Source organism: Hemiscyllium ocellatum, chromosome 35, assembly GCF_020745735.1.
Source record: "Hemiscyllium ocellatum isolate sHemOce1 chromosome 35, sHemOce1.pat.X.cur, whole genome shotgun sequence".
Lineage (NCBI taxonomy): Eukaryota > Metazoa > Chordata > Chondrichthyes > Orectolobiformes > Hemiscylliidae > Hemiscyllium > Hemiscyllium ocellatum.
In genome coordinates, this window is record NC_083435.1 from 15,939,568 (window position 1) to 16,011,507 (window position 71,940).

General features: G+C 45.0%; 3 protein-coding genes across 8 annotated transcripts; all 3 read left to right on the forward strand.

Annotated features, from left to right (window-relative positions):
• Positions 1 to 9,772: 9,772 nt before the first annotated feature.
• On the forward strand, positions 9,773 to 28,714 carry LOC132832908 (nuclear factor 7, brain-like). Of its 6 annotated transcripts, none has more exons than XR_009647000.1 (7): positions 9,773 to 10,552; positions 10,649 to 10,738; positions 10,832 to 11,065; positions 11,578 to 11,600; positions 12,706 to 12,821; positions 22,156 to 22,516; positions 27,778 to 27,844. XR_009647000.1 is itself a non-coding variant. In XM_060851145.1 (6 exons), exons 1-6 carry the CDS (start codon positions 10,160 to 10,162, stop codon positions 27,933 to 27,935), a joined length of 1,014 nt encoding a protein of 337 aa, XP_060707128.1. In that variant the 5' UTR covers positions 9,773 to 10,159; the 3' UTR covers positions 27,936 to 28,714. The 6 variants fall into 6 exon arrangements, 4 of the variants coding, with proteins under 4 accessions (XP_060707128.1, XP_060707127.1, XP_060707129.1 ...); XR_009647001.1 differs by lacking the exon at positions 27,778 to 27,844 and adding an exon at positions 27,465 to 27,539; XM_060851145.1 differs by lacking the exon at positions 22,156 to 22,516 and having other exon boundaries at positions 27,778 to 28,714.
• Positions 28,715 to 34,227: 5,513 nt separating this feature from the next.
• Positions 34,228 to 35,390, forward strand: LOC132832543 (nuclear factor 7, brain-like). Its single transcript, XM_060850632.1, has 2 exons — positions 34,228 to 35,121; positions 35,202 to 35,390. The coding sequence occupies exons 1-2, from the start codon at positions 34,711 to 34,713 to the stop codon at positions 35,388 to 35,390; spliced, it is 600 nt and encodes a 199-aa protein (XP_060706615.1). The 5' UTR covers positions 34,228 to 34,710.
• On the forward strand, positions 35,384 to 59,252 carry LOC132832910 (E3 ubiquitin-protein ligase TRIM69-like). Its single transcript, XM_060851148.1, has 4 exons — positions 35,384 to 35,624; positions 36,328 to 36,350; positions 37,430 to 37,545; positions 58,198 to 59,252. Exons 1-4 carry the CDS (start codon positions 35,439 to 35,441, stop codon positions 58,746 to 58,748), a joined length of 876 nt encoding a protein of 291 aa, XP_060707131.1. The 5' UTR covers positions 35,384 to 35,438; the 3' UTR covers positions 58,749 to 59,252.
• The last annotated feature ends 12,688 nt before the right edge of the window (positions 59,253 to 71,940 follow it).

Consider the following 71,940-nt stretch of genomic DNA (forward strand, 5'->3'; position numbering starts at 1 on the left):
TGGGGAGGGAAATACATTGTTGCTGGTGGGATTTGACAGCAGGTGCAAAACTGGCGGAGTCTGACACACTGGATTGTGGAATGTGAGAACCAGGTATCAGTGTTGAGTTGGTCACCGGAGATGGACAGGTGCAGGAAGGGAAGGTAGGGGTCAGAGATGGTCCAGGAGAATTTGAGGTCAGGGTGGAAGGTGAATGAACTGTTCAAGACCCTAGTGAGAGAATAGAGACAGTCTTGTATCCTGGTTGGTGGAGCTGGTGCTGGAAAAAGCACAACATGTCAGGCAGCATCTGAGAAACAATAGAGTCAACATTGATGTTGTCATTGATGTTGAGGAGGAAAAGGTGTGGGATGGTACCAGTGTACCTATGGATGAGGAACTGTTCTATTACCCTACTTTTATATCCTCAAACTTCATTTACTGCAACCATTGCTCTCAAAGTAGTCTGCTCTACACCAGAGAGACCGAGTGCAAACTCATGGAACAGTTTGTCTCTGGTCCTTAGACACCAACCAACCCCACCTTCCTGTGGCCATCCACTTCAATTCCCCCTCCCACTCTCCTGATGACATGTCCATTTTGGGCCTCCTCCACCACTGACATAATGCCACCCAAACACTGGAGGACAATCACCTCACCTTTGGCCCCTGGACCCAAAAACCACATGGCCTCAACAATGAAATCACCAGTTTCCAAATCACCCATCCCCCTACCCCATCCCAGATCCAGACCACAGCTGGGTTACATGAATAGTCTTGGGCTCCTTATCTAAGGTAAGGTTTACTGGCATTGAAGACAGTACAGAGAAGCTTCATTTTGCTGTTACCATGTTTGGAAGGACTGTCTTGAAAGAGGGGTTGAGTGATTGAGCCTCTGATCATTGGAATATAGAAGAATGAATTCCCTGTAAGCTGCTCATGTGCAAGGCCACACTTAGGATTTCAGAACCTACCCACGCAGCAATGTCATCTGTTTGGACAGTCAATGAAAGGAGTGCCCTCGAGCTCTATGCCGATTATGTCCAACAGCCGTACGAACAACCCTGGAGTACCAGATGCCTCCACAAACCAGAACAAAGTCCACGCCTTTGGAGTTCACTCCTTAGCCATGCAATCACTTTGAGCTCCAGCCAAGTTGTAATCACCGGTGTTCATTGAAGCAGACTCTGGAAAAAGGAAGGAGTCAGGTCACATCATCCTCACTTGGGGAGTCAAGTCACAAGCTGTAGGAATAGGGATTGGGAATCCTGGGGAGTTTACAGTATTGAGCTGAAAATGTGTTGCTGGAAAAGCGCAGCAGGTCAGGCAGAATCCAAGGAACAGGAGATTCGACGTTTCGAGCATAAGCCCTTCTTCAGGAAGGGCTTATTCCTGAAGAAGGGCTTATGCCCGAAACGTCAAATCTCCTGTTCCTTGGATGCTGCCTGACCTGCTGCGCTTTTCCAGCAACACATTTTCAGCCCTGATCTCCAGCATCGGCAGTCCTCACTTTCCCCTCAAAGAGTTTGCAGTATTGTCTTCTTCCTCCTTAAAAATAGTGAGGCAACTTCAACCTGGATGTGATGCATGAACTTGCCCAGATGTCCCAAAATACTGAAGTGGTCAAATCACTATGAACACAAGCTGGTACTAATATAAACAATCCCAACTTTACTAGGCAACAAGTTAAAATAAACTTTAATAGTAACATTCTGTTTCCAATCCTATTTGACCCCTTAAGCTTACAATATTACCCAAGTCTCTTGTGGATTGACACAATTGCTTGCTCTCTGGCTCTGTCTTTGGGTCTGTAATGCTGTTCTCTCTCTCTCTCTCTCTGTCTCTCTCTCTCTCGATGGTCAGATGGTCTCGGCCTCTTATTTTCTACTTTTATTTTCCATGATCTTTGAAATAAATGCCAACATCTCATTTGGCTTCTCTAACACCCACTGAAATCGATGCCAGTTTTCTGTGTTGGATGAATGAGGACTCCTAAATCCCACTGTTCAGTAGCTCTAAGGGGACGGGGTACAGCAGAAGTTTACAAGCATGATTCTGGGATGAATGTCCTGCCATATGTGGACTCTGGTTCTTTAATCATTCGTGTAAAGAGTGATATGAGGGGGTCTGATTGAAACGTACATAATTCTGTGACGCCTCGATAGAGCTAACATCGAAATGATGTTTCCACCAGAGGGGAGAGACTCAGACATGAGGACATGAGTGAAGGGATGACCACTCAGAACTCAGATGAGGAGGTATGTATTTAGCCAAAGGGTGGTTAATCTGTGGAACTCATTGCCACAGAAAGTTGTGGAGACCAAGTCATTGAGTAAATTTAAGACAGTGATTGACAGGTTCCTGATGAGTAGGGACATCAAGTGTTATGGGAGAAGGCAGGAGAGTGGAGAAGCAAGGAGAATGAATTCAGGAGTTGAGAAATATATCATCCACAATTGAATGGCATAGCAGACTTGATGAGCTGATTGACCTGATTCTGCTCCTGGTCTGAAACTCCAGTCAACTCTGCCCTAATTTTTACTGAATGGCAGAACAGGGTCAAGGAGAAAATGGTCTGCTCCCATTGCTGATTTGTATGTTTCTATGTTCATAATCAATTAACTCTTGAGGCTGGGCAGACCCTTAATTGAGCTGTACTCGAGGTTTGCCCAGCTTTGTGACACATAGGCAGCCGAGCTGTTCCAACTGATTTGCATTTGATGTTTCTACACAACTGCATGACTGTGATTAAGGGTCGACACACAGAAATCGAATTGTTTAAGTAAAATAGATCAGTGCTGCAGCACATTGCATATTGTGTAAATAATTGACAAATTGTTCAACTTCAAGAGAATATTTGTCACACACACCTGTTATTTCTGTGGTTCCTCTTAAATCTTTTGTTGTCCCTCTCATTGAGTGGACCCAGTGCGGAGCGGTGGATAAAGATGTGGCAAGGCTGAGTAAATGACAATGGGGAGACACCATCTGGTGCAATGCTAGATTGAGACAAACACATCAGCCTAAGGTCATCCTGTGGGAGAAGAGGAAGTCCCAGGCTTAACCCTCAGGTCTGCACTCACAGGCTTAGCCAAGGCTCCAGGTCCATGGCTAGGCCTGGGCACCAGATGGCTGAGGCAGTGACGGTGATGTGTGTGGATCTAGGCCAGGAGCCTGCAGCACCAGCAGTCGCTTCACAGGTGAGGTTGACCCAGCATGAAATCATGGCGGCAGCATTGGTAGAGGTGAGATGGCGCTGGAGTGTGGTAATTCATTGTTTCAGCAGTGACGGCGTGGTGTAGCATGGTTGCAGTCATGTCATCAGTTTAGCAGCAGGGGCTCGAGGCATCGGGGTGGAGGAGCTTATATCCAGGCTCATGTCTGAGCTAGAAGACCACCTCACTTTATTGAGATAAGTTTATGAGATGAATTTATTGTTTTATTTTTCTGGTTTTATATTCTGCACTTTGGTTTACTTTCTGTGTTTAAAGATGGCGCCATCATTGACAACATTAAATAACATTTTTCACTGCATTTGTCATTCATAGACTTGACAAGAAATCAAATCAAATGGTTGGCCTGTGTCATGTTTCTGATCCATTGGTCCCATCACGGTGTTTGAGTGCAATTGGCATGAAGTAATCTTAAATCTGGCATAAATCTGGACAAATTATCCTGTATTTTTGTTTTACTTACTTAATTCTTGCAGTCAGAATTTCCACTACAAAATTAAATGATTAAATTTCTGGATACGGTTAGCCTGGATTTCTGATCCGATAATCACATTACAAGTTACTGCCACCATTTTGTTGAATGCAATAGCAATGTGCCTATGCAATGGTTGCATTGTAACTTGAATCTGAAGTGAAAATAGTAGTCTTATATGCATCCTGTTGCTCATTTTGGATTGTATGACATTATTGATGTGTGAATAATCTTTTATTCCTGTTGTGTCCCAATTCTTTACTTGGCTTTTTCTCCCTTCTTTATTTGGCAAAACACCTTGCCCTTTATTTGCAGCTATCCTCTTTTGTTGCTGCTGAATGTTGAAATTTACCAAAGTGGGAATCATCAACATGAGTTACAGCTGACCACTCTGAACAAACTCACTTCAGCGTTTGGGTTACATAGACATTTCTTGACTTTCTCTATGACTATTTAGCCAGTTAATTTCTGTTTTATTAACTAAAATAATGTACGTGTTTAACTATTGTTTTTATTCATAAGAAAGTATTTAAGTATTCAAACTATTGAATTTAGGCACTGGGATGGCAGGTTGCAATTGTACAAAACATTGATGAGGCCACTTTTGGAGGACTGTGTATGGTTTTAGTCACCCTGCTTTTGGAAGGATATGACCACAGTGGAGAAGGTTTAGAAAAGGTTCACAAGTAAGTTGCCGAGACTGCAGGTTTTGAATTATTAGCAGAGGATGGATAGACTGGGACTTCTTTCACTGGAGCATTGGAGGTTGAGTTTCATAATATCACAAGGAGCACAGTTAAGGTGAATACCAAAAACGTCATCCTGTGGATATGGGAGTTTAAAACTAGAAGCAAATCTTTTAAGGTGAGAGGAGAAAGGTTTAAAAGGAGATTTTTCACACAGGAGGTGGTGCATATGTGCCAGTGGACTGCCAGAGTAAGTGACAGATGCAAGTACAATTAGAACATTTAGAAGATATTTAACAAGTGCATGAAGAGAACATGTTTACAGGTATACAGGGACCAAACACAGGCAAATGGGACTAGGTTAGTTTGGGAAACTTAGTTGACATGGATGAGTTGAACCAAAGGGGCTGTGTTCTTCGACTCAATGATTTGATGCCTCAATGACTCTATTATTCTTTTGATTCTTGTCATCTTTTGTTCTTACACATTGATTCTTGTTCAGTTTTGCTGCAGCATTTTTGATTGACGACTCTGTGCCAAGCAGACCAAGTGATCAGGATACACTTCCCCAACCTCAAGTAAAATATAACACAGAAATTTGAAAAGGCTGCATGTACTTTATCATGCTATCAACAAAATGACATATCATATTTGTAAGTCAGGGGTTATTTTCACTGAAGTGGACAGTGATGAGAAAGAACATTAAACCAGAAATAAATTATTTTTGAACTCCACCAATATTCTGCAGAATAAATATTTTCATGGGGAGAAATATTATGTGTGGATGCCCTGATCAATACAATGAGTTGCACATCACATCCAATACAGATAGTCAAATCAGTCTCACACCACATAAATGTTGGAAAGGCTAAAGTCCTGTTTACTATTTTAAAAGCATCATATGAATTTCCTTCTTTTCAATTTTATGACATAATATTGACCTTAATGTGACAATATTTACATGTTAACAATAAATAACAATTTATACATTTATAATTATAAATAACAATATTCATGGTGTTCCTGATGAAGGGCTTTTGCTGGAAACGTCGATTTTACTGCTCCTCGGATGCTGTCTGAACTGCTGTGCTTTTCCAGCACTACTCCAATCTAGACTCTGGTTTCCAGCATCTGCAGCCATTGCTTTTCCCTAACAATATTCATAGACCTGTGCAAATCTAGTCAACTTTGTCAGCGTTATTTTACCATGTAAGGACATTGCTTCAGCATGATGAGATTTCCAGTGAAGTGAAATTGACAGGTTTATCACAATTGCAGACATTAACACGAAAATGATGGAAGCACTCACTGGGCCAGGTAGCACTTGCTCATTACCTGAGTCCAAACTGAAGAGAGCCAAATATGACAGCAGCAGCTGGTTTTCCTCTTCCCATTCCATCCTACCAAAGGAAATTCAGAGTCTCCCTGCTGAAAACCATAACAATCAAGAATCCCTATCACTATGACGAAGGTGAGAATTTGGGAAGTTTGAATGTTCACAGATGTTCATTCTTTTACTTGCTCAGAAGACATATGTATTGCCTGCTGGGCCATCCACGTTGCCCTTGAGAAGTTGATGAGCTCTCTTCTTGAAACGCAGCAGTGCATGTGCTGTAGGTAGATTCACAATACCCTGAGGGAGGGAATTCTTGGGTTACCACTCAGCAACAGTGACAAGTTTCCAAGTCAGTTTGGTGAGTGATTTGGAGCTAATTTTCAGGTGATGGTGTTCCCATGTATCTGCTGCTTTGCCATTCTAAATGGAAGTGGTTGTGGGTTTGTAAGGTGCTGCCCAAGGCTTTTTGGTTAATTTCTGCAGTTCAGCTTGTCAATGGTACACACTGCTGTTACTGAGCATTGGTTGTGGAGGCAGCAGGGTATTTTTAGATTAGATTACTTACAGTGTGGAAGCAGGCCCTTTGGCCCAACAAGTCCACACCGACCCACCGAAGCGCAACCCACCCATTCCCCTACATTTACCCCTTTACCTATCAATACGGGCAATTTAGCATGGCCCATTCACCTGACCTGCACATCTTTGGACTGTGGGAGGAAACCGGAGCACACCCACGCAGGCACACGGGGAGAATGTGCAAACTCCACACAGTCAGCTGCCTGAGTCAGGAATTGAACCCAGGTCTCTGGCAGTGTGAGGCAGCAGTGCTAACCACTGTGCCACCGTGTTGATGTAGGCCAGTCAGGTGGCCTGCTTTGTTCTGGATAGTGTCAAGCTACTGGGGTATTGTTGGAGCTGCACCCACTCAGGCAAGTGGGGTGGATTCCATCACACTCCTGGCTTGTGCCTTGCAAATGAGTGACAAGCTTTTGGGAGTCAGGAGGTGCATGACTTCACACAGTATTCTGAGCCTCTGACCTGATTTGAAAGCTACTGCATTTATATGGTGCATTTATACGTTGCACCTTTGGTTAATTGTAATCCCTGAGCTGTTGTCAGCAGGGAATTCAATGAAGGCATTGTATGTCAATGGGCAGTGGCTGGATTGACTCTCATTGGAGAAGGTCATGACTTGGTATTTGTGTGGCACAAATTTGAATTCACACCTGTCAGCCTTAGCTTCAATATTGGTCAAAGTCTTGCTGCATTTGTACATGTGATGTTTCAGAATATGCAGAGTCATGAATGTTGATGAAGATTGCACAGTTATCCAGCATACAGACATCTGACTTTATTACTGAAGGAAGGTCACATTCATGTTCGCGTTCATCATCCCCTGAGCCAGGTAACCAGTGGAACGTTTGTCTCCCTCCACCCCTGATTGCCACAGACTCCAGGGTTCCTTGATACCACACTTGATGAAATGTCATGATTTGGACACCCTGATGAAGAGCGGTGCTCCGAAAGCTAGTGTTTCCAATTAAACCTGTTGGACTGTAACCAATAGGTTATGTGTTGTGTGTTTTTTTAACCTTTATTGATGAAATGTGGCTGTGATGTCAAGAACCTTCACACTCACCTCACCATGCCAGAATCAGACAAACATCTGGTAACTTAGAGAACATGGCATCCGATGCAATTTCCCTTCCAATCCCTCATCACTCAGCCCCCATTAGTTCCTCGATGATTTGGTGTCCCCCCTGGAAAGACTCCCCTGAGCCCAGTCTGAGACCCACTGACTGATTCATCTCCAACACCGTCATGTAGCGCCACCTCCCGCCTGTGGAGCAACATTACAGGCAGGAAGGTCCCCGGGTTCCTGCAGCTCACAGCTCATTCTACCCAGTCAGTCCCTCTCTACAATTGAGCTTCTATTTGTTTCTTCTCTCCCCCTCCTTCTCTCCCCCAGCCCTACACAGCTCCTTGCTGATCTTTCAGTTCCCAGTTCCGATACAGGGTTTATTCCTGGAATCTTAACCTGGCTTCTCTCTCCACCTGTGACTGAGATCCGCCCCCATCAGTTTACAGCTGGCAGGAGGCAGGGGGACGGGGTGACATTATGGGATGGATCTATCAGTGCCCTTCAAACCCACAGTTTGTCAGCGGGACGGAATTTTTCCCGCCGTCATTCCCTCCCGGATTGAAGATGGGAAAGAGCCTCTCAGTGAAAGTGTGGGTGAAAGTGTGGAGATGGGACATGGTGTCCGCATTGTAAAATGACACCTGTCCACCCTCATAGTCCAGGAAAACCCCGATCTTCCGGGGATTCACACTCTGGGAGAGGGGGTCCGTGAGGGGGAGGTGGCGGCAAAATAATCTCTTCCACACAGTGTCTCTTTGTTGTGAATCCCTCTGATCCCAGGACACATTCGCAGGGATCAAATCTCTCCGGAGAGTCAGGGAGTGGCTGCTCTCACACTGGTCCGGTCCTCAGACAGGATGAGCCGGGGATGCGCTGTGTTCGGATCCAGAGTCAGAGAGGCTGGAGCTGGGGGAGAGATCAAATAACACCGTCAGAGAGAGGGGAGCAGGGGGTGAGGGCTGAGCGATGAAGAGAGTGGGATGAGTGTGGAGCCGAGATAAGGTGAGTCTGAAAAGGGGGAGTTTGGAGGAGGGGAGGGTCAGAGAAAGGGGAGTGAATGAGGGAGAGTGCAGTGAGTGATGAGAGTGGAGGAATGAGGAGGAAGGATGTGTAATCCGGATGGATGGGGAGGTAGCAATGGTTAGAGAGAGAGAGAGGAAGGAGATTGAAAGGTGGTATGAGAGAGAGGGGTGTGGAGAATGAAGGCGAGCCCAGAGTGGGTGGGGAATGGGAGGGTTGAGCCCAAATAAATCAATTCACTCACTCTCCCCGCTCCCACCCAGCTCCTCACTCTTCCCGCTCCCACCACCCAGCTCCTCACTCTCCCCGCTCCCCACCCAGCTCCTCACTCTCCCCGCTCCCACCACCCAGCTCCTCACTCTCCCCGCTCCCACCCAGCTCCTCACTCTCCCCGCTCCCCACCCAGCTCCTCACTCTCCCCGCTCCCACCACCCAGCTCCTCACACTCCCCGCTCCCCACCCAGCTCCTCACTCTCCCCGCTCCCACCCAGCTCCTCACTCTCCCCGCTCCCCACCCAGCTCCTCACTCTCCCCGCTCCCACCCAGCTCCTCACTCTCCCCGCTCCCACCCAGCTCCTCACTCTCCCCGCTCCCCACCCAGCTCCTCACTCTCCCCGCTCCCACCACCCAGCTCCTCACACTCCCCGCTCCCCACCCAGCTCCTCACTCTCCCCGCTCCCACCCAGCTCCTCACTCTCCCCGCTCCCACCCAGCTCCTCACTCTCCCCGCTCCCCACCCAGCTCCTCACTCTCCCCGCTCCCACCCAGCTCCTCACTCTCCCCGCTCCCCACCCAGCTCCTCACTCTCCCCGCTCCCCACCCAGCTCCTCACTCTCCCCGCTCCCACCCAGCTCCTCACTCTCCCCGCTCCCACCCAACTCCTCACTCTCCCCGCTCCCGCTGCTGCTGCAAAATCAGTCTGTCTCCCGGTTGGAATACAGACACACTCTCACCTCACACCTTTCAGGCATTGTCTGAACTGAAATGCTGCTTTTTAAAATAAAACTTAAAAGTTATCTCGCAACTGTGACTTGAATCAATTTTTCGGATTTGCATATTAATCGACCGAAACCTGCAACCCATTTGAAGTGATTAAAGAGTTAACAGAAATCTCGGTTTGTTCATTACATCGCAACATTTGTGTGAGATTTTCTTTTACAAAAAAATTGTGTCCTGTGATCCTGCCCCACTCGCTCCCTGCCGAAGGAGCAGCGAAAGCTTGTCCTTCCAGATAAACCTGTTGGGACTACACCCTGGTGTTGTGTGATTGTTACCTTGGTAATTCTTTGTGTCGTGAAAGACGATACTTAAACGCAAGAGTCTTACAGACCGGATCCCGGACAGACTGCCTCAGTAACTGTCATCTCACTATCTCGATATCTAATACTTTGTGTTTGAAGGTGAGCGGGTGCAGTCACTCACACAACCCAGCTCAGTGATCTGGATCTTACACCGGGTTGCTCCAGACCGGGTTTATGAGCTCAGTCTGCAGCAAAATTCAGGGAAAACTCGCTCCCCGTCCATCTCCATCCCCGCCCCCTCTCTGTCTCTCTCTGCCCCTCCCCAAGGGACAGCATTCTGTGGGTCTTCACCCTCCCGTCCAGGGTTCAAGTTCAAATCCCCTGCTCAAGTTGTGTTTCTTCTTCAATATATGCACGTTTGAATATATGGAGGATCAAGTGTAAAGTAACCATTGTTTGTACTGAAATTCATCGGGAAATCGATCAACTGAACGTGTTTACCTGCGCAGGAACCTGAGAGCGGTTTAAATCAGGAAGCGCTAAGGTTAATTATGGCTTCCAGTCGGAAACTTCTCAGACTGACCGAGAGACAGTTTGTTCCACTGTCACTGGTTTCACTGGATTGTGGACACAACTTCTGCCGCTCCTGTATCACCCAGAGTTGGGAAAAGAAGGAGATAAACTCCTGCCCGGAATGTAGAGAGGAGTTTCCGGAAAGAAACCTCAGGGTAAATCGGGCCTTAGCGAATCTGGCCGAGGAGGCTCGAAAATTAAAGCTGGATCCGACAGAGAAGGAAAGTAAACCTCACTGTGAGGAACCTCAGAGAGAACTGGAGCTGTTTTGTGAAACTGACAGGAAATTGATCTGTCTGATTTGTAGAGATTCCCGGGAACACAAAACTCACAACTTCCTGCCGAGAAATGAGGCTGTTGAAATCCACAAGGTAAAAGAGAAAATATAATCTGCGCGTTTCATCACATATCGAACACCTGGCCCAATACATCTAACTCTCCAATTTCTCTCCCCATTCTGGAATAAGCTGAAATCTTCTTTAGATTCTCTCACAAAGAAGAAATCGGCGGCTCTACAAACGGAACTGACCCAGAAACGGAAGATTTCCGAAGTGAGGGTGAGCTCTCCCTGTGCTGATTTTCTGGGATCTCGGTTAGTTTTGGTCCCTTTACCGCGGGACATTAATGAGGTTTCACATTTCATTTGGTAGGAACAGGCGAGCAGTCTGCAGACCCACATCACATCCGAGTTCACTAAAATGCACCAGATTCTCACTGAGAAAGAGCAGCGTTTACTCAGAGATCTCAGGGAAGAAGAGGAGAGGATTGTAGAACCAATGGAGAAAAACCCTCGAGAGATTCACGAGAATTTAAATTCTATTGAGCAAAAACTCTCAAAGTTGCCGAGTCAGATGGAGCAGAAAGATGAGCTGATATTTCTGAAGGTGAGGGATTATACTCCGGGTAAGGTAATGGAAATTTCACCCAGTTACAAAAAAGTATTAATTATTTTATTACTAAAGAAATTTACAAGAAAATATAGAATTCAATCAATCTGTGACTGGACTATTGCGATGCTGTCACTGAATTAAACTCATTTACACTGTTTGCTGCATTACTCCTGGGAATGGGTGGTGATCTGGACAGTTGCTTAGTTATTATCTCTGTGCTCCGTGTTCCCCAAGTTTAATTATCTCTTGGAATTTCCACTGTAATCCAGTTCCAGTTCCATGTGGACAGTGTACGGGTGTGTTTGGTACAGTGGGAGAGTGAGAGTCACTGTGTCTGTGAGCGGGACTGATGGTCAGTTCCAGTTTATTTTACCCTCTCCTCAATCTTCCTTCCAAAATGTATCACGTTACACTTCCGTGTTATGTCTGCTCATTTCAGCAGCCTGTCTGTCTCCTCCTGAAGTCTGTTACTGCCATCCTCACTGTTTGTGATTCATTTCTTTCAGGAGGCAGCTTGTCGGAAGAGAAGGTAGGACATGCTCTTTAATGAAACTCTGCCCAGTTTGCTCAGTAACTCAGGGATGGGTTATTATGGGGTTATTTCCTGGTTATTGTCACCGCTTTAAAAAGTTGTTTATTGGGCGACAATAACTCCAGTTATGGTTCACGCACAAGCGTTTTTCTAAAAAAAGTTTGTTACAGATTTTAAACCTTATTAGATTTTATAAAACTATTCTGCAGTATTGTAAACAATGACAAGATGCCTGTAAATGATGTGAACTGGTTCTCGGGCTGGAAGTGATCACTGTCCTGATTTGGGCTGTTTGTGTCACCCTGACCTTCCTTCTGACCGTGAGAGAGACCATTGGCTCACGTTTCTAGTGAATGGCCATTCCTGTCCCTGCACGACTCCTGACCAACCCCTGACAGTCAGAAGGGAGAGCTTAAAATACATTTTGTTATCGCCTTCATAGAGTACAAACTTGCTGTTTAACATTTTGACTGCAATACTTTTCTGTGTTTAAAGAGCACCTCGAACGTCTCAGAGCTGTTTCATAATGACACCGATATATGAATCCAGATGATTGGTGCAGGATTTAGTGCATCTTAAAGGAGGAAAGAGGAATAGAGAAATGGAGAGGCTCTGGGAGGCAATTCCAGAGCTGAGGGTCTTGGCAGTTGAAGATCCAACCTCCAATGGGGGGAGAGACAAATCAGAGATGGTCAAGAGGCCAGAAGTAGAGGAGCAGGATTCTCAGAGGGTTGTGAGACCCATATATTACACAGTTGGACAGGAGGCATTTAGTTGTTGAAGTTTTTTGTGTCTGTTCCACAAGCTCTGTTTATAATACGACAAGGGGATGGGGAAAATGTGTACCATCTCCTGAGGTGTGTGATGTCTCCGTAACTAATCTGTTATCGGGACACGGGCCTTTCTCTGGACCTGGTGTTTTCCTAACCTTTCCCTTGCATTATCAAATTCTTGTTCGATCAGTTACAAAAATAAGATGGATATTTCACTTTCTAGCCCATTCACTCAAACGTGAACAATGCTGAAAGCTTGAATATTTAAATTATTCCATAAATACTCTGACAAAGCAGCATTTCTAATGTCACCTGTTTAATGTTTACAGGATTAGTGATGAGGTGAAGACACTCTCAGCTGCTGATGGCTCTCTGTCTTTCACACAGTTCACTGGCCCTTTACAGTACACAGTCTGGAGAGAAATGATACACACCATTCATCAAGGTAAACATGTGTATTCATTTTCCTGTGATAAATCCAGTTGTGCAGGGGTTCCAAGGCATCTTCAAATTGATAGTTATAGAATCAAAGAGATGTAGAGCACGGAAACAAGACCCTTCGGTCCAGCTAGTCCACGTCGACCAGGTTATGCTAATATAATCCCATCCCATTTTCCAGCAATTGGCCCCTATCCCTCTAAACCCTTCCTATTCAAATATCCTTCCAGAAGCCTTTTAAATGATGTAATTGTACAATCATCCATCACTTCCTCGGTCAGCTCATTCCACACGCACTACCCTCTGCGTGAAAATGTTGCCTCTTGGGTCCCTTTTATGTCTATCCCCTCTCATCCTAAACCTATGTCGTCTAGTTCTGGACTCCTCATGCTCGCGGAAAGACCTTGTATATTTATCCTATCCATGCACTTCACGATTTTATAAACCTTTATAAATTCACTTCTCAGCCTTCAGTGCTTCAGGGAAAATAACCGCAGGCTATTTAGCATCTCCCTGCAGCTCAAAACCTCCATCCCTGGTAACATCCTTGTAAATCTTTTCTGAACCCTTTCATGTTTTACAACATCCTTCCAACAGGAAGGAGGCCAGAATTGCACGCAATATTCCAAAAGTGACCTAAACAATGTCCTGCACAGCTATAATATGACCTTTGAACTCCTAAACTCAGTACTCTGTCCAATAAAGGAAAGCGAACCAAATGCTTTCTTCAGTATCCTATCTAAATGCAAGTCTACTTTCAAGGAATTTTAAACTTGCATTCCAAGGTCTCTTTGTTCAGCAATATTCCCGAGGACCTTACCATTAAGAGTAAAAGTGCTGCACTAATTTGTTTTACGTAAATGCATCACCTCACATTTCTCTAACTTAAACTCCGTCTGCCACCCCTCAGCCATTGGCCCATCTGATCAAGATCCTGTTGTACTCTGAGGTAACCTTTTTCACTGTCCACTACACCTCCAATTTTGGTTTCATCTGCAAACTTACTAACTCTACCTCCAATGTTCACATCCAAATCATTTATATAAATGATGAAAAGTAGTGGATCAAGCACAGATATTTGTGGCAAACCACTTGACACAGGCCTCCAGTCTGAAAAACAAGCCCCTACTGCCACCCTCTGTCTTCCACCTTCGAGCCAGTTCTGTATCAAATGGGTTGTTCTCCCTGTATTCCATGAGATCTAACTTTGCTAATCAGTCTCCATGGTGAACCTTGTTGCATGCCTCAGTGAAGTCCATATAGATCATGTCCACCACTCTGCCTTCATTAATCCTCTTTGTTACTTCTTCAATAAACTCAATCAAGTTCGTGAGACATGATTTGCCATGCACAAAGCCTTGCTGACTATCCCTGTTCTTAATTCCAAGAGACTCTCCCTGAAACATTACACTTTCTGTGGTTCATTTAGATCAGTGTCTGGAGCCATCAGCTCTGTGTGTCAGAGCAGTGAAGGGTTCTGTCTAACCAGAGGAATACAGCATGGAACCAGGAATTCTAGAGGAGACTGGGCTGGCTCCATCTGGAGTGACATTGGAGGAACAGTTTTTATCACAATATCAGGAAGACATGTAGACATTAAACAGCCAGTGTTAACAGGCACATGTCTAATGGGGATTGCATGAGAAACAAAAATAGAAATTGCTTAAAAAGCAGAGATGTTGGCCAGAGAACAGGGCAGCATGTTAAAGTGGCAGAACCTAGATATTCTGGAAAGTGGTCACCCAGTGTATGCTTCGTGCCCAGTGTAGAGGAGACCACATTGCGAACAGTGAATGAACTAGACTAGACTATGTGAAGTGCAAGTAAAGTGCTGCTTCACCTGGGTGGTGTGTTGGGCCTTGAATATCGAGGAGAGAGCAGGTAAATTGGCAGGTTTTGTACCATCGGTAGGGAATGGGCTAAGGACTGTACGGTAAGTGGGAATAGAGCCCAAAGACAGAGAAGAGCAGTTGGACAGACAAAAGAATTGATAATAATCTGGCTCAGAGGGTGAGTAGCTCTAAATGGTGATGGTTTTTGTCTAACAATGAGTTGTGTGTAATAACAAAATGAAGCCTGATCTGTTGGGGGTTAAGGTAAGAACATGAGAGCACTCAGACCTTAAAATAATTGAACTTGATATTGAATCTGGAAGTGGAAAATGACATGTTGTTCTTTCAGTTTGCGCTGAGCTTTGCTGAAGCACTGCAGCAAGCCGAGACCGAGATGTTGGCCAGGCAACAGGGTGAAGTGTTAAAGTGGCAGGCAACTGGAAGCTCAGGGTCTTTTTTACAGGCAGAATGCAAGTGTTCAGCAATGTGGTCACCCACTCTATGCTTTATTTCCCTAATGTCGAGGAGGCCACATTGTGAGCAGTGATTGCAGTAGTGATTTTCCCGACTCAGGCGACTGACTGTGTGGAGTTTGCATGTTCTCCCCGTGTCTGCGTGGGTTTCCTCCGGGTGCTCTGGTTTCCTCCCACAGTCACAAAGATGTGCGGGTCAGGTGAATTGGCCATGCTAAATTGCCCGTAGTGTTAGGTAGGGGTAAATGTAGGGGTATGGGTGGGTTGCGCTTCGGCGGGTCGGTGTGGACTTGTTGGGCCGAAGAGCCTGTTTCCACGCTGTAAGTCTAATCTAATCTAATCTAGATTAGATCATTTGAAGTGCAGATAAAGCTCTTGAATATTGAGGAGGGAGGAAGGAAATGGACAGGTCTTCCACTTTCTGCAGTGGCAGCGGAAGGTGCGATGAGGCTATTGAGGGCTGTTAGGAGTGAGGGAAGAGTAGATCCGGATGTCCTGGAGGGAACAATCCCTGTGGAAGGCGGACAAGGGAGAGGAGAGGAATATGTGTCTGATGGTAGCATTGTGGCTAATGATCTTCCAGATGTGGATGCTGGTGGGTTTGTAAGTAAGGACAAGGGGAATCTTATCACTGTTGCAGGAGGAAAAGAGGGAGTGAGGGCTGAAATGCCAGAGGTGGGTTGGACTCACTTGAGCGCCCTGTCAGCAACAGTGCTGGGGAATCCATAGTTCAGGAAGGTGGATATTTCAGAGGCTCCCTTGTTGAAGTTAGCACCATCGGAACAAATGCAATGGAGATGGATTAACCAGGAGAATGAAATGAAATCTTTACAGAAAGCGGGGTGCAAGGATGTACAGTCTAGGTGACTGTGGGAGTTGGTGCATTTATTATGGATATTGGTGGCCAGTCTATCTCCAGAAATAGACAATAGACATTAAGTGCAGGAGTAGGCCATTCAGCCCTTCAAGCCTGCACCGCCATTCAATATGATCATGGCTGATCATTCCTAATTAGTATCCTCTTCCTGCCTTATCTCCATAACCCTTGATTCCACTATCCTTGAGAGCTCTATCTAACTCTTTCTTAAATGGATACAGAGACTGGGCCTCCACTGCCCTCTGGGGCAGAGCATTCCACACAGCCACCACTCTCTGGGTGAAGAAGTTTCTCCTCATCTCTGTCCTAAATGGTCTACCCCAAATTTTTAAGCTGTGTCCTCTGGTTCGGCACTCACCCATCAGCGGAAACATGTTTCCTGCTGCCAGAGTGTCCAATCCTTTCATTATCTTATATGTCTCAATCAGATCCCCTCTCAGTCTTCTAAACTCAAGGGTATACAAGCCCAGACGCTTCAGTCTTTCAGTGTAAGTTAATCCCTCCATTCCAGGAATTGACCTCGTGAACCTACGCTGCACTCTCTCAATAGCCAGAATGTCTTTCCTCAAATTTGGAGACCAGAACTGCACACAGTACTCCAGGTATGGTCTCACCAGGGTCCTGTACAGCTGCAGAAGCACCTGTTTACTTCTATACTCAATTCCTCTTGTTATGAAGGCCAGCATGCTATTAGCCTTCTTCACTACCTGCTGTACCTGCATGCTTGCCTTCATTGACTGGTGTACAAGAACACCCAGATCTCTCTGTACTGCCCCTTTACCTAAATTGATTCCATTGAGGTAGTAATCTGCCTTCCTGTTCTTGCCACCACAGTGGATAACCATCCATTTATCCACATTAAACTGCATCTGCCATGCATCTGCCCACTCACCTAACTTGTCCAGGTCACCCTGTAATCTCCTAACATCCTCATCACATTTCACCCTGCCACCCAGCTTTGTATCATCAGCAAATTTGCTAATGTTATTGCTGATACCATCTTCTATATCACTAACATATATTGTAAAAAGCTGCCGTCCCAGCACGGATCCCTACGGTACCCCACTGGTCACTGCCTGCCATTCCGAAATGGAGCCACTTATCACTACTCTTTGTTTCCTGTCAGCCAACCAATTTTCAATCCAATCTAGTACTTTGCCCCCAATACCATGCGCCCTAATTTTACTTACTAACCTCCTGTGTGGGACTTTATCAAAAGCTTTCTGAAAGTCCAGGTACACTACATCTACTGGATCTCCCTCATCCATCCTCAGAGTTACATCCTCAAAAAATTCAAGAAGATTATTCAAGCATGATTTCCCCTTCATAAATCCATGCTGACTCTGTCCTATCCTGTTACTGCTATCCAGATGTGCCATAATTTCATCCTTTATAATAGACTCCAGCATCTTTCCCACCACTGAGGTCAGACTAACTGGTCTATAATTTCCTGCTTTCTCTCTCCCACCTTTCTTAAAAAGTGGTATAACATTAGCCATCCTCCAATCCTCAGGAACCGACCCCGAATCTATTGAACTCTGGAAAATAATCACCAACACATCTACGATTTCCCGAGCCACCTCCTTCAGTACCCTGGGATGTAGACCATCAGGCCCCGGAGACTTATCAACCTTCAGACCTAACAGTCCCTCCAACACCAAATCCTGGCAAATATAGATTCCCTTAAGTTCAGGTCTTTCAGCCACTGTTACCTCAGGGAGATTGCTTGTGTCTTCCCCAGTGAACACAGATCTGAAGTACCCATTTAATTCTTCTGCCATTTCTTTGTTCTCCATAATATATTCCCCTGTTTCTGTCTTCAAGGGCCCAATTTTAGTCCTAATCATTTTTTTGCCTTGCACATACTTGAAAAAGCTTTTACTATCCTCCTTTATATTATTGGCCAGTTTACCTTCGTACATCATTTTTCCTCTGCGTATTTCCTTCTTAGTAATCCTCTGTTGTTCTTTAAAAGCTTCCCAGTCCTCTGTTTTCCCATTTATCTTTGCTGTGTTATACTTTTTCTCTTTAAACTTTATATGTTTCTTAACTTCTCTCGTCGGCCATGGCTGCCCATGCCTCCTCCTCAGATCTTTCTTCCTTTTAGGAATGAACTGATCCTGCAACTTCTGCATTATACGCAGAAATATCCACCATTGTTCCTCCACGGTCATCCCTACTAAGGTATTGCACCATTGAACTTTGGCCAGCTCCTCCCTCATAGCTCCATAGTTCCCTTTATTCAACAGAAGTACTGTCACTTCCGACTGTACCGTCTCCCTCTCAAATTGCAGATTGAAGCTTAATGTATTATGGTCACTACTTCCCAATAGCTCCTTCACTTCGAGGTCTCTAACCAATTCTGGTTCGTTACACAATACTAGATCCAGAATTGCCTTCTCCCTGGTCGGCTCCAGCACCAGATGCTCTAAGAATCCATCTCTGAGGCACTCCACAAAGTCTCTTTCTTGAGGTCCATTACCATCCTGATTCTCCCAGTCTACCTGCATGTTAAAATCCCCCATAACAACTGTAGTAACATCTTTGCGACAGGCCAATTTCAGCTCCTGATTCAACTTACATCCGACATCCAGACTACTGTTTGGGGGCCTGTAGATGACTCCCAAGAGGGTCTTTTTACCCTTAGTATTTCGCAGTTCTAACCACACTGACTCTACATCCCCTCACTCTAGGTCCCCCCGTGCAAGGGACTGAATATCCTCCCATACCAACAAGGCCACCCCACCCCCTCTGCCCGTCAGTCTGTCCTTACGATAGCTCGTGTAGTCTTGAATTTTCATTTCCCAGGCCCTGTCCACTTGAAGCCACGTCTCAGTTATCCCCACAATGTCATATCTGCCAATTTCCAAAATAGCCTCAAGCTCATCCATCTTATGTCTAATGCTTCATGCGTTCATATACAGTATATTTAATTTGTTACTGCTCTCACCCTTCCCATCAACCCTTATTTGACTCAACCTTACAGCATGATGCCTTTCCGAGTTTTCTGCCTCATTGATACAGTTGTCTTCCTTGACTTCTCTTGTTCTAACTTTCCCTTTAATTTCCTTTTTAAACATCCAAACATCCCCCCCCCCGCTACTTAGTTTAAATGTAGCGGTGTTGCAGTAGAAAACCTGCCTGCCAGAATGCTGGTCCCTAATCTATTAAGGTGCAAACCATCTCTCTTGTAGAATTTATGCTTACCACAAAATATACCCCAGTGATTCAAGAACTTAAATCCTTGCTTCCTGCACCAGTTCCCCAACCACATGTTCAAGTCCATTATCTCCCTGTTTCTGGCCACACCAGCCCGAGCAACTGGAGGCAAACTGGAGATAACCACCTTGGACATCCTGCTTTTCAGCATTCTTCCTAGTTCTTCGAAGTTCTGCTGTAGTATGTTCCTCCTCTTCTTCCCAACATCATTTGTGCCGACATGTACCACCACCTCTGGCTCTTCACCCTCGTTCTTGAGGATTTCCTGTATTCTGTCCGTGATGTTTTTCACCCTGGCACCAGGAAGGCATCAGACCATCCTTAAATCCCATCTGCTGCCACAAAAACCCCGGTCAGTTCCTCTCATGATGGAGTCCCCTATTACCACGGCTCTGTGCGATGTCCAACTCTTCCAGTCTGCCTCTGCGCCAACTTTTGATTGACAGACCTGGCTGCCTCGCAGACTGGCATCATCATCATCAGTCTCTATTGTTTCCAAAAGCTTCAACTTGTTCCTGACAGGTACTGCACCTGTCTCCTCTCTGCCTTCCTCATCGTCTGCTCTCTTCTGCTCTCTTCTGGCATGATTGGTGTGATAACCTCGCTGAAGGTCCTGTCCAGAAAGATCTCATTCTCTTGGATGAGCCTAAGGTCCTCGAGTTCTTTCATCAGTGCTGCAATATGCTCGGTCAATAGCTGAATGTGCACACACTTTCCACACAGATGTGAGCCAGACACACCAGAGTCATTGACCTCCCACATCAAGCACGTAGCGCACTGAACCAGCTGGGCAGTCATTCCTCCAAACTAAAGGAGTTGTCATGGGCACCCGCATGGGCCCCAGCTATGCCTGCCTCTTCGTAGGATATGTGGAACAGTCCATCTTCCGCAACTACACTGGCACCACCCCCCACCTTTTCCTCCGCTACATCGATGACTGTATCAGCGCTGCCTCGTGCTCCCACGAGGAGGTTGAACAGTTCTTCAACTTTACTAACACCTTCCATCCCGACCTGAAATTCACCTGGACTGTCTCAGACTCCTCCTTCCCCTTCCTAGACCTTTCCATTTCTATCTCGGGCGACCGACTCAACACAGACATCTATTATAAACCGACTGACTCCCACAGCTACCTGGACTACACCTCCTCCCACCCTGCCCCCTGTAAAAACGCCATCCCATATTCCCAATTCCTTCGTCTCCGCCGCATCTGCTCCCAGGAGGACCAATTCCAACACCGCACAGCCCAGATGGCCTCCTTCTTCAAGGACCGCAGATTCCCCCCAGACATGATCGAAGATGCCCTCCACCGCATCTCCTCCACTTCCCGCTCCTCCGCCCTTGAGCCCCGCTCCTCCAACCGCCACCAAGACAGAACCCCACTGGTTCTCACCTACCACCCCACCAACCTCCGCATACAACGTATCATCCGCCGCCATTTCCGCCACCTCCAAACGGACCCCACCACCAAGGATATATTTCCCTCCCCTCCCCTATCAGCGTTCCGCAAGGACCACTCCCTTCGTGACTCCCTCGTCAGATCCACACCCCCCACCAACCCAACCTCCACCCCCGGCACCTTCCCCTGCAACCGCAGGAAATGTAAAACTTGCACCCACACCTCCACACTCACTTCCCTCCAAGGCCCCAAGGGATCCTTCCACATCCGCCACAAGTTCACCTGTACCTCCACACACATCATCTATTGCATCCGCTGCACCCGATGTGGCCTCCTCTATATTGGTAAGACAGGCCGCTTACTTGCGGAACGCTTCAGAGAACACCTCCGGGCCGCCCGAACCAACCAACCCAATCACCCCGTGGCTCAACACTTTAACTCTCCCTCCCACTCCACCGAGGACATGCAGGTCCTTGGACTCCTCCACCGGCAGAACACAACTACACGACGACTGGAGGAGGAGCGCCTCATCTTCCGCCTGGGAACCCTCCAACCACAAGGTATGAATTCAGATTTCTCCAGTTTCCTCATTTCCCCTCCCCCCACCTTGTCTCAGTCGGTTCCCTCAACTCAGCACTGCCCTCCTAACCTGCAATCCTCTTCCTGACCTCTCCGCCCCCACCCCACTCCGGCCTATCACCCTCACCTTGACCTCCTTCCACCTATCCCACCTCCATCGCCCCTCCCCCTAGTCCCTCCTCCCTACCTTTTATCTTAGCCTGCTTGGCTCTCTCTCTTATTCCTGATGAAGGGCTTATGCTCGAAACGTCGAATTCTCTATTCCTGAGATGCTGCCTAACCTGCTGTGCTTTGACCAGCAACACATTTGCAGTCATGTCTTTACCCTCTTCAACTGTGGCGTAATCACTTCACTCAACCTCCTTGTCAAAGACTCCTGAGCTGAAGCCTCAATCTTCGATCCAAACTTCCTTAGACCCTCTTTTTGTGGCAAGTCTGTGGACTCTTAATTTAGGTAAGAGGAGGAGGGAGGGAGGGAGACCCTACTTTGTAGGACCTGGAGTTTAGAACACACCTACTCTAATAGCAATCACTTACCTTCCCGACTGGCTTTGCGCTCCACCTGAACTTCCGCCCAGCTCCCGCTGCTCTCTGCTGCAAAAAGGAAAAGTTTAGAAGGATATTGGCCAAGTGCTGATAAATGGGACCAAATTAATTTGGGATATCTAGTTAGCATGGACGAGTTGCATCAAAGCGTCTATTTCTATGCTGTACATCTATATTGACTGTGCATCTGTCCCTCTGTTCGCCATCTCTGTTTTTATCCCTCCCAGTCCCTCACGTCTAACTGTATATTCTCTATCCCTCCCTCTATATCTCCATCTCTCTCTGCCCTGTCTCTCCCTTTATCATTCTCTGTCCCCCTGCCTCACTCTCTTTCTCCATTACAAACATTAATCTATGCCTGGAATAGCCTGAGAGATGACCTATTGATCTGATTCTCTCTCCAATGGCCACTACAGAAACAACAGGGGATTTAGAAGTGACGGGACCATCATCCCTCATCATGAGGGTTTTCAGGGGCAGTGTGGTCCTTGACTGTGTGTTGGTCATGACCAAAGTCCCAGAGAGTATGGAATCCCGCTAGATCAACATGACCTGTGGCGATAGCTTGCCTGTCCACATGTACACGGAGGGAGCAGACTCTTTGACACCCCAGCCTCGTCTACAGAGACTGGACCGAACTGTTTCTCGATGAAGTGGCGCAAAGGAATCTCTCTCTCATGCTGAAGGATGTCTGAGTCTCTGACAGGGATGGTACAAGTGCTGCATGACATCTGGTTTCAAACACAATGAGTTCATACCTCACGATGGATGTGACAGGTCAGTGACCATTTTGGAAACACCCTGTTTAGCCTTTTCAGGGGTGGGTTTATTGAGGTGAAGGATAAACATTGACCCAGAGCCCGGGTGAACACAAATTGTTCAAGGCCCCGACAGGTTCGACCCTGAGAAGTTGTTTCTGCTAACGGAGGTATCTAGAACACAGGGACGCAGTTTCAGAATAAGGGGATGGTAACTTAGCACTGAGACAGGGGGAAAGCTCTTCACTCAGAGCATTGGGAATCTTTGCCTCACTCTCCTACTCCACTGAAAATAGAGAAGACCATTCAGTCCCTCCAGGCTAGTCCACTCTTCAATCCATTCATTTTCTTTCACAATTATGGCTGATCTTGAATTTCATTTTCTCATACGAGTATGTCTTCCCACACCCCTGAATACCATGAATAAAAGGATTTCTGAGTTGAGTATTTCCATACTGAGTATTCCCAGGGCCATGCGGTAGACGATGATTTAGCTCATCCAGCCTGAGGAAACAACCTCTCCATGTCTTCACTATTTAAGTCTGAGATAGATAAAATATTTGTTGGGTCAACATATTAAGGGATATTGACCAAAGGCAGTGAATTAGGCCACAGATCAGCCTGAATGCTGTAACAGGCTTGAGGGGCTGAATGGCCTACTCCTGTTCCTATCAAACCGCTCCACAATGCTTTAACCTCTCACTCTACTAAGCCGCAGAAAGTACAGGCCCAGTCTGTTCACTGTTCACAGAGTAACCATTTATGGTCAAACGTTTTCCCTCCTTGCTAAGAAGCCATTTTGTAAAGCAATTGTATCTGACATGTGAGCTGTGCAAGGTTACCTTATGAACACTCCCAATTAGTTCAGACTGGTACTCCTTTACGATAGGAACTTATCTCACCAGTAGACGCCTAGCTCGGCTGGATTTGTTTTTCCCACTTGATGACTTCACTTTAAGGGCCATCAATATACGTGGACTTGCAATCTCAAGAGTTTATTCACTCGCCCACACTCTTTTCAGAGACTCTTCACACCCAGCTTGAATCACTTGAATCTTCTGGAGGCTCTACCCTAGCTAAATATGTCGATGACCACCTCCTCGCTAGCCCTGAGGAAGGGTCTAATCACACTCGCTCCACCATCTTACAAAACCATTTGCATCAATGTGGCTATGTTATACCCCCACCAATAAGATTAAGACGAATCAGAAAGAAGTTAAATTGTTAGGTACTCTAATTTCTGAATTTGATCGTTACTTGACACCTGAACGTATTGACCCAGTTCTTTGTATTGATCCTCTAATCACTCCTAAACAGATGCAGTCTTTTCTAGGTCTTGTCACTTATTGCTGACAATGGATTCCCAATTATGCCCTTCTGACCCAAACATTACCTCCCCTGTCCTCATCTAGTGCACCACAATGGTATAAAATCACTCCTTAACAACTACAAGCCTATCCTGAACTTAAAACTAACCTCTCTTCAGCACATGTGCTAGGCTGATCTTTGTATGACCGCCACTTCCGTCTTTGTTTTGCTATCGTTGAAACCTGTGCTACAGCTGTTCTCGCCCAGCAACATGGCTCCTCATGGTGTCCTGTAGCCTATTATTCAACTAAGCTTGACCCTGTTGCTCAGGGTAAGACTTCATGCACCCAGATTCTCCCTGTCATCCACACTCTGGTAGTGGCTGCCCCTTATATAAACTTATATCAAAATGTATAAGTCTGTACTTCCCATTTTCCGGTGTCCTTGCTTACCTCTAAACATACTCAACACCTCACTGCGATTCGTCTAAGATGCTGTGAGATTTCATTACTTCAGAATCTACTTCTGTCCTCTGCTAGGAGGCGCCCAGTCTCCCCAATGTAGAGGAGACCGCATTGGGAGCAACGGATACAACAAATGATATTAGTGGATGTGCAGGTAAAACTTTGATGGATGTGGAAGGCTCCTTTAGAGCCTTGGATAGAGGTAAGGGAGGAGGTATGGGCACAGGTTTTACAGTTTCTGCGGTGGCAGGGGAAAGTGCCAGGATGGGAGGGTGGGGCGCCTCCTAGCAGAGCGCTTTAGGGAACATCTCCGAGATACCCGCACCAATCAACCACATCGCCCCGTGGCCCAACATTTCAACTCCCCCTCCCACTCTACCGAGGACATGGAGGTCCTGGGCCTCCTTCACCGCCGCTCCCTCACCACCAGACGCCTGGAGGAAGAACGCCTCATCTTCCGTCTCGGAACACTTCAACCCCAGGGCGTCAATGTGGACTTCAACAGCTTTCTCATTTCCCCTTCCCCCACCTCATCCTAGTTTCAAACTTACAGCTCAGCACTGTCACCATGACTTGTCCGGACTTGTCCAACCTGCCTATCTTCTTTTCCACCTATCCACTCCACCCTCTTCTCCCTGACCTATCACCTTCATCTCCTCCCCCACTCACCCATTGTACTCTGTGCTACTCTCTCCCCACCCCACCCTCCTCTAGCTTATCTCTCCATGCTTTCAGCTCACTGCCTTTATTCCTGATGAAGGGCTTTTGCCCGAAACGTCGATTTCGCTGCTCGTTGGATGCTGCCTGAACTGCTGTGCTCTTCCAGCACCACTGATCCAGAATCTGGTTTCCAGCATCTGCAGTCATTGTTTTTACCCTGTTTTTACAAAGAGGAATCTGGTTAATCGACCTTGTCTATCCCTGTAGCCCCATGCCCAAACGTTTATGCTGAAATGCAGTATCTATCAGACTTTGCTCCTCTGGATGATGACTCAACAGAGGAGTCACTTGACTTGTTGAGAATACAAATCAACTGAATGAAATAATTATAAATGTATAAGCTATGTAGTTGTCATGAAACGACAAAAGGAGGGAATGCAGAAGTCTCTAGCCTTAGAACTTGCTCTTCAATGTTTAGACTAAATGTAATGTTGAATTGTAAGAACACATTTACTGCACATTAGAAGATAAGTCGACATACAGGGAAGGTCAGGCCCCAAAAGAGGGGAATCCAAGTTATGCAGAAGATAAAGACATGTGTTCTCATCAAGTGACAACAGGATGCTCTAAAGCAATTAAGAACATTTGCTTAAACATCACTGAATCTGTGTAATCAGGACACCGAGTGATAACAGTCACGCCTGTTCCCTTGTGAAATTAATGACAGTGTTTGATTCTGACCTCAAAACAAAGTTTGTTATCATCAGACGCCTTGTAATTGATGGTCAGGTCCTATCAATTACAATGGATTCTAATTACCCCTTGCAAGCTAGGTAGAGGGAGAAACATCTTTTCTGTGTCAAGTCCCTGATTTGAAAGTTCAGAAGAACATGAGAGAGAGAGAGAGACACAGAGAGAGAGAGAGAGAGAGAAGGAGAGAAAGAGACCATTTTAGTGATGGTACTGCCAATGCCAGTTGAAAATTAACTCATCATGCTTGCTTGCTATGGACTGAATGTAATTGAATTTTGGGACTTTATGATTATTTTGAGTAGCCATTACTGGTGATGAAATGCAAAATCTGTAAAAGGTAATATTGACGAAGCTTTAACTTACTTGCTGGTCTTACAGACCATTCTACAGACATTACAGTCAGCCCCACTATCAATTTTAACTAATCAGATCTGATGTGATATTTGAATTTGAATCACAACACTGAACAGCAAGATGTTTATTTGATTATATTAGATTAGATTACCTCGAGTGTGGAAACAGACCCTTCGCCCCAAAAATCCACACAGACCTTCCGAAGAGTAATCCACCCAGACCCATTTCCCTCTGACTAATGCACCTAACAGTATGGGCAAATTTACATGGCCAAACCATGCACATCTTTAGACTGTGGGAGGAAACCAACGCAGACACGGTGAGAATGTTCAAACTCCACACAGACAGTTGCCCGAGGCTGGAATCTAACCTGGGACCCTGGTGTTTAATTCGAGACTAATGAATCAGTTTAAATGGAACCTTATGGTAACATCTCAGCCTCAGGTACAGAATGATTCTGTGCTTATGATAAAAAGCAGGAGTCTGCTCTGAGCTTAAAAATTATTCTAAGACATTCTGGCACAATCTGTCGGAAAGTTATTTTATGGTCAAAAGTTTTCCCTCCTTCCTAAGGAACCATTGTGTAAAACAATTGTATCTGACATGCGAGCTGTGCAAGGTTACTGTTAAGTTCATCTTATCTCGAGATAAAGGTTAACATCCCATTAACCTTCTTAATTACTCACAATTCCTGCACACTAATGTTTTCTGACTCAAGCATTCGAACACCCAGATCACACTGTAACTCACAATTCTGCAGGTTTTCTTTGTTTGTAAGTAATGTTCTTTGTTTTTAAAATTCTTCCTTGTGAAGACTCCCTTTCCCCTGACATTGCTCAGGCCTCACACTATCCCCCATTCTCTCACCCCCACAACTCCCATCAACTTTTCTGAAGTTATTGTATGTCCTCACCCTTGTCTCCCCACTTCTCTCGCATCTCTCCCTCTTCAACCTCACTCACTCGCTCTGGCAAAGAAACCCATTTTGACAAAGCCCCACCTTTCTTACACTTCTCCTTCACTTACTCCTCTTCCTCACACTCCCCTCCACTCCACATCACTCCTACCCCACTGTCTCCTTCCATGCTCCCACTTCAATCACACTCCTTCCGCTCATCTCTCTCCTCACATTTCAAACTCATTCTATGTCAACATCAAACACATCACTCTCCAGGCCCTGTTACCCTCATATTCACTTGTCCTCAGTCTCCCCTCTCACTCACATTTTCCCCTCATTTTCTCCTCCAGCCTCCTCTCCAATTATTCCTCCACATCCCTCCAACTCCCTGACACCTCGCCCTCATAAGAATGGGGTACGATTCTCAACTCATCAACTACTGGTTCCAACATGCCACAGCAAAGGACCGTAATGACCTCTTCAGATGTCAGACACATACTATAACTAACAGGATACCTTCCGTTGTCTAGTACTTCCCCAGGAGCTATACCATGTTCTTCGCAGCCTGCAACACATAACCAATGAGGATGAGCAGCTCGCCAAGGCCTTCCCCACATCTCCACTACTCGCCTTTGAACAGCCACCAAACCTCAAGCAGATCATTGTTCCGAGCAAACTGCCTGGCTTTCAGGACAATTCCATATAACTCTGTCACGGTAGATGCTGCAAGGTGTGTCAGAGTGTGGACATTGATATCACCATTACGCGTGGGGACACCTCCCACCATGTATGTGGCAGGTACTCATGTGACTCAGCCAACATTCTCTATTTCATATGCTGCAGGCATGGATGTCCTGAGATATGGTACATTTGGGGAAACCGAGCAGAGGCTACAGCAACGGATGAATGGGCACCGCACAACAGCCAACAGACAGGAGTGTTCCCTCCCAGTTGGAGAACACTTCAGCAGTCCAGACATTTGGCCTTGCACCTTCGGGTGACCATCCTCCAAGGTGGACTTTGGGACAGGCAGCAGTGAAAAGTGGCCAAGCAAAGGCTGATAGCTAAGTTTAGTACTCATAGGGAGGGCCTCAACCGGAACTTTGGGTTCATATCACACTACAGGTGATCCCATTGCACTATACACACACATGCAGACACGCCTACAGACACACACACACACACACACACACACACACACACACACACACACACTCCCAGACGTGTACATGCACCCTCTCACAGACTTACACCACTTTACATTCACACACACAAGCATACACTCTATCTCATAGACACTCACAACCTCCCCACACCCACACACACACACCCACATGCACACATACACATATACGTTTGTGGGGTGAATTTGTACTTGCAGAGTTACATTGTACTTTGCTCAAAAACTGCATGAATCCATGTAAGATACCGTTAATTCATTTTTTAGATTAGAATCAGTCTAAACGTTATAGCACAGTCAGCAGCACAAAGAGGTGCTAACACCCAATACATTATCTGGGCTGATGCCAGTTGTTAAAGTTCACTTTGAGAGAAAAAAAAAATGCAATTTCCATATGAAAGGAGTGATTCTGACATGGTCATTCTAACAGACGAGAGACTTAACAAACAATCAAGGTATTTTTCAATGTATAATTTCAGTTACATCACACTGTAAAATTTTGCTATACATTCTGTGTCTTACAATTGTGCACTCCACAGCCACCTGAGAAAGGAGCAGTGCTCTGAAAGCTAGTGTTTCCAATTAAACCTGTTGATGTGACTTTTGGATTAGATTCCCTGCAGTGTGGAAACAGGCCCTTTGGCCCAACCAGTCCACAATGACCCTCTGAAGAATGACCCACCCAGACCCATTTCCCTCTGACTAACTTACTAACACTACAGGGCAATTTGGCCAATTCACTTGACCGCACATCTTTGGACTGTGGGAGGAAATCGGAGCACCCAAAGGAAACCCACGCAGACACAGAGAGAATGTGCAACTCCGCACAGACAATTGCCGGAGGCGGGAATTGAACCCTAGTGCTGTGAAGCAACAGTGCTAACCACTGAGTCACTCTGCTGCCCCATGGAGACACAGCAAGCTAACATTTCAAGTCGAGATGACTCACTTTCAGAGCTGAAGTGAAGTGTGGAGGGAGCAGCATTTAAGGTATAATTGGCTGCGGGGGTGTGGTGTGGGTGTATTGGCTGGAGGGTGCTGTTGCAGAAAGGATGTTGGTTGTTCAGATTAATTGATCAGAATGTGAGAGTGGCAGAATAATGGTGTGTCTAATTGCCATGCAGGAAAGAACAGAGTCCCAAAGGGGTGGGGAGTAAGGGAGAGATGTTATGATAACAGAAAATGTAACAAGCAAAGCTAAAAGGGAAGAAATGGCAGTTGGTTCACAATTTGAAGGTATTGACTCAATATTAAATCCAGAAGGTTGTGAAGTGCCTAGTCTGAAGAGGAGATGTTGTTGCTCCAGTTTGTGCTGTGTTTTACTGGAAGACAGCAGCATGCTGAGGACGGACATGTGGGATGTGAACAGGACGCTGTGTTAAAATCGCCACATACAGGAAGGTTGGGGGTCATGCTTGTCACCTAGTCTGCGTTTGGTCTCTCCAATATAGAGTAGGCCACAGTGTGTACAGTGAATACAATACACTAGATTGGAGGAGGTACAGGTGAAATGCTGCTTCACCTGGAAAGACTGTTTCGACCTATGGATGGAGAGCAGGAAGGAGGTGAAGGTACAAGTGGTGCTCCTTGTGCAGTTACATGGGAAAGTGCTTTGGGAAGGATGGGGTAGTTTGGTAGTTGTGGAATGGACTAGGGTGTCCTGGTGGGAACGATACCTATGAAATGCAGACAGGGGAGTGAGGGAAAGATATGTTTGGTGGTGGCTTTCTGCTGGAAATATCTGCAATGGCGAAGAATGATCTTTTGAATGTAGAGGCTGGAGGGATGAAAAGTGAGGACAAGGGGAACCCAATCACACTGTTGTGAGTGATGAACTAGGCAAGGGCAGAAGTACAGGTAATAGGTCAGGTACAGTTGAGGGCCCTGTCAACCACAGTTGGTGGGAAACCTCAGTCATGGAAGAAGGAAGTCATGTCAGCAGCACTGTTTTGGAACGTGGCATCATCCAAAGAGATGCAACGTAGGTGAAGGAACTGGGACAACAGATGGAGTCCTTGCAGGACATGGAATGGGAAGAACAGTAGTGAAGGTAGCTCTGGGAGTCAGTGCCCTGTAGCAGATGGCAGCAGACAGTTTATTTCACACAATGGAGACAGAGATCTCAAGGAATGGAAATGAATGAGGTGAAAAGTATAGAAGGGTGGACATGGAGACAAAATGAACAGTTTTCAAAGTATTTCAAGAAAAAGGCATTAGAAGGGACCAGTACAGGATCGGAACAAGGATTGTTCCACACACCCCATAAAGAGGCAGGCATAGCTGGGACACATGTCAAAGCCCATATCCAGTCCTGTGACTTGGCAGAAGTGAGATGAATTAAAGGAGAAATTGTTCAGTGAGAGAACACGTTCAGTCAGGAAAAGGAGGGTGGTGGTGAATGGGATTGTTGAGGCCTCTGGTCAAAGAAGAAGCTGAGAGCTCTCAGACCATCCTGGTGTGGAATGGAGATATAGAGGGATTGGACATCCATGGTGAACAGGAGACAGTTAGGGCCAGGGAACGAGAAATTGTCAACATGTTGGAGGGCATCAGAAGAATTGTAGATGGAGGTGGGCAGGTAGGGAATGAACTCAGTGGGGCAGGAACAGGCTGATATGACGGGCCTACTGGGGCAGTCTGCTTTGGGAAGGAAGTAGAAGCGGTCTGTCCAGGAAGTAGAAGCTGGTCACTTCTGTCCAGAAGTGAATGTTGAGTCAGGGGTCAGGAGGGGGTAGAAAGCAGTGTCTGAGAATTGGGATTGTGCCTGAGCAAAGTGAAGATCAGTGCGCCAGATTACAACAGCACCACCCTTGTCAGCCGGTTTGGTAACAATGTGAGGGTCAGACCTTAAAACAAAGTGCAGCAATTTCAGATTGTGGGAGGAAACCAGAGCACACCCACGCAGAAACGGGGTGAATTTGCAAACTTCACACAGACAATCACCCGAGACTGGAGTCAAACCCGGACTCCTGGTGCTGAGTAGTGTTCTGTAACAGTGCTAACCACTGAGCCATGATGCTGACCCACACTGCAACCACACATTATTGGTTATGGATCTGGGTCTTACACCAGTTTTCACCTGCCATGAAGTCAATCTGCAGCAGGGTGAAATACACAGTGGTTCCCAGCTGTCACCTCTCTCTCTGTCTGTATCTCCCACCCCATCCCAATTGGCAGCATCATATGTACATTCACACTCCCTGACCGAAGGCAATTCACCTTCCACATTTTAATCCTTTCTCATTCAAAATTACATCATTTGCCCCCTTCCTTCCAAGTATGTGGACAGAACAAAGTTTACCATCAGGTACGAGTATGGATAAATGACTAGTGAACATGCAGACACAGAGAGGAGGAGTGACTGGGACATTCCCGCTCTGACAGGCTGTGACTGACAGGAGCCACAAGGATTAGTATTTGGGCCCCAGCCATCCACAAAGGAGATCAGTGATTGGAAGCTGGGGGTCAAATCTAATCTTTACAGATTTGTTTTTTTTTAGATCACTTACTGTGTGGAAACAGGCCTTTCAACCCAACAAACCGACACCAACCTGCCGAAGTGCAACCCACCCAGACCCATTCCCCTACATTTACCCCTGTCCCGAACACTACGGGCAATTTAGCATGGTCAATTCACCTAACCAGCACATTTTTTGATTGTGGGAGAATGTGCAAACTCCACACAGTCAGTCGCCTGAGGTGGGAATTGAACCCGGGTCTCTGGCGTTGTGAGGCAGCACTGCTAACCACTGTGCCGCACATGCCACCATGCTGCCAGGTCAAGTGGCTCCTCCCTGCGGTTGAGGAACTTCTTCCAGAGTCTCATTTTAGCTTTTGACCACAGAAAGTTACAATGGACATGGTTTTCACTGCTGCCTTAGACACTCTTGGACCTCACAAAGGCCTTTGACACAATCAACTGGGAAGCATTTGTGGAGTGTTCTTCTCCAATTTAGTTGCAACACGATGTTTGTCACGATCTTTGGCCTCACCCACGATAAAGTGTAAGTCATTATAATGGCAAACAGGGTCAACACCTGCCCATTTCCCCCTCTGAACCAGTGTTGAGCAGGGCCAGGTCATCACCTGAACACTGTTCTAAATCTGTGTTGTTGCAGAACCTCAATGCCAACCAGCTGACAACTTTTGACCCAAGGGGACTTTCATTGTAGTCCTGCATTATCGCTGTTCCAGATGTTCTTGATGGGGATCAGTGTGAGCAGCAAGTTATTTTTAGTTAAAATGTGCAGCTGTACTTCCCCTCAATTTTATGCATCATTGTTCCTTTTCATGGAGTGTTCAATCATGTCAGAGCAGAGAGGATTCATTTATTTAGTTGAAAAGAACAAATCCTGGAGATCACAACAGGTCAGACAGCATCCATGAGAGAGAGCAAGCTAAGACTTTGAGTCTTGTTGACTCTTCATCAAAGCTGCTCATTTATCGTTTGTTTTGTTAAATTTGCTTGAGTTTGTTTTGATTGTGGCCACTGCCTAAAACTGGTTGTCAGGAACATTGTCACGGGAGAGCCAATTTTGGTGTGAAAATTTGTTTTTGCCTTTCCCCAGAGTCATAGCGTCTTCATTTTTGGTTAACACACTGAAAGTTGCTTTTATTCTTGTTTTGTAAGAGCAGAGTAAACACCAAGTTCATCCAAATGTTTATTTGGAAGTACTATGTTTTGGAATTCTGCTGGTGGTTCTTCCAAATGAACGGACTGATTCGGGATAGTCAACATGGCTTTGTGCATGGGAAATCATGTCTCACAAACTTGCTTGAGTTTTTAGAAAAAGTGACAAAGAAGATTGATGAGAGCAAAGTAGTAGATGTGATCTATATGGACTTCAGTAAGGCGTTCGACAAGGTTCCCCATAGGAGGCTGATTAGCAAGGTTAGATCTCATGGAATACAGGGAGAATGTGGGTGGCACGGTGGCACAGTGGTTAGCACTGCTGCCTCACAGCGCCAGAGACCCGGGTTCATTTCCCGCCTCAGGTGACTGACTGTGTGGAGTTTGCACGTTCTCTCCGTGTCTGCGTGGGTTTCCTCCCACAGTCCAAAGATGTGCAGGTCAGGTGAATTGGCCATGCTAAATTGCCCATAGTGTTAGGTAAGGGGTAAATGTAGGGGTATGGGTGGGTTGTGCCTTGGTGTGGACTTGTTGGGCCGAAGGGCCTGTTTCCACACTGTAAGTAATCTAATCTAAAACTAGCCACTTGGATACAGAACTGGCTCAAAAGTAGAAGACAGAGAGTGGTGGTGGAGGGTTGTTTTTCAGACTGGAGGCCTGTGACCAGCGGAGTGCCACAAGGATCGGTGCTGGGCCCTCTACTTCTATAAAAATCATTTGTGGGGAGGACAATTCCATGGGGGAAGGGTATGTCTTGAGGAAGATGTAAAACAGCTTCTGGAGGAATTGTCAGGCTTCATGAATGGTTAAGAATGGTTTAGATGGATCATAACGTGGAGAAATGTGAACCCATGTGGAGAAACAGATTTGCAGGGTATTTCCTGAAGGATGAGGTTGAAGAGTGCAGGTGGACAGTGGGCCCTCTGTTCCTTGTCACTAAATCACTGAAAGGTAATCAGCAGGTGCAGCAAGGTGTGAGGAAGGCTAAAGTAATGTGAGTGAGCCTTCATTGCTCGGGGATCTGAGTACAGGAGCAGGGAAGACCTGCCTCAGTTGGAGCTCAGTTCGCCTGCATCTGCAGGACTGTGTGTACATTTGGTCTCCATATCGGAGGAACAATAGCATTGCCGTCCAGGGACAGCAGCGAAGGGTCACCAGACTTATTCCCGGGATGGCGGGACGGTGTCCAATGGCGAGAAACTGGGCGATCGGAGCCTGTATTCTCCAGAGTTTTGAAGAATGAGGGGTGTTGAAGTTGACATTTACAAAATGCTTAAAGAGCTGGACAGTGCTTCTTCAGGTAAAAACAATGGCTGCAGATGCTGGAAACCAGATTCTGGATTAGTGGTGCTGGAAAAGCACAGCAGTTCAGGCAGCTTCCGAGGAGCAGTAAAATCGACGTTTCGGGCAAAAGCCTTTCATCAGGAATACAGATGATAAAGGGCTTTTGCCCGAAACGTCAATTTTCCTGCTCCTCGGATGCTGCCTGAACTGTGCTTTTCCAGCACCACGAATCCAGTGCTGCTTCAGGTAAGATATTCCCCCCCCGGGGCTGGAGATTCCTGAACCAGGGCCCAATTTAAACATGAGGCGGTTGTCACTTCAGTCTGAGATGAGAAGAATTTTGAATTCCCTTGGATGGCTGTGAATCTTTGTAATTCTCTACAGAGAGGGGCGTGAGAGATCACTCTTTCAGTGTGTTTCAGGAAAGAGGTCACTAATTTCTGATTACCAACGGCATTCAGGGTTATTGGAATGGGGAGGGTAAAAGGTACTGGAGTAATCGATCAGACAGAATCATGTTGAATGGTGGGGGTTGAATAGCCGAGACCCGTTCCGATTTCCTGTAATCAGTCTCTGAGTATTGCAGTGAGATTCCTCGGAGAAACGCTGAACTGAACGTGTTCACCAGCGCAGTCACATTGAAACTGAAAGCGGTTTGAATCAGGAAGTACTGAGGGTGAACATGGCTTCCAGACAGCAGGGAGAGAGTTGGACCGAGGAGACAATTTGTCCCATTTGTCTGGATTTCTTCACCGATCCGGTTATACTGGAGTGTGGACACAACTTCTGCCGCTCCTGTATCACCCAGAGTTGGGAAAAGAAGGAGATAAACTCCTGCCCGGAATGTAGAGAGGAGTTTCCGGAAAGAAACCTCAGGGTAAATCGGGCCTTAGCGAATCTGGCGGAGAAAGCTCGAAAATTAAAGCTGGATCCGACAGAGAAGGAAAGTAAACCTCACTGTGAGGAACACCAGAGAGAACTGGAGCTGTTTTGTGAAACTGACAGGAAATTGATCTGTCTGATTTGTCGAGATTCGCGGGAACACAAAACTCACAACTTCCTGCCGATCAATGAGGCTGTTGAAATCTACAAGGTAAAAGGTGAAACTAGACTTTTTTTTCACATTGTCACTGGATGACAATATAATCGTGTAATTATTTTTCACAATTTCAGGATAAGCTGAAATCTTCCTTAGATTCTCTCACAGAGAAGAAATCGGCGGTTCTACAAACGGTACTGACCCAGAAACGGAAGATTTCCGAAGTGAGGGTGAGCTCTCCCTGTGCTGATTCTCTGGGATCTCGGTTAGTTTTGTTCCCTTTACCGCGGGACATTAATGAGGTTTCACATTTCATTTGGTAGGAACAGGCGAGCAGTCTGCAGACCCACATCACATCCGAGTTCACTAAAATGCACCAGATACTCACTGAGAAAGAGCAGCGTTTACTCAGAGATCTCAGGGAAGAAGAGGAGAGGATTGTAGAACCCATGGAGAAAAACCTTCGAGAGATTCTGGAGAATTTAAATTCTATTGAGGAGGAACTCTCAATTTTAAAGAAACAAATGGAACAAAAAAACGAATTGATTTTTCTAAAGGTGAGGGAAGATATTGCAGGTTATTTCAGACAGATTTCGGACATGATGACAACTGTAAAAATAATGTGGGATTTAGTGTAAAAGAGTGAACTGATCTTGTGGCTGTCCGGGCGTTTCTGCCGTTGTCACTGAAGGGTCAATGTTCCCGAAACGTTCACTCTGATTTCTCTCCACAGATCCTTCCAAACCTGCTGAGATGTTCTGTTATTTTTGTAACCGCTGCCACAATGTCTGCAGATTCTCGGGAATACCGACATTCTCCCGGGAATGGTTTGTGATGTTTTTAGTTTTGTTATTATCTCCGTGTTCCCCAAGTTTAATGATCTCCTGGAACTCCCATTGTAATCCAGTTCCAGTTCCATGTGGAGTGTGTGGGTGTGTCTGGTACAGTGGGAGTGAGAGTCAGGGTGTCTGTGAGCGGGACTGATGGTCAGTCCCAGTTTATTTTAAAGCAAAAGAGAAATGCTGGAAAATCTCAGCAGGTCTGGCAGCATCTATAAGGAGAGAAAAGACCTGATGTTTCGAGTCTAACTGACCCTTTGTCAAAAGCTTTTATCCAGTTTATTTTATCTTCTCCTCAATCTTCCGTCCAAAACGTGTCACGATGCACTTGCATATTGTGTCCGCTCATTTCAGCAGCCTGTCTGTCTCCTCCTGAAATCTGTTACTGCCATCCTCACTGTTTGTGATTCATTTCTTTCAGGAGGCAGCTTGTCGGAAGAGAAGGTAGGACATGCTCTTTACTGAAACACTGCCCAGTTTGCTCAGTAACTCAGGGACGGGCTGTTTTGGGGTTATTTCCTGGTTATTGTCGCCGCTTGAAAGGGTCATTCATGGGATAACATTTACTCTGGTTATAGCTCACACGCGAGTGTTTTTATAATAAGAAGCTTATTGCAGGGTTAAGACAGTGTTAGATTTCATAAAACTGTTCTGCAGTATTGTAAGCAATGAAAAGATGACTGTAAATAATACAACCTGGTTCTCAGGATGATTTTGGCTGTGTGTGTGTGACTGTGACTTTGAGGAGACACACAGCCCATGTTTCCAGGGAATGGCCTGGATCCTAACCAAACGCAGACAGTCAGAGTTTAAAGGGAAATCATTTTTGTTTCACCTTTTACAGAACAAACTTGCACTGTAGCCTTGATAAAGGGAACAATAAATGCAAAATTAAAAAAAAAGTATTTAATTAGTGTAATGTAGTGTACGTTGGAAAGTATAGAAAAGTGTCACTGAGATATTAACCCCGATGATTGATGTGGGATTTAATGCGTCTTAAAGGGGAATGAGGAATAGAGAGATGGAGAGGTTCAGGGAGGGAATTCCAGAGTTGAGGGTCTCAGCAGCTGAAGGTCCAACCTCCAATGGGGGGAGAGACTAAAATCAGAGATGGTCAGGAGGCTGGAAGTAGAGGAGCAGGATTCTCGGAGGGTTGTGGGACCCATGTATTACACAGTTGGACATGAGGCTTTTAGATGTTTCAGGAATTTTTCTCTGTTCCACAAGCTCTGTTTATAATACAGCAAGAGGATGGAGGGAATGTTCATCATCTCCATGTTGTCTGATGTCTCAGTCACTGATCTGTTATCAGGACATGGGCCTTTCTCTGGACCTGGGGGTTTCCAATCCTCGCCCATGCATTATCGAATTTTGTTTGGGTCAGTTATAAAGATAAGATGAACATTTCAAATTCTAGCTCATTGACTGAAACATGAACAATGCTGAAAGAGTGAATATTTAACTCATTTCATAAATATTCCAACAAAGCAGAATTTACAAAGTTATCTGTTTAATACTTACAGGGTTACTGAGGAGAAGAACACACTCACAGCTGCTGGTGCCTCTCTATCTCTCAGACATTTCTCTTGCCCTTTACTGTGCACAGTCTGGAGAGAAACAATACACACCATTTATCCAGGTAAACGTGTATATTCATTTTCCTGATTATAACCACAGTTAGATGAGATGAGATGCCCTACAGTGTGGTAACAGGCCCTTTAGCCCAACAAGCCCACACCGACCCTCCAAAGAATAACCCATCCAGACCTATTTCCTGCTGACTAATGCAGCTAACACTATGGGCAATTTAGCATTGTCAATTCACCTGACCTGCACATCTTTGGACTGTGGGAGGAAACTGGAGCACCTGGAGATAACCCATGTAGACACAGGGAGAATGTGCAAACTCCACACACAGACGTCCGAGGCTGGAATCGAACCCCGGTCTGTGACGCTGTGAGGCAGCAGTGCAAACCACGAGCCACTGTGCTGCCCGTTGTGCATAGAATCTGAGGCCCCAGTTTACATCTTCACATCGCTAGTTGTTAATTCTGGGAGGCTCTCCCTGGAAACATTGTACTTACTGTGGGTGGATTTCGACAAGTCTCTGAAGCCATCAGCCCTGTGTGACAGAACAGTGAAGGGCTCTGTCTAACCAGAGGAATAGCACATGGAAACAGGATTTCTAGAGGAGATAAGGAAGGCTCCATCTGGAGTGACATTGGAGGAACAGTTTTTTTCTCACAATATCAGTGAGACATGGAGACATTAAAGAGCCGATATTGACAGGCACATATCTATTGGAGGTTGTGTGAGAAACAAAATCAGAAGTTGCTTGAAAAGTTCTGCTGGTCTGGCAGCATCATAGAACATAGAACAATACAGTGCAGAACAGGCCCTTCGGCCCTTGATGTTACGCTGACCTGTGAACTATTCTCAGCTCGTCAATTCGTCGGAATTGATAAACTTTTCTAATTCCAGACTAGAGACGGAGGCAGCATTAATGTTAGTATTTATATACTGGAGAAAGATTTGTGGTTGGAGGCCAGAATAGGACTGGATCAAGAATGTTCCACATACCCACAAAGAGACAGGCATAACTAGGGCCCATGTGGGTACCCATGGTCGCCCTGTGTCCTGAAAAATATGAGGGGAGTAAAACGAGAAGTTGTTGAGGGTGAGGATGAGCTTGTCCAAGGGGAGCAGGGTGGTGGGGGGTGGGGTCAGTTCAGGCCTTTGTTCCAGGAAGAAGCGGAGAGCCCTGAGATCATCCTGGTGGGGGATGGAGGTGTAGAAGGATTGCACATCCATGGCGAAGAGGAAGTGATCAGCAGGCTTCATAACGAAGTCAGGGTTGGATCTCAGAGCACTGCCTCCAAGCTGACAGTCCACCACCCCCACATAGCTCACTTCTACCTCCTTCCCAAAATTCACAAACACATTCATTGTTTCTGCCTGTTCCTGCCCCACAGAACTCATCACTTCCTACCTTGACTCAGTTTTTTTCTCCCCGGTCCAATCCCTGTTGACAGGATGGCCTCAGGGCTCTCCGCTTCTTCCTGGAACAAAGGCCTACACCATCCCCAAACCCACCACGCTCCCTCCTTGGCCGGGCTCACCCTGAACTAATTCTCTTTTAACTCCCCTTATTTTCTTCAGGTCAGAGGGGTGAGCATGGGCCCCAGTTATTCCTGCCTCTTTATGGGGTACGTGGAACATTCTTGCTCCAGTGCTATTCTTGCCCTTCCTCACAACATCTCCCCCAATAGGTTGCTGATATCATCAGTGCTACCTCCCTCTCTAGTTTGGAATTCGAAAAGATTTTTGATTTCGCTTCCAGCTCCCATTGCACTCTCACCTTCACCTGGTCCATCGCTGACTTCTCCTTTCCTCAAATCTCTGTTTCCATTTCTGGGGATACACTGGCCACAAAAAAAGCCATTGACTCCCAGTTACCTGGGCTATACATCGTTGCGTCATGCTTCCTGTAAAGACTCCAATCCATTCTCCCAGTCCCTTTGTCTCCATCACATTTGTTCCAATGGTGCCAAGGTCAACAAGAGAGCCATCAAAATGTCCACTTTCTTCCTCAACTGAGGTTTATGCAGCACTATTGTTATCAGAGCTCTCAATTGGGTCCAAACCATCTCCCGCATTTCAGCCCTCACCCCCTCTCTTCCCTCTTGCAACAGTGATAGGGTTCCCCTTGTCCTTGCCTACCAGCCCACCAGCATCTACAACCAGAAGATCATCAGCCACCACCTCCAGTGAGATGCCACCATCAGACACCACACAGCTCCAATCCACATCCTGGCTAGTCCTAATACCCCTCCAACAGCCTCATGGCAGATTCCCTTGGAATGCAGGAGGTGTAACATTTGTCCGTTTACCTCCTCCCTCCTCAGTAAGCAAGGGCTCTAATGTACCTTCCAGCTGAAGCAGCAGTTTATTTGCACTCCACACAGTCTTGTCTGCTGCATTCCCTGCTCACAATGTGGTCTCCTCCACATTGGGGAAACAAAGAATAGACTGTGTGATCATTTTACAGAACACTTGCATTGTGTTCTTTTTCTGCAAAAAAAACACCCTGAGCTTCCAGTTACCTGCCACTTTAACCCATCACCCTGTTCCCTGGCCAACATCTCTGTCTCAGGTCTGCAGCAGTGCAGGCTGGAAGAACAGCACCTCATTTTCTGCCTGGAGACACGACAGCCTTCCGGATTCAATATGGTTTCAATAACTTTAAGGCCTGAGCTCTGCCATGTACATACGCTAACCCACACAGCCAGGCCTTGTTACCACAGACCTGAAGACAGTCCGGACAGCAGATGCTAGAAGTCAGAGTTAATAGAATATAGAGCTGGAAAAGCACAGCAGGTCTGACGGTGTTGGTGAAGCAGGAAAGTCGACATTTTGGGTCAGGATCATTCATCAGGACTCACCAGTCTGACCACTTGTTATTAAAGAGTCTGCTATTACACACCACCCATTGTGATCCATTAATAGAATCCAGTAACAGCTATTCACCCTCCAAACCATATCATTATCCAGTCTTTTATCTATCTAATGGCTCTTCTCTCTCTTTGGGCTCTATCTCTAACTGTTGTTTACTTCTTATCCCCTCCTCACGACCCTATCTTCTGTACATAAACCAACATTTTCCAAGCTCCATCAGTGCTGAGGAAAGGTCACTCGATCCTATACATTAACTCTGATTTCTCTCCATAACTGCTGCCAGACTAGCTGAGCCTGATATCGGTTTGACATAGTCACATATTAAACAAGACAGAGATACTTGTAAACTTCCATAAGGGAGCATGAAAAGGCAATTTGTAGACAGTGAGGCTGATAGAATCATAGGATCCCTTCAATGTGGAAGCAGGCCATTCAGCCCATCGAGTCCACAGCTTGTGCATCCCTGGACAATATGGACAAAAATTGCATGTCTTTGGACTGTGCAAGAAACTCATGCAGAAATGGGAGAACAGTCAAACATCACATAAACAGTCACCTGAAGCTGCAATCGAACCCAGGTCCCTGATGCTGTGAGGCAGCCAGGTGGTCAATATTGTGAGTAATCTCACAGTGAATCCATTGGCTGTGCCAAGAATCCGATCAGAGATCCAATTCAGTCTGAGGGTTCTGATTCAGTGCAACGTTCATTGTCAGTTTTCCAAGAGTTTGGAGTGTGAGAAAGTGATGGGTGGTCCTGGAAGAGGTACAGGCAACTGGGAAGTTGCTATCACTTCCAGGTCAGGGAAGGGTGTGATTTGGGATGTTAGGAATATGAAGGGAAATGGAAATCAAAGAAGCAATGAATCGCCATATGAATAATTAACTCAACTCCTAGTAATGGAAAAATCATTACAGAGGTGGGTATGATAAATCAAATTGTGTTCAAATATCACCCATGTGCCCACAGTATGACCCACTTCTGAACCATTGAAGTGTTTTAGCAGAATATTCCCTGTTGTAATGTAGGAAATGAGACAATCAATATGGGAACAGTGAGGTCACAGAAGTAGTGGTGGGATGATGAGAAAGTCATCAGTTTTGATTATATTGTTTGTGGTGTTAACGTTTGGTGACACCAAGGAAACTTACACATTGTTTCATTTCTAATAATGATGTAGGAGAGAAAGAAGTAGGTCCTCGAGGTTAGTAACATCTGGATTACTCCCAGTACCATGTGGTAGTGACAGCAGGAATAGGAGGATAGGGCAGATTCATGTGTGGCCACGGAACTGGTGTGAGGAGCAAGGATTTACATTTTTGAACCATTAGCATCTTTCTGGGGTAGAAGTGAGCAGGATAAGAAGAATGGGTTGTACTTGAATTGAAAGGGTCCAATATCCTGGTGAGGAGATTTACCAGAACAACTTGGGACGGTTTAAATTAGTAAAGGGCGGGGTGTATTAATGGGACCCAAATAGATAGTGAGAACAGAAATAAGACTGAGGCTGGTGTCGTAGATAAAGGGGGCAAAGTAAATATTCAAGGTAGGCAGGACAATGGCAAAGAATGAGGTAAATCTGAGAAATTAAACTGCATTAATTGTGACGCAAGAGGCCTGACAGCTAAGGCAGATGAATCTAGGGCATGGTCGGGAACATGGGACTGGGATATCATTGTTATTAGCGATGAAACAGGGCACGGCAGGACTGGCAGCTTAATTTACTGGGGTACAGATGTTATAGTAAAGATGGAAAGGGAAGCAAGAGAGGAGGGGTGTAGCATGTGTGGGTAAGGATAACACTAGGCCTGTACTTAGGGAGGATATTTTGCAGCAACAGTGGGAGTAATGAGAGCGAGGACAAGGTGGCTGCTGGGAAGGTAAATTAATCCTTCAATGGGAAAGGTGGAGGCTGTTTAAGGAGCACTTGTTGTGAGTGTTGGATAATTTTGTCCCACTGAGACACGCAAGGAATGGTAAGGTGAAAGGAGTGTTGGATGATAAGAGCAATGGGACATCTCGTCATCAGGAAGAAGGAAGCTTACTTAAGGTTGAGGAAGCAAAGATCTGGCACAGCTTTAGAGGATTACAGGGTAATTAGGAAATAACTCAAAAATATACTGAGGAGAGCGAGGAGGGGCATGAAAGAGCCTTGGCAGGAAGGATTAGGGAAAACCTAAAGTCGTTCTGCACTCAGTAAAAAATAAGAGAATGATCAGAGAGAGGGTAGTGCCGAGAAGGGATAATGGAGGGATCGTATGATTGGAGTCTGAAGAGATGGGGACACCCTAAATGAGTTTTTTGCGTCAGTATTCGCATGAGACAGGGACCTTGTGAATAGTAGAACACCATGGACCAGGTTAATAGGCTTGAACAGATGGATATTAAGGAACTGGATATGCTAGAAACTTTGGGAAGCATCAAGATAGATAAGGGCCCAGGACCAGACTAGATATATCCAAGGTTATTACGGGGTGTGAACAATGAGATTGGTGCACCTCTGGTGATGATCTTTGCATCCTCAATCTGAAGAGGAGTACTACCAGCTGATTCGAGGGAGGTGAATGTTGTTCCTCTGTTCATGAAAGGGAATAGGGAAACCCCTGGGAATTACAGACCAGCCAGTTATACATCTGTGTTGAGCAAGTTACTGAAAAGGATTCTGAGAGATAGAATTTATGACTATTTGATTAGAGGTAGTTTGATTAGAGGTAGTCAGCATGGCTCTCAGAGGGGCTGGCCATACCTCACTAATATTATTGAGATCTTTGAGGACCTGATGAGACAAATTGACGAAGGTCGAGCAGTGGACGTGGTGCATATGGATTTCAGTAAGGCATTTGATCAGATTTCCCACAGTAAGCTCATTCAGAAAGTTAGGACGTATGGAAGACAGCCAAATGTGGCTGTCTGGATACAGAATTGGCTGGCCGAAAGAAGACAGTGAGTGGTAGTGGATGGAAAGTATTCCACCTGGAGGTCAGTGACCAGTGGTAATGCACAGGGATCTGTTCATGGGCCTGTACTCTTCGTAGTTTTTATAAATGACTCGTATGAACAAGTGGAAGTGTAGGTTTGGAAGTTTGCTGATGACACAAAGGTCGGTGGTGTTGTAGATAGTGTCAAGGTCTGTTGCAGGCTGCAACATGCATTGACAGAATGCTGAGCTGGGCTCAGAATTGACAAATGGAGTTCAACCTGGATAAATGTGAAGTGATTCATTTTGGAAGGTCCAATTTGCATGCAGAATACTCGGTTAAAGACAGGATTCTTGGCATTGTGGAGGAGCAGTGGCATCTTGGGGTCCATGTACATAGATCCCTCAAAGTTGCCATCCAAGTTGACAGGGTTGTTAAGAAGGCATATGGCTTTCATTAACAGGGGGGTTGTATTTAAGAGCCAGGAGGTTTTGCTGCAGCTCTGTAAAACTCTGGTTAGATCATACTTGAAATATTGTGCCAGTTCTGTTTGCCACGTTATGGGAAGGATGTCGATGCTTTAGAGAGTGTGCAGAGGAGATTTACAGGATGCTGCCTGAATTGGAATGCTTGTCTTATGAAGACAGGTTGCGTGAGCTCGGGTTTTTCACACTGAAGAGAATAAGGAACGGAGGTGACTTGATAGAGGTGTATAATGTAATGAGAGGCATAGATAGAGTAGACAGCTAGAGACTTTTCCCCAGGGCATAACTGGCTGTCACGAGGGGTCATAATTTTAAGGTGATTGGAGAAGGTGTAGGGGAGATGAAAGAGATAGGTTCTTTCAACAGAGAGTGGTGGGTCTGTGGAATGCACTGCCAGTGGTTGTCGTAGATTCAACGACATTAGGGACATTGAAGCGACTGCTGGACAAGCACCTGGACAGCAGTAAATTGAGAGGTGTGTAGGTTAGGTTGATCTTAGATTAAGATAAATGCTCAGCACAGCATCATGGGCTGAAAGGCCTGTACTGTTCTATGTTCTATGATATTCCTGGGAGACCATCCAGAAAAGGTATGTGGTTGCAATGAAGAAATAAGAAAAGGATGATTATCTCTTTAGGATTGTGGTATGGATCCCCAAATAGTCAGTGGGAAATTGAGAAGCAACTTGTCGGGAGATCTCAGATATCTGTCAGATTAATAGGGTTGTAATGGTCCTGAATGTCAACATTCACCGGTAGTTTACTGTGGAGAAGGACACAGAACTTGGGAAAGTATATAGTGATGTCTTGAAGAGTCCATGTGACAGAAGAGGAGGTGCTGCAGGTTCTTAAACTGCATTAAGGTGGATAAAGTCCCCAGAACATGATTAAGTTTATCCCAGAATTTTGTGGGAAGCTAAGGAATAAATTGATGGGCCCATTGCTGAGATATTTGTATTATTAACAGCCAAGGGTGAGATGAGGCAAGCCTGGAGGATACTTAATGTTGTGCCATTATTTAAAAAAGGCTGCAAGGAAAACCCAGATGACTGGGGAGACTTGACGTCACTGGTGGCTAAATTGTTACAGGGGATTCGGAGGGACAGGATTTACATCCATTTGGAAAGGCAAGGATTGATTAGGATAGTCATCATGGTTTTGTCCTGGGTTTTGCCACCCAGGTAAATAGTGCTGTGAGGAAGGCAAATGGTGTACTGGGCTTTATTGGTAGAAGAATTGAGTTCCGGAGTCCTGAGGTCATGTTGCAACTGTATAAGACTCTGGTGCGGCCTCATCTGGAGTATTGTGTGCAGTTTTGGTCGCCATACTATAGGAAGGATGTGGAGGCATTGGAACGAGTGCAGAGGAGGTTTACCAGGATGTTGCCTGGAATGGAAGGAAAATCTTATGAGGAAAGGCTGAGGCACTTGGGGCTGTTCTCATTGGAGAAGAGAAGGTTTAGGGGAGATTTGATAGAGGTGTATAAGATGATTAGGGGTTTAGATAAGGGTCGACACTGAGAACCTTTTACCGCTAATGGAGTCAGGTGTTACTAGGGGACACAGCTTTAAATTAAGGGGTGGTAGGTATAGGACAGATGTTAGGGGTAGATTCTTTACACAGCGGGTTGTGAGTTCATGGAATGCCCTGCCAGTAGCAGTGGTGAACTCTCCTTCTTTATGGTCATTTAAGTGGGCATTGGATAGGCATTTGGAAGTTATTGGGCTAGTTAGGTTAGGTAGGATTCGGTCGGCGCAACATCGAGGGCCGAAGGGCCTGTACTGCGCTGTATCTTTCTATGTTCTATGTTCTATGTAAACCATGAATCATTGGGTTTGAGTTTTTGAAGAGGTGACAAAGAAGATTGTTCTCAGACTCTTTCAATCCCCTCACTCTCATACTCCCTTCCCTTTCTATCCCACAATGCCCATTCCTGTCAGTTCCCATTATTGTCATTCTCACCCTCAGCATTATGCTCCCTTCCACCTCACTCTCTCTTCTGCCCCACACTCCAACATTATCTCTCCCCTCCACCTGGCTCTGCAATTACATTGGTGTTCCCTCTAAATTACTTCCCAACTCTACATCCCCATTATTCTAATTGTTTATAATCTCATATTCTTCCCTCCCACTCTGTATCACACTCCCTCCTCATATTTATTCTCATTTATCCTTGTCCATCCATCTCCTCTGGATATCAATAATACAAGGACGCTCACATCAACATAAGTAACCATAAAATAAAATAAAGAACTGTGAATGCTGGAAATCTGAAACTAAAAACTCAGTATCTTACAGAGTGGAAACAGGCCCTTTGGCCCAACAAGTCCACACCGACCCGCCAAAGCGCAACCCACCCATACCCCTACATTTACCCCTTACCTAACACTACGGGCAATTTAACATGGCCAATTCACCAGAGGAAACCCACGCTGACACAGGGAGAACGTGCAAACTCCACACAGTCAGTCGCCTGAGGCAGGAAATGAACCCGATCTCTGGCGCTGTGAGGCAGCAGTGCTAACCACTGTGCCATCATGCCGCCCTAACAGCAAGTGTGGAGAGAAAGCATAGTTAATGTTTCTGATCCAGTGACACTCCTACAGAACTGGATCGTAACTTGAAAAAGGTGGTTTATAACTGAAGACAGGGTGTCTAGGTTTGTCAAGAAATAAAAATCAGTGGAGACAGAGCCCAGAAGGAGAGAAAGACAGCAGACAAAGGGATGGATAACGGTGAGCCAGGAGGACAGAAAAGCTGACAGTGGGGACTATAAGGAGGTGAAATAGGACTGGCTGTGCTGAAAGTAGCCCAAGTCATGACAGAGCCTGGGGTGTCCGTGGGGTTAAAGGACATGGAAGGAGGTATTCAGGCCATAACTTTACTGAACTCAATACTGAGTCCTGAAGGCTTCAGGTTCCCCACGTGGGAAATTAGATACTGTTCTTCCAGATTGAGGCTCAGCACAAACTGGAAGAACAGTGTCTCATTTTCCACTCAATTGAGGCCACATGGAAAGAACTTTATCAAAGTTCGCAGTGGACTGTAGACCCAACACAGTCAGAGACAGATTAATCACTGATATGTAGCAAATCTCAGAGAAGTGCAAGAACAAAATGATAGTCATCTCAGGGGAATTCAGCTTCCCCAGGATGAACTGACACAGGCAGATTGTGAAGGGCTTAGACAGGACAGAATTCTTAAAATGTCTCCACGTGATCTTTTTAAGGCAATGTGTAGAAATTCCAACAGGAGACAGGGCAGGGCTGGAACAGCTGAGATTCACCAAGATGTTGCCTGGGCTGGAGTGTTTCACCTCTGAAGACAGACTTGATCGGCTGGGGATGTTTACATTGAAGCAGAGAAGGCTGAGGGGAGAACCTGATGAAGGTGTAGAAAGTTATGAAGATTACAGATTGGGTACAGGAGGGTACTTTTCTCCTTAATGGAATGAGCAAGAACAGGTGCATAGATATAAGAGAAAGAGCAGGAGTTTTCAATGGGAATTAAGGATGATATTTGTCCCCAGATGACGGTCAGCATCAGGAACTCACTGCCTGAGAGGAGACAGACACCTTTGCAACATTTAGGAAGTTATTCAGATGGAGTGATAGATTCACACAGGTTGGAAACAGACTCTTCCATCCAATCAGTCTGCAGTAACCTTGTCCCATTTGCCAGCATTTGTCCCATATCCCTCTAAAACCTTCCTGTTGATGTATCGATTCAGGTGCCTTTAAAAGTTGTAATTACAACAACCTACACCACTTCCTCCGGCAGCTTATTTCATACATGCACAACCCGCTGCGTGAGAAAGTGACTGCTTGAGTTCTTTTTCAATCTTTCCCTCTCACCTTAAACCTAAGCCATCTAGCGGTGCAGACACCTACCCTAGGGAAAAATACATTAGCTATTCACTCTATCTATGCTCCTCATGGTTTTATAAATCTCTATAAGCCCGCTAACCTCTGACATTTCAGGGGAAAAAAGCCCCAGCCTATTCAGGCGCTCCCTATAACTAAAACCCTTCAGTCCCAGCACACCTCTGCAAATCCTTTCCACACACTCTCAAGCCTCACAACATACTTACGCCATGGAAGGGTAACCAGAACCACAGTCCAATGTGCCACACCAATGTTTCACACAGCCACAACTTGACTCCCCAACCCCAACACTCCCACCAATAAAGTCAAATGTGCCATAAAACCTTGTTACCACCCTGTCCATCTGCAAACCTGCCCCAAGGAACTATGCACCTGCTCCCCAGATCTCTCACTCAGCAACATTTCTGAGGGCCACACGATCAACTGTATCAGTCCTGGTCTGGTTTGCCCGACAAAATGCAACACCTCCCATTTATCTAAATTAAACTCTATCTGCCACTTTTCGGCCCATTGGCCCATCTAATCAAGGTCCCTTTGCAATCTGAGGTCATCTTCTTTACTGTCCATTTGATGTTATTTTTGTGTCATCTGCCAACTTAGTAAATATGCCTCCTATTTGAATACTTTGCTGGAGTCCATATTGACAATGTCTACTGCTCTGCCTTCATCAATCTTCTTTGTTAGCTCTTCAAAAGAAGACACGATTTCCCACTGACTAGGCCATGTTGACTATTCCTAATAAGTCCCGCCTTTCCAATTGCATGTAAATCCTGTCCCACCCTCTCCAATAACTTACTTACCATTGACGTAAAGCTCACTGGTCTATAGTTCCCTCACTTTTCCTTACAGCCTTTCTTAAATAATGGCACCAAATTAGCCAACCTGCATTTCTGCTATCTCAGCTGTAGATGTTGATAATACAAATATGTCACTAAGGGCTCCAGCAATCTCTTCCCTAGTTTTTGCAAAACACCTGATTGGGTCCTAGGGATTTACCTAGCTTTGTATATTGAAGATCTCCACAGCACATTCCCTTCTGTAATATGAACTCTTTACAAGACATCACTATTTTCCCCCCAAGTTCCCTAGCTGCTGGGAAATGGAATAGAAGTTGATAGCCTCTTGATGACCAGCATGCTCACAGTGGGCTAAAGGACTTCATTTGATTCTGTGTTACTGTATTGCTATGTTGGTTGGTTAGCTCAGTTGATTGGACAGCTGATGCAGGATACACAGTAACAGTACAGCTTCAATTCCTACCTTGTGAAGATTTAGTCTTCTCATCCATGCCCCTTCAGTGAGGGATGTTGATGTTGATTATAAGCTCAGCACCAGCCTTCCCTCTCTCAGAGCAGACAGCAGCCTTTGATTAAATTCCCTACTGTATGGAAACAGGCTATTCAGCCCAACAACTCCATACCGACCCTCCGAAGAGTAACCCACCCAGACCCATTCCGCTACATTTGCCCCTGACACTATGGGCAGTTGAGCACGGCTAATTCACCTAACCTGCATATCTTTGGAGAGTGGGAGGAAACCAGAGCACCCGGAGAAAACCCACGCAGACATGGGGAGAATGTGCAAGTTCCACACAGACAGTCACCTGAGGCTGGAATCGAACCTAGGTCCCTGGTGCTGTGACGAAGCAGTGCTAACAACTGAGCCACTGTGTCGCCCCTTGTCAACCTCACATTCTTTTACTCTTATGACTCAAGAAGTGGACTCACCAATTGTCCCTATGAATAAAAGGTGGCATTTTTACTGCTTTGTTCATTTTATCATCTCGACATGAAGGTTAACCTCCCATTAACCTTCTGAATTACTCACTGGTCCTGCATACTCACGTTTTCTGACACATGCACTGGAATACCCAGATCACTCCATATACACAATTCTGCAGGTTTAAAGTACCAATTTGAGTTGGGTCAGGGAAACCCTGATGGACTCAACCTATAACCTCTCTTGGTTCATCCTGGAGATCATACTCTGTGGTAGTCTGGAGGATAAAAACTTTTACAGACGGCTTAGTTCAAATCATTACCTTTATTGACCAATAGCATCAAATGTTACATTATAACAGAGATATCTACAAGCCAGGCTTGAGCTAAGGTTCTACAACATTTAGCGGAGTAGCAGTGCCACCTCTTACCCTAAGAGCTCACTCAGGCTACTCCCATTCTTCCTGCAAACAAGCTGTCTTTATACAGAATTTTATATTAAAATTACAAAAATGCCACATGTTCTTAATCAGATAAGCAACAATAAAATGGCAAAAGTTTGCACAGGAACAGAAACTCATTGACAGGTCTGAGTACACTTGACCAATTAAGTTACATGCACATCAAAGTGGGAACTCTTGATCAAGTCTGGCCAAATAGTCAATTGCTTTGGCTAATACATCGTAACAAGAGACTAGTCTAAACTAAGTGGAAAATGCTCAGTTACTAGGTCCAGTTTTGCTGTCCTACAAAATGTTTTTTTCCTTTAAAAATCAACTTAAGATTCCCAGAATGCAAACTGAATTCATAACATTCCCAAATCTCGAGCTCCACACAGAAATATTCAATCCATGTCAAGCCAGTGTTCACTCAGATCAGACCACAAAGAGTTAACCTATCCACCAGCTTCCATCCTGTCTGTCTGTCTTTCTCTCTCTCTCTCACCCTCTCTCTCTCTCTCTCTCTCTCTCTCTCTCTCTGTCTCTCTGTTTTCCTTGAACCCTTCAGTCAGTGAATGTAATTTACAGAAGAATGTTTTCCTGGCCTCTAAAGGTTAATGAGACATTCACTTTCCAAAACAGTTAAGATTGTAGAGCTGATCTTCATAAGTTCAAATCTGCTCAGTGTGGTATGCACAAAAATGTATCAGGATTGTTCTTTTACATGCATATTCAACTCAGCTTATTAGATTACAAATGCTTTTCCTATTGAGTATGAGTTTTGATAAGATTCTTCAATATGACCAGAATTTTAGTTATCTGATATCCAACTGTGAAATATGTGCCCCGGCATGAGAAGGAAGTACTGCCATACATTACAAAAGTGAACAAATGTTAGCACCTTATTTACACCAATCCATTGATACCAAGAGCAGATGTCCCCAAATCTTCTGAACAAAGACCCCCCCACCCCAGCCTGTGGTCAAGCTGTTTGTCACATCTCCTTAGCAGATGTGTAAGGCTACCAACTTTCTCATTCACTCCTTTTATTATTTCATGATAACAGTACAGCATATACAAACACAATTAGTCCATTCAGTCCATTTGGATTTTTATAAGTCGAGGGCGTCTTCTGGCAACTCATTGCCCAGAGGAGCAGAGTCAGAAAAATACCTGATTTCAGCTTAAAAGTTCGGACATGGAGGTAGAGGACTGAACAAAGGTTGATTAACAAGATTCTTCTTTGGCTAAGGCGAAAAGCAATACAGTCCATTTCACACATAAGCAGACAACAATGTATATTTCTGGCATGAAATCAAGGATTATCAGTGCGCTCCACACAAACCATTCATACAGTGACCATAGCCAGCAGATAGGACTTCATCCACATGAGTCGGTCAATGGTGGAGTAGGTATCTTCCCTGCATCTTGACTTGTTTGTTAATGACATCTGTGTCATATACAATGTCTTAAGAGAAGTCATCGATGTCGGTGGAACATTGTGGGCCAATGACAGAACATCGCCTCCTCCTTTTGCGAGAAGGACATCTCACACTAATCAATTCTGAAGCATTATCATCCGGATCTCCTGTATTACCTTGTTCATTAGTTTCAGTGCTTGGGCAGTTGAGTTGGCCAATTTTTTAACGTTGTATTCAAGGTCACCTTGCTGATCTAGGGCCATCTCAACACCCTAGCCTGGAATAAGGCCTCCCATCAATCTCAACCACCAGGTTTGTTGGTGGAAGAAGTAATGCAAGTCTCCTTTTGTTTTTCCTCTAAGTTTGTCCCGGAATGATTCATATATTAGTGAGCTTTCCATTCATCATTTACCTTAGGTATTTTATGGTGGAGGGCAGAAAGTGGTAAGCTGTGCACCAAAGCACAGTGTCCATACCAGTCATTAGGTAATATATGGGTAGGCCTTGTTTTCACATAGCGAATGAAGGCTAAGTGGAGTTCTGAGGGTGCGCTTCTGTGAGTGAATGATGAGTCCACTCAGAATGAGGACTGAATCTCGTAAACAGTGGGTGTTATCAAAAGTTCAGTTATCCAAGTGTATTAGCGGATGGAGAGTAGGAGTATAACCAGTGTCTTTTATAACATTTTTACACAGTACTTGCTTCACTTGCCCCATGTCATGGGTACTGGAAGTTCTTTCAGTGCACCATTCTAACAGTGGAACAATGTTAACGTTGAATCCTTTAGGTTTGTTAGTGCACTTCACACAGTGACGTGCTTCTTCTACCAAATGGGTTTGTCAGCACAGGTGGGGGGTTTGCATAAGTGGGTGAGTCTTATTCATATATTGTACATCAGAATGATGGAGCAGTGAGCAGACCACACATGGATCAGGGTGTTTAGCTTGAATAAAGAAACCATTGGCAACAGAAAGGGGATTAGGGGCACATCGTATTTTTGGTCTTGCTTCACCTTTCCAGCTTGGCTTGTGAACAATCAGTAGCTACTAATTACGGAAGCTGTATAAAGGTACATCTGCCAGTAGCGATAGATTGGATAGGAGAAGGTTCTGTCAAGAAGGTATAGGTTGACAGTATCAGAGCAATATATGCCTCAGAGTTCTGCAATTTTGGCGTTATGTGTTCAATATTACAATTCATATGGTTCATTCTGGGAGAGGAACAGACAAACATTTCAAAGTAACATTTTTCGGCTGATGGAGTGGATGAAGTTATGGAATCATTCCATCTCATGACAACTGGCATCGATGTATTGTGAGGGTGATAATAATGTCGAAACTGATGTTTGGATGTGTCGTGTGAATAGCTTAAGTAAGTTTCAGCTGGCAGCTGCATTCATAGCTTCTGACAGTATTAGCACAAGTTTCATGGAGCTGAAAAATTCTATCTTCAGGTGGAGCGGTGGGGAAAATAATACACTCAAAGTTTGTGAGAAGATTTATAGCTCGGCTGCTTGTTGTTGTGGTTCTGTTCGCCGAGGCGGGAGTTTTTGTTGCAAACGTTTCGTCCCCTTTCTAGGTGACATCTTCAGTGCTTGTGAGCCTCCTGTGAAGCGCTTCTGACAAACATGGAGACAGCTAACAACCCGCATCCATGAACACCAACTAGCCACGAAACGACACGACCAGCTATCCCTAGTAGCCATACACTCAGATGACAAACAACATGAATTCGATTGGGACAACACCACTGTTATAGGGCAGGCCATACAGAGAACTGCCAGGGAATTCCTAGAGGCATGGCACTCATCCACAAATTCTATCAACAGACACATCGACCTAGACTCTATATACCGGCCACTGCAGCGGACAGAAACTGACAACCGGAAGCGGCAGATTCAAACCACTATAAATGCCGGAGGAATCAGCACAGAAGCGCGTCACAAGAGGCTCCCAAGCACTGAAGATGTCACCTAGAAAGGGGATGAAACATTTGCAACAAAAACTCCCAGCTTGGCGAACAGAACCACAACAAAATAGTACACTCATCGTCATCGGAGCATCCTGAACCACCAGTGCCATTGCCAGTGTAGCTGTGATTACATTGGCATTCTGCACCTAAATTGTTGGTTTTGTTTCTGCAGGTAGCATTGGGGTGACAAGTGGGATGCATTGGTGTTCTCACAGTATCAAGGATGGTGTTCAGAATTGCAATAGAGGTCACAAAATGGGTAGTGGTTAGCAGAGTGAGTGTTGTTTATTTCTGCTGTTTCATTGTCATCAGGGTTGTCTTGCCATGAGTGGTTATAATGACGTCTGTGATAGTGATGTTAGTTGGTGACGATATGGTCATCAGTGTAGGGGGAAGAGCCATTGATAGGCATCTAATGTTCTCATTGTTTTGCCATGTGGCATGCTCCAAAGTATCATTGAGATTGATATAATTAATTCCTGTGACATTGTTCATACCAACAAATGTACTTCTCAATTTGATTCATTAGCATTGACACAGATTCCATTCAATCACATTGGAGGTTTAGCCAGTCAGAGATATTGGAGATGGACAGATTATACCTGGGCACATGTACATGGGTTGGGTTTTCATCGGATGATCACACTCATACTAACAGAGGTAGACAATCCTTTATCCGAAATCTGATATGCTCCAAAATTCAGAGGCTTTTCATGGAATTTTTTTCCCATTAACAAGGTTGAATGGCGTGCAAACAGTTAACCTACCTCCACACCCACTCAATGCGTGTCACTCAGATGTGACATGAGGGGACGTGGCCCGGGACGTGGCCCAGAACTGACAGGCCACAATTCTGTATCAGGGCCCGTTTTACTCACAGTGAGTCTGCTCTTCAGTAAGATGTCTAAAATTTCACCATCAAGCTGTCACTTAGTCCGATATTCAAAAAATTCTGAATTCTGAACACCAGCTCGTCCCAAGTATTTCTTATATTAAAAAGAGCAATTAGGAGTACTTGCAGCCAATTAAGGCCTGTTTCATCCCCTCACTTTCTAAGCTGGCCTTTGAAAGTAACATTGGCTCTTTCTACAATTCCCACTATTTGGGTACAGTTGGCATAATGGAATTTCTGATTCATATTCAATCTCTTACATATTGATTTGTTTAGCTCCACACAGATATAGAAGCCTTTATCAGAAGAGACCGTTACTGGTATTCCAAACCTGGGTATGATTTCCCTTAGTAGAAATTTACAGGTAGTTTTTGCTGTGCAGTCAGTACAGGGATAAGCTTCAATCCATCTACTAAATACATCAATAATCACTAAGCAATACTCACAAGGATCTTACTCACATCAATTGCACAGACCGCTGCTTAATAGAGGAAGGCAATAATCCAATCTGACCTATTAGATTCACCTGGATGCATAAGCATGAGTTATTCCATTGGGTATGGTTATTCCATTGTAAAATTTCTAAAACTTACTCAGTTTTTCAGGGGAAATAGCACATTCTAAGAGATTAAGTCTTGGGAGGCCTCTCTGTAAATGGTCCTAATCCTATTAATAAAATGAACAAATCCTTAGGAATTATTTTCATAGTCTGGAGCCTTATTGATGATGCCAGAGAGTTTGTGATGCTTCCAAGGTTGATAAAGATTTAACAAATGGATTTTGTCCCTGATTCTGGGCAAATGGGTTTGGGACTCTTCTCCTCAGGAAATTTCCCCTTGGCCATTTTATATCAGGGTGAGTGCAAGGACTAACATTGACGCCCTTAAATATTGATTGTAATTCATTAATGTCTTTAGGACTCATTTGTGGTGGGGAAGTGGCACTCAAAGGTACATTCTCAGGGTTCCCTTCATGTCTTAATTTTAGTTGATTCCTAGTGCGGGTGGCAATGGGATTATGGTAACTTTTATTATCTGAATTCTCATTATGCTGGACAGGAGAGGCAAATGAGGAGAAAAGAGTATGGGCTTTGGCACGTTTGTCCTCAGAAAGGAAGGGGGGTTCAGGGGCTTTTGTTTCATAACATGTGTTTATTTTGTTCATACTACGGGTGGGTTTCATGGATGTCCCTGTTGGGGAACCAGAAGAGGTCAGTTAACAGGGAGGAGATCTCCTCTTCTGAATCCGATTCAAATTCCTTGCCCGCCGGAGAACTCTTGTCCTCTAATAATGGGCCTTTGGGATAGGGGGATATAAGGAGTTGTCCTTGTTGTCCGTCTGGTCTAGCACGGCTGCAGCTGCAGTCTGATTTTTATTTACCGGTTTCCCTCTTCTTTGGGACCCCTTGAAATGTCAGATTAGGTTGGAGTTCTCTGTCTTTATTTTTGCGATTTTTTTTTCTCCAGCCAACTCCAATTCTGTTTCTAAATCACGTGCTTCATTTTTTTTTTGTTCTGTCCAATCTAATTCAAATCCTTCCTCAGTTAATGGACTGATACTCCCTTTAGTACAGTTTTGTCTCCATGATGGCTGTATAGATTTTTCCCATTTCTCTTGAACTATACTTTTCCACACTGATATGGCTTCTTTCTTTTTACTCCCACAATCTTTTTTCCACATCTCTTGTTCAACTTCCATGAGTAGATTTAGATCCTGTGTGCCTCCCAGAGGCCAGTCCTTATTCTGTTGGGCAGCTGCACTCTGAACTGCTTCATAATGAGAAACAGTGGTCATTGTCTCCCTTCTGCTTACTCACTCTACTCTCCCGACCATCACCTCTCCCACTCCCTCTCTGCCCTCCTGCTCACTCTCCATTCACTCTTCCCTCTCATTCACTGTCCCCTCTAGCTCAGCTTCCCATCCTAGTCACCCTCCCCTCAACTCATTCTCCTCCTGGTTTGTACCTCCATTTAAGATTCCCTCACTCCCATCTCACATTCACTCTCCCCCAATCCATTCCTCCATAATCGCTCTGCCATGATTACCCCCACCCCTGACTCTCTCATCCCTTTTAATCTTGCCTCTTCACACTCTCCTTCCCCTTCACTCTCACCTCCAATTCTCTTCCCCTCCACCTCATCCTCAAATTCACTCAACTTCTCCACATTCCACCGACTTCCTCAACTTCCGAGACCCCACTGCCTCCTTCCTTTTAAACACCTAACCTGCACTCCCCTCATCTTTACTCTCCACTCCCCCTCACAGACTCTGCCTCATCCTCCAATTCACTCACCTCCAGAATCCCCACAAAACATTATTTTGTTAACCTCTCACTTCTACGTATGTATGAATTCCCTGTACTCTTAACACTTCACTCCCCCTGATATACCTTGTCCCTCCCTGTCACTCACTCCCCTCTCCCACTCACTCAGCCCTCTCATGACCAAAAGGAACCTATATTTCTCCCCTCCAGCTCAGCCATCCCTTCCTCCTCACTCTCACTCACCACATCTCCATCCCTCAACCCTCCCACTCACTCTCCTGATCTCTAAAACTCAAATGTCCACTTATTTTGCAGACCTCTTGTCCTCACCCTTCCTTTCTATCCTCTTATTCGCTCTCCACTACTCCATCTCAAAAAGTCCCCTCCCCTCACAAAACCTCCACATGCTCTCTCACTTCTTACATAGTTTCCAATCATTTCCTCTTCCATCACATTCCCTATCTCTTCACTGTCCCATTCCCTGCCCTCAAGTTAAAAACCTCCTACTCATTTCCTCCCAATCTCCATCATGCTCCCCTACTCCTTCCCCAAACTCTCCCTTATAAATGCAACCTCACCCCACCCTCCCTCACTCTCCCCACTCCCTTGTTGTCCATCACTCCTTCCTCCTCTCACCATCCCAATTCCCACCCACTCACATCACCTCACTCTCCCTTTCCTCTTGCATTAACCAACTTTACACATCCTGTCCCCTCTTGACCCAATCACCCTTTCCCCTCACCCTCATGTTCCTTTTATCTTGTTACCGCACTTCTCTCCGTGCTCTCTTCCCCATAACTCTTCTGTTCTTTCATTCTCCCCTTGCTCTTCCTCTCCCTTAAATGTTTCATCATGCTCAATCTCCTACTCACTCTCCCCTCCTAATTTGTCTCTTTCTCCTGGACCTAGCCATCTGCCCTTCCATTTCACACCCCTTCCCTCTCGCTCAGTCTCTCCTCTCCCTCACGCCTCCCTCCCCCCACTCCACCCTGTCCATACTGTTTACTCTCACTAACCCCTTTACTCTCTCCCACCTCTCCCATACCCCTCACTCTTCCCGTCGCTCTCCTGACCCCCTCAAGGCCCCCACAATCTGACACTCCCCTGTACTGTCCCATATCCCCTTGTTCTCCCCTCACTCTCCTTCCCCACCCCTGAGTGGTTCATCTCCCTCCACTTCTGACACACTCTCTGCCCCTCGCTCTCGCCTCACCTTTTGCTTCAGTTTACTCTCCCCAGTGCACTCTAATCTGTGCCACTACCATCACACTTGCCATCCCCACAATTTCCCCTTCTTCTCCCCACTCCACCTGGCTCCCCAGATGATGTTGCACTCCCCAACCTATTCTCTCCCTCACTTTACGTGTTCCCAATGTTCTCACGCAAGCATTCAACCCTCCCATTGCTCACTCCCCTCTGAGCTCCCCCTCATTCTCCACACCTCCCTCTCATACCGCCCCTTCACTCTGTTCTCCGATCTCTCCCACTTCTCCTCACTCTCACCCACATCTCCTCCTCTCTTTAACCTTCCCCTCCCTCCTGCAATAGGGTTAAAGTTAGGATTTTGTTCTTTCTGTGTACTTCATTTCCCACCCACTCCCCTCCAAATGAACTCTCCCCTCCCTCACTCCTCCCTCCCCATCCTTCCGTCTCATCCCCCCACTCTCGTTACTCACTGCACTTTCTCTCACTCACTTCCCTTTCTCTGATCCTCCCCACCTTCAAACTCCCCTTTTCCAGGTTCGCCTTATCTCCCCTTCACTCCCATCCCCCTCTATCGCTCAACCCCTCACTCTCCCTGGCCTCTCTCTCCCTCCCTCTGACGGTGTTATTTGATCTCTCCCCAGCTCCAGCCTCTCTGACTCTGGATCCGAACACAGCGCATCCCTGGCTCATCCTGTCTGAGGACCGGACCAGTGTGAGACTCGGAGACAAACGGCAGCCGCTCCCTGACTCCCCGGAGAGATTTGATAACTGGGAATATGTCCTGGGATCAGAGGGATTCACATCAGGGAGACATTACTGGGAGGTGGAGGTGGGGGAGAAGACCTGCTGGTATCTGGGAGTGGCCCGAGAGTCTGTGGAGAGGAAAGTGTGGACCATCCCGAGCCTGGAGACTGGATTCTGGATTGTGGGGCTGGATCCCGGATGGGGTTATTCAGCCTCCACCTCCCCCTCACCGACCCCCCTCTCCCCGAGTGTGAATCCCCGGAAGATCGGGGTTTTCCTGGACTATGTGGGTGGACAGGTGTCATTTTACAATGCGGACACCATGTCCCATCTCCACACTTTCACCCACACTTTCACTGGGAGGATCTTTCCCATCTTCTATCCGGGAGGGAATGACGGCGGGAAAAACTCCGCCCCGCTGACAATCGGCGGGATTCAAGGGCACTGACAGATCCATCCCATAATTTCACCCCGTCCCCCTGCCTCCTGCCAGCTGTAAACTGATGGGGGTCGGTCTCAGTCTGGGGGAGAGAAGGAGGGGGAGAGAAGAAACAAATAGAAGCTCAATTGTAGAGAGGGACTGACTGGGTAGAATGAGCTGTGAGCTGCAGGAACCCGGGGACCTTCCTGCCTGTAATGTTGCTCCACAGGCGGGAGGTGGCGCTACATGACGGTGTTGGAGATGAATCAGTCAGTGGGTCTCAGACTGGGCTCAGGGGAGTCTTTCCAGGGGGATACCAAATCATTTCACTGCAGGGTCAGTGGAGTCTTTCCAGGGGGGACACCTAATCATTTCACTGCAGGGTCAGTGGAGTCTTTCCAGGGGGACACCAAATCATTTCACTGCAGGGTCAGTGGGGTCCTTCCGGGGGACACCAAATCATTTCACTGCAGGGTCAGTGGGGTCTTTCCAGGGGGACTGGGCTCAATCAAAATAAAAATGTCAGATTGATTTCTTTTGACTTCCACCATGTGTCAGTAATGTATACCCCACACAGAACATAGAACAGTACAGCACAGAACAGGCCCTTCAGCCCACGATGTTGTGCCGACCATTGATCCTCGTGAGGTAAACCTAATGTACGAACCTTCAAATTTCTGTGACTATATGCATGTCCAGCAGTCTCTTAAATATCCTCAATGACCTCGCTTCCATCACTGCTGCTGGCAAAGCATTCCATGTTTTCACAACTCTCTGCATAAAGAACCCGCCTCTGACATCCCCACTATACTTTACAACAAACGGCTTAAAACTATGACCCCTCATATGAACAATTTCTGCCCTGGGAAAAAGTTTCCGGCTATCAACTCTATCTATGCCTCTCATTATTTGTACACCTCAATTACGTCCCCTCTCTTCCTTCTTTTTTCCAATTAAAAAAGTCCGAGCCCAGTCAACCTCTCATCATAAGATAAGCCCTCCATTCCAGGCAGCATCCTGGTAAACCTCCTCTGAACCCTCTCCAACGCATCCACATCTTTCCTATAATTGGGCGACCCGAACTGGACACAGTATTCCAAGTGTGGTCTGACCAAAGTTTTATAGAGCTGCAACAAGATCTCATGGCTCTTAAATTCAATCCCCCTGTTAATGAAAGCCAAAACTCCATGTACTTTCTGAACAACAACATGATGTAATAACATTGAGAAACTGGTCTTGTCTGTAACTATTGCCCAGAATATTACTGCTCTTTCACAAAATTGGAAAATTTGAAAACCCGAGATTTAAAAGTGATGGGTGAACTGATCATTTATGTCATGATCAGATAATATTTAACCATGTTTGAATCCATTTAGTTGATTGAGCTTTCAACTGAAGACACAGTTAGGATTCAGAGGGAATTTGATCCTGAGCTTGAAAAAGCTTTTGAGAAATTGTCACCTGAAAGAATTAGAATTAAAATTGAAGCCCATGGAATGAAATGCCAGTGATAATGCCAGGGCAGCATGGTGGCTCAGTGGTCAGCACTGCTGCCTCACAGCACCAGGGATCCAGGTTCATTTCCAACCTTGGGCGACAGCCTGTGTGGGATTTACATGTTCTCCCTGTGTCTGCATGGGTTTCCTCCAACAATCCAAAGATGTCCATTTAGATGAATTGGCCATGCTGAGTTGCCCGTAGTGTTAGGTGCGTTAGTTAGGGGTAGATATAGGGAAATGGGTCTTGGTGGGTTACTCTTTGGAGGGTCGGTGTGGACTTGTTGGGCCAAAGGGCCTGTTTCCATCATGTAGGGAATCTAATCTAATCATAACATGAAGATAAATTTGACTGTGTGACAGTGAATGAGGACTTTTGAGATTAGTTTTACAGCAATGTTCTGTGTCAGTCTGTTCCAGGAACAGGTCTGGCAGCATTTGTGCAGAGAACATAGTTTCTCAATCAATTTCTATTTTGTTTCAGATTTCCAGCATTTACGATTCTTTGTTTGTTGAACACTAGGGTGTTACAAACTTCAATTTTCATTGCCAAGGAGTGCTACAAAAACAGAAATTACTGGTGAGAATCAGCAATCTGGCAGCGGGAGTGGAGAGAAAGAAGAGACAACATTTAGATCTAGTGACACTGCTCCAGTTTCTCGAGCATTTTTTATTTTTGTGGGATACCTTGTGATTGGCAGTGACATGCAGATTCTCCCAGATCATTTCAAAGGGTTGATGAATTAGGTTTCAAGTAGGCTGAGGCATTAACATCCCCACTGCTGACCAAGAACTCCATGTTATCTTCTTGAATTCCCTTTCACATTGCAGGGCTGTGCCTCTGTGGTGAGAAAGGGACTCTGAAGCCTGTCTAACCCATTACATAAATCAACACATTTCTACATCCTCCCACTGGACAGACACAAGCAGATCTGAACAAGAGTCACACTGGATTCGAAACATTTCTCACACCTGAGCTGCTCCCAGACCTGCTGAGTTTCTCCAGCATTCTCTGCTTGTGTGGAATTTGAAGCTGCAGAGGGCTGTTGAGGCTGGGTCATTCAGGATATACAAGGCTCAGAGTTTTAACAAGGAAGGAAATCATAAGTTGTGGAGTTCAGACCGGAAAGTTGATTTGAGAGTGCTCAGATTAGCTATGATCTTATTCATGGCAAAGCAGAGGAGAGGTCACATCTGACAAACCTCAGTGAGTTTTTGAGGAAGTGACAAAGAAGATTGATGAGTGCAATGGAAGTGTGTTTTTCTGACTGGAGATCTGTGATCAGTGGTGTTGTGCCGTAAGCTGTGCTGAGACACTGTACAATAATAATTTGGAGGGGAATGTGGGTGTCTGAGCTTGCAGTGTGTGACATAATGATAAAAACCCAGACTGACACTTGAGTTCAGTACTGGTGGAGTGCTGCCGTATTGGGACTGCACTCCATTCAATGACACTTTGATTCAAACCTCATGTAGGGGTGAATATAAAAAAGGTCCCATGGCCAATATATATCCCCCATACAACATCAAATTGAATAGATTATGTGTTCACATTGCTGTTTATGGGAGCTTGCTCTGTACAGATTGGCTGCTTTATGTTCCATTTTGCAACATTAAATACAATTTTAAAATACTTCGTAGACTGTAAGAAGCTTTGAGATGTCATTACAAGTGCTTTGCAAATACCAGATTTTTTATTTGAGGCATTCAATAGGTTATTCAGGAGCTCAACAGGGTCCCTAATCCATTCAATCACTTGTGACACTGACTAGCGGTTATAAATATTAGACAGTCACTAATATATCCAGTTGCAGGCTTCCACTCTGCTGACTATAAGATGCAGCAGCTGAATGAGGTCAAAGAAATGTGATGTGTTGCATCTCTGAATACCACCCCAGGTCTCCTCCACCATTTGATCGTGGCTGATATATTTCTCAGTCCCCATTCTCCTGCTTACTCCTCGTAACCTGGTCCCTTTACTAATCAAGAAGCTATCCATCTCTGTCTTAAACACACTCAATGATTTGGTCTCCACATCATTCTATAACAATGAGTTCGACAGATTAATCACCCTCTGGTTGAAGAAATTCTTCCTCATTTCAGTTATAGAGTCAAAGAGTCATAGAGATGTTTAGCATAGAAACAGACCCCATGATCTAACTCGTCCATGCAAATAAGAGATCCTGAATTAATCTACTTCCATTTGTCAGCATTTGGCCTGTTACCCTCTCAATCCTTTCTACTCATATACCTATCCAAATGCCTTTTAACTTTGTAATTTTACCAGCCAACACCATTACCTATAGCAGTTGATTACACATTTTTTTGAAAACAATGCCCCTCAGACCTTTTTCTTTTATGTTTTTCCAGATATTTTTATTGAAAGTAGATTTTTTTGTAAAATTACAAAAGTACAACCAGAATAAACCAACAAAAAACACCACTCTCTCCCTCTCTCTCTCTCTCTCTCATATATATATAAACAAGAAACAACAATGCAAACAAAACACAGCTATACTCAGGTGCAAACTGAAGAAATCAGTGAATGCAACAAATAAATAAAACAGCTTAGCACAAGGAAACATTAACTCTCAACCTCTGAGAGCATTGAGTATTACACATAAGTTTATTTGAAATTCTTCCTTCAAGGGCATCAAGTTCACTAAATCAGATTGTCATGGCAACACAAAAGCCCTAGTTAAGATGACAGATAAATCTACATCCAGGTAAACCAAAAAGGTGGCCATATCTTGCACAGATTTCCAGTTTGTTGCCTTACCATATTCGTAAGAAAGTCCAAAGAAGTATGTTCCATAATTAGCCTACACCAAACTGACATAGACCCTGGGGTTTTCAGAGATCCAACACATCACAGTTCTTTTCCTCACATGAAAAGTGAGAATATTAAGATTTTTTTTCCCATCATCGTCTAAAGAAAAAAAATTAAGGAGGGCCATGATAAGAGTGACTTCGATTCCCAAGAACCTCTCTATTATTCCTGCCACAGCACTCCAATATCTGCCTGAGGCAAGACCACTGACAATGAGTGAGAGTCCCGATACTTACTTTACATTTAGGACATAGGGTAGATACTCCCACCTTAAATTTTGTGAAATGCCCTGGGGCCAAATGGGCCCTGTGCAAAATCTTTACCTGCAGAGCAAGGGTCCTTTCACAGATTGAAATCTTTCTCGCATTTTCACAAATGTCCTCCCACGTCTCCACAGACATCTCAACCCTGAGCTCTCTCTCCCAGAACCCACAAAGCTGCTCAACATCTTCTGAAACATTACTTCTGAATATACAATAAACAGTACTAACAGAGAAGTCAATTATAGCATAAAGCGCCCTCTCCTCTGTGACAGATCTGTAGGAGTCGGTCGAAAGCATAGTCCTTTTTTGAATAAAATCCCTGACCTGAATAAAACAAAAAAGTTCACTGCCAGCCAAACCATACATACGGGTGATTTGGTCCAAGGACATCATTGTCTCACCTTCACATAAAACACCCAGACAGAAGATTCCACTAGCTTCCCAAAGCTTAAACCCGGGGTCCATTATCCCCAGCTGAAAACTTGGCATACCAGCTATAAAGGTAAGAAAAGGCCTGTTAAATATATTACCCTCATTCTGCCGAGTTGCCCTCCATGCGTTGGCAGCATTAATAATTTTAGGATTATGACAATGTTCTGGAACTCTCTTCAATTTATCTAAGAACAACAGGCTAATGAGGGGGCATTTTGCCTGGGAGGCCTCAATATCTAGCCATACCGCTGCCAGATCCTCACAAGCCCAGTCACTAACAAAAGATAATAGAGAACTTAGTTGTTATTTTTTTTATCGGGAGGTCCACTCTCCCCAACCCATGGGGCAAGCAGAATTTAGCCAGATTAATGAGTGGCCGCCTACGGTGCCAGATAAAGGAACTAAACCAACCATTATGCTTCTGGAATGTTTGCCTAGGAAAAACCAAGGGGTGAATTCGTTCAGGATATAGCAAATGGGGAAGGACATTCATTTTAATGAGAGCCACTCAGCCTAGCCAGGATATAGGAAGCACCTCACACTGGGAAAGATCTTGCTTAATCCTGTGAAGCAAATGGGCAAAATTGCCCTTAAGAAACTGAGCAAAAACAAGAGGAACAAAGATGCCAAAACAAAGTAATCCACCATGACCATTTAAGGGGGAACCGTGATTCACCCTGTACATCAGATATTCTTGTAAACCCTCCCTCATTGGCATAGCCTCCGGTTTTGAGAAATTAATTTTCTAACCCAAGAAGGAGCCAAATGAATTGATACATTGTATTAAATGGGGTACTGAGACCACTGGATTCAACAAAAAGACAAGAATATCATCTGCACATAACTTGATATTTTGCAATTTTGAGCCTACTTCCGGGGCAGCTATATGAGGATCCCTGCAGATAACCTCTGCCAGTGGCTCAATCATCAATATAAAAAGTAGTGATGAGAGGGGACAGCCTTGCCGACTGTCCCTACAGACATTAAAATTACTAGTTCTCACACAATTGATGAGAACCACTGTTAGAAGATCACTGTAGAGGACCCTTACCCACTTAAGAAAAACCTCCCCAACACCAGATCATTCAAGGATATAAAAAAGATGTGGCTACTGGATCCAATCAAGTGCCTTTTCTGCATCCAAGGAGATCACCAATCCCTGAACCGACTGCTGCTGACACATTTGAACCATATTCAGTAACATCCTGATATTATTGGAGGATCTACGGGCTTTTATAAAACCAGTCTGGTCGTCTCTAACAATGGAAGGCAGCACAGTTTCCAAACTTAATGCAAGATCCTTGGACAAGATTTTAAAATCAGCATTTAAACGTGAGATGGACCTATAGAAGGCACATTCCTCTGGGGTCTTCCCTTTCTTAAGGCTAAGAGAAATATGAGCCTGTCTTAAGGATGGCGGGAGGTAATCGTGGCTGTACAAATAATTACATATGTCTAACATCTATTTCTAATTTCTTTGTAAAACTTGGTAGGAAGATTGTTAGGGCCAGGCACCTTCCCACTCTGCGTCTGCTTCACAGCCTCCTGCATCTCTTGCTCTGTTAAAGGAAAGATGCCTGTTCGGAGGTAATGCCTGGAAGGTTGTTAAAGAAGGACTCCATCTTAGCCCTCACAACGTTCAGGCTGAAAATAAAATTTCCAAATTGCAGCATTGATCTTTTTAGAACTGCAAATAACAATTCCAGTCCTGTCCCTAATTGAGGTAATTGTTTAGGGGGCATTACTCCTCCTGGCAAGAAATGCGAGGGACTTGCCTGGCTTGTCACCATGCTCTGACAGTCTTTGTTTTGTAAAAGAAAGTTCCTTCCTTCCTGTCTGTGTGAGCGTGGAGTTCAAGGTGGACTGAAGAGCTGTAACCCACTGCAGCTTAGCCACTGAGGGCCGATCAAAATATACCTTCCCTGCTGTTTTTAGCCGTGCCTCAAGCAGGCATTGCTGCTCCCCCTTCTGTCATTTCTGACTGGCAGAATAAGAAATAATTATCCTCTGGCACACGCCTTAGCAGTCTCCTAAAGAATAAATGAGTTACTGGCCATATCTGAATTCATTAAAGAATTATTTGATGAACTTACTGTGCTTAAGAATGAGGGGTCCACTTGCCAGTGTCAAGAGCCTGTGACATTGCCCTGAACCTCAATCTCTATATATACTGCAGCGCAGTCAGAAATAGTCATATTTCTAATTGTACAAGATATTACCGAATCAAAGGATTCCGCAGAAGTTACGAAAATATAAATCCTAATATGACATTTGTGCAGATTAGAAAAAAACAGTATGTCCTTCGTCACATGATGGAGATGCCTCTAGACATCAACCAATCCCACTTCTGTACGTAAGTCTGCTAGTTGCTCAGATTGTAAAGAAAGTGTTGAGGGGCCTCAAGGCATTCTATCACTTCATTGGCTATGAAGAACCTTGGGGCATCCTGACATCAAGAAAGGTATCGTATGAATGCAAGTTTTTCTCTCTGTACTGTATGGAGAGTGTTAACCTGGATTTTGCTCTCAAATCGCTGGAATGAGGGAGGTCCTGACTGAGCTTCTGAGGAGCTATGTTTAACTGAACACTGTACAAGGAATCCATGGGATCTGGAGTTTGGGGGAAGAACCTTGAACTTGCTGCTCGATGTGGTGCTTGAGGGTAGAAACTGCTCTCTGTCTTTAAACAACATTGGGATTTGCCCATGAAGTGCTGTAACCTACACAACTGCCTTTCAGGAGTTGGAAAACAGTTGGAAAACCAATTCTGTGTCTTTCCATTAGCATGAATACTGACCTGAAGTGATATAGGCCATTTGACCCAGCTGGACTGTTCCACCATTCAACCATGTGTGATCTGTTTCTCAACCCAATTCCCTTCCACTTCCCACACCCCCAGTCCTTGAACAAGGATAGAACCCAACCCTGGTCCTCACCTACCACCCCACCAACCTCCGGAGACAATGCATCATCCTCCACCAATTCCACCACCTAGAAAACAGATCACACTACCAGGAATATAGTTCCCTCTCCATCCCTACCTGCATTCTGCAGAGACCATTCCCTCCGCGACACCATTGTTCAGTCCACATCCCCCGCCAACCCACCCACAACTCAGGGACAAAAATACTAAACCACCCCACCAACCTGTGGCCAAACACTTAAACTCACCATCACACTCCACCAAGAACATGCAGGTCCTGGACGACCTCCACTGCCTAACCCTAACCACCCGATGCCTGGAGGAAGAATGTCTCATCTTCTGCCTTGAGAGTCTCCAACCACCTGGGATCAATGTAGATTTCACCAATTTCTTTCTTTCCTCTCTCATCACCTTTTCCCAGATCCAACCCTCTGACTGAGCATCACCCTCTTGAACTGTCCTACCTGCCCATCTACCTTCACAACCTTCCTTTCCAACCTGTCACCATAATTCCACAACTTCCATCTACCTATCACTTTCCTATCTAGCTTCCATTTATCTATCTAGCAACCATCTCCCAATTATCTTTCAGCCCCCTTGTACCAGCTCCTCGTTTCCTCATGAAGGGCTTTTGCTCGAAACATCTACTCTCCTGGTCCTCAGATGCTGCCTGACCTGCTGTGCTTTTCTAGCACCACACTTTTTGACTCTGATCCCCAGCGCTTGCAGTCCTCACTTTCTCCTATAAATTGCCTTTGCCTAAACTCTCCACCATTTTGTCTCTTCCAGATGCCATTCCCCCTCATTAGCCCTCCATACCGTCTGTTCATTTATCTCATCAGTTGTCTCACTTTCACGGTTGTCTCTCTACTCCACAACTGCTTTTCATCCTAATGCTATCAATTTGCAACCTCTTGTCCTCTTCCACCTCTTCTATCCACCTGTATCTCTTTTGTCTGAGCTCTGATTGTGCTATTCAACACTCTCTCCAGTTCCCCAAACATTGTGGGTCCTCTCCGTCTTTGCCTCTCAGCCCAGTATCTCTTTATATCGCCTATTTTCTTTATGACCATTTGCATACTATATCATCTTGCCACAATGATTGTGTCTCCCCAGCCACAAATAATGGCTTTCCCTCCTTCCTACACTGCTTTTGGTGATTTCCAAGATTCTAGGCAATAAAGCCCTGATTCAGTGTGGCGATAGGCTGAGTTATCTCCTCCACAGGGTATAAGCCCTGTTGTGGCAGTAAATCTCACACACCACACAAAAAATGGAGAGACGTTGTCAAATATAATTATAACTTGACTCTATTTAGGTAGTAATCTGACTTCCTGTTCTTGCCACCAAAGTGGACAACCACACATTTATCCACATTAAACTGCATCTGCCATGCATTCGTCCACTCACCTAGCCTGTCCAGGTCACCCTGTATTCTCCTAATATCCTCCTCACATTTCATCCTGCCACCCAGCAAATTTGTCATCAGCAAATTTGCTAATATTACTTTTAATACCTTCATCTATATCATTAATGTACATTGTAAAAAGCTGCAGTCCCAGCACTGATCCCTGCGGCAGACCCCTGCCATTCCAAAAGGGAGCTGTTTATCACTACATTCCTGAAGAAGGGCTTATGCCCGAAACATCGAATCTCCTGTTCCTTGGATGGTGCCTGACCTGCTGCGCTTTTCCAGCAGCACATTTTCAGCTCTGATCTCCAGCATCTGCAGACCTCACTTTCTCCTCGAAGTGTTTATCACTACAGCCAACCATTTTTCAATCCATGTCAGTATTTTGCCCCTAATACCTTGTGCCCTAATTTTGCTCAAAACCTCCTATGTAGGACTTTATCAAAGATTTTCTGAAAGTCCAGGTATATTACATCCACTGGATCTCCCTTGTCCATCTTCAGACTTACATCCTCAAAAAATTCCAGCTGATTAGTCAAGCATGATTTCCCCTTCAAAAATCCATGCAGGCTCTGACCTATCCTGTTACAGCTATCCAGATGTATCGTAATTTCTTTATTTATAATTGACCCCACCATTTTTCCCACCACTGTGGTCAGACTAACTGGTCTATAGTTCTCTGTTTTCTCTCTCCCTCCTTTCTTAAAAAGTGGGACAACATTAGCCATCCTCCAATCCACAGGAACTGATCCTGAATCTATAGAATATTGGAAAATAATCACCAATGCATCCACGATTTCTGGAGTCATCTCCTTTAGTACCACGGGATGCAGACCATCAGGTCCCAGGGACTTTTCAGCCTTCAGACCTAACAGTCTCTCCAACACCATTTCCTGCTTAATATAAATTCCCTTCAGTTCAGGTCCTTCAGCCACTATTACATCTAGGAGATAGCTCGCTTCTTCCCCAGTGAAGACAGATCTAAAGTACCGATTCAACTCTTTTGCCATTTCTTTATTCCCCATAATAAATTCACCTGTTTCTGTCTTCAAGGGCCCAAGTTTAGTCTTAACCTTTTTTTATTTTCACATACCTAAAAAAAGCCTTTACTATCCCCCTTTATATTTTTGGCCAGTTTACCTTCGTACCTTATTATTTCTTTGCATATTTCCTTTTTAGTTATCCTCTGTTGTTCTTTAAAAGCTTCCCAGTCCTCTGATTTCCCACTCATCTTTGCTATGTTATACTTTTTCCCTTTTGTCTTTATATGGTCCTTAACTTCCCTCGTCAGCCTCCACACTGAGTGTCCGAAACAGCCGTCCAGCCATCGCTTAAATTCTGCAAATCCAACCAAGGTCCCGGGAGAGGGCAGCTCCGCACAAGCACACACTATCTTACAGTGCAGGAGATAGAGGCAGTAACACACCATGCTGTATATTGGGTCCACAACTCGCCATTGGAAGCCTTTTGTTAGCAGTGGTTACACATTTGTTGTGACATTGTAAAGACAGGTGTTTTCTAACTAATGGAGTAGTAGAGTTCCACACATAGCAAGAAATACAGTGGAATCTTACACATAATAGTAATTACAGCCGGAATAATTCCTTCAAACAGATGTTAGCTCAGTGATGCCCAGAAGGTGAGATGCTTTAGCGAATCTTTTCTGTTCGGAACTGCCAAGATCACATTCTCATCGATGTTCCAAGGCAGGCATTTTACTTCTGCTCATGCATGAAGAAAGAGGGAATCCTTGGGACGTAGTCCACAGTCACTTTATTAATCCCGAGAGGCTGTCATTACTACCAGCATGGCCTTTTGTTATTGCTACTCTTAATTGCTCTGAGAACATTCAGTTGCACTCATTTTTGGTCCATTTGCTGCAGTCCATTTTGATTGTTGTATTTTCAAGTGATTTGTACACTTCCACAGCCAGTTAGCACTCAACCACTTTGCTATGACTCTGGAGAAACCTGGAGGCCAGAATAGAATTGCAGGTTTCCCTACTGAAAGGAACAACATCTTCTTCAAAAACAAATTACGTACGTTTGAACTATGGATCAAAATTGGAACATATTGCTTTGAACTGGAGACAGAAAATGACCACATTTTATAAAGAAATGACTTTTGCTGAATTTGCATGTAGTTTGCAAAGCAAGAGAATTGAATGGGTGCGTAATAAATGGTGTTACTGTGTGGGAAGACTGACACCTGACAATTTCTCTCTCCTTGTCTTTTTCAGGAACATTCTAAGCAGTGACAATTGTTTGACAATGACTCACTTCTCCAGTGACCAAGAGGAGTGGATTGGAGACAGAGCAAATGAGAAACAGTTTTATTTTATGGTGACCAGTTTTTCCATGTAAGTAAGAAGGGAAAATTTAACTTCTGTCGGGAACGAATCTAGAGAGAACTCTGTCTCTCACACCTCTATCCGAAATGTACCAGCAAATCCAACTTTTTAAATGTTTGTTTGTGGGATGCAGACATCTCTGGCTGGATAGTGTGTTGCCCTTGAAGTGACTTTTTAGTGATTGGTACATCTGAATGTCTTGCCCAGCAATTTCAGAGGGGTGTTAAGAGTTAACCACATTGGAGTTATATGAAGGGCAGACAAAGTGAGGATGGCAGTTTTCTTGCATGTAAGATATTAATGAATCAGATGGAATTTCCTAAAAATAGTTTCATGATAGTCAGTCAATACTCAACTTGAGGTTTTTGATTTTTTTATAGATTCAAATTCCACTTGACGTGAACCGGGATCCACAGGACATGAGCTGAATCTCTGGATTAATACGATAGCAACTATACCTTTGGGCCATTGCTCCTCATTCCTTATGTTAGTCATTCTCATCTCTCCATTTCCACAAAACTATATTTTGCATTTCCCAACTGATGGAACAAAAAGAAAACTTTTCAGAGTAGGGTAAGGATCTATTCTAAATCAGTGACTGAAGATTCAATAATTGGACAAACTGTTGCATTTTCAGCCAATAACTGTGAAAGGATCGAGGGGAACTGGAAGACATAGAAATGAAATGGCCAATCACAGCCAATCTTGACACTATTAAATGGTACTATCACTGTTTTCACTCCTAAAATCCACATATTTAAGTGTGGCTATCTGTGTACTTCTCTGTGCACTTAAAGAGAGACAGAGTCGTAGAGTTTTATGGAAAGGAAATTCATCTGTAATATCTTGTTTATCTTTTTGTTAAAATATACAAGTGTGCAAGTGTATTTGGAAAAAGAAACAAAGAATTGCGATTGCTGGAAATTAGACACAAAAACAGAAATTGCTGGGAAAACTCAGCAGGTCTGGCAGCATCTGTAGAGAGAAATCAGTGTTAATGGTTCAGGCTTGTTGACTTTTCTCTATATGAGAATAGTTCTGAAGAAATGTCACTGGACTTGAAACATTAACATTGTGTCCGCAGTGTGTTTTAACAATTTACACAGCAACAAGCTGACAACTAGTTATTTGTCATGATAATGTAGGAATAAATGTTGTCAGAATCAAGAAGACTGGTCACACCACCTCACCAAGTGTAACTCAGGGCAGACAGTAAATGATTGCCAGACAGTGATACCTATGTATCATGTCTCATGAATGAATTTTTTAAAAAAGAAAGGAATAAGGACGCTGTCATGCTACCCTGAATTGTGTCAGTGCTTTGCTTAGATCAATATAAAAGTGTAGCTATGGCTTTTATTTAACATGTCATCCAGGTGACAACTTTGATAATCCAATATATTTTCTGTTTTTCTTGGACACATGCAGATCCATCCAAGATGAGCACCTCAGTACCTCACTCTACCGCTTGTCCATGGTTCACCTCATGAAGCTGCAGCTCTCGAGCTTCCAACC

Coding starts and splice junctions, on each gene's coding strand:
- LOC132832908 (XM_060851144.1), top strand. CDS start 10,160: ATGGCTTCCAGTCGGAAACTTCTCAGACTGACCGAGAGACAGTTTGTT. Junction 10,739..10,831: donor GGAAGATTTCCGAAGTGAGG/GTGAGCTCTCCC, acceptor TTCATTTGGTAG/GAACAGGCGAGCAGTCTGCA. Junction 11,601..12,705: donor GCAGCTTGTCGGAAGAGAAG/GTAGGACATGCT, acceptor TAATGTTTACAG/GATTAGTGATGAGGTGAAGA.
- LOC132832543 (XM_060850632.1), top strand. CDS start 34,711: ATGGCTTCCAGACAGCAGGGAGAGAGTTGGACCGAGGAGACAATTTGT. Junction 35,122..35,201: donor AGGCTGTTGAAATCTACAAG/GTAAAAGGTGAA, acceptor TCACAATTTCAG/GATAAGCTGAAATCTTCCTT.
- LOC132832910 (XM_060851148.1), top strand. CDS start 35,439: ATGCACCAGATACTCACTGAGAAAGAGCAGCGTTTACTCAGAGATCTC. Junction 35,625..36,327: donor ACGAATTGATTTTTCTAAAG/GTGAGGGAAGAT, acceptor CATTTCTTTCAG/GAGGCAGCTTGTCGGAAGAG. Junction 36,351..37,429: donor GCAGCTTGTCGGAAGAGAAG/GTAGGACATGCT, acceptor TAATACTTACAG/GGTTACTGAGGAGAAGAACA.